Genomic DNA, 72,089 nt, shown 5'->3' with positions numbered 1-72,089 from the left:
GGATGATGAAAGGGAGACGCACGAGAATGTAAAACAAATTGTGCACTGGAGGGTGGAAAATACAGATTTGAAAGTTAAGTGTCTGGAACAAGAGAGATATGAGTCACTGGAATTTACAAGTTACTATAGGAAACAAAGATAAAGAGATCATGAGGCGGGTCGTGATGCCCATAGCGAAGTGGCATTTTGTTAACTGCAAACCCAGGCGGTGGCAGAAACTGTTCATCAGCTCAGGAAAGGGGTGGTAATTATGGGAGACAACAGCAGATAATAACATTTACGCAGGACCTGCGGGAGCTGAGTTGGGTGTTCAGCAATTATGTCAAATGGGAGCACAGATTTTTCTTCCCCCTCAACATGGTACATCAGAAAGAGAGAGAGAGAGAGAGAGAGAGAGAGAGAGAGAGAGAGAGAGAGAGAGAGAGAGAGAGAAGCTGGGGTGTGTGTCAAATAGATGAGCCGTGAGAGCACAGCTAGCCGGAGGCAATGGTGTTCTCGCCTGAGGGGAAACGCTTTTCTCTATGCCCTGCAGCACCATCCTCTTATGTGGGAAACACTTTGGCTTTTTGAACTCCTTCTTGTGGATGCAAATTACTTGAGAGGAGAAGCTGCAAAGCTCGGAGAGAGAGAGAGAGCCAATGCTACTAGTCCAAGTTTGCTGTTGGTTGCCATGAGGAACATCAGGACTGAAGCAATGTGGGGAGGAAAGGGTTCTTTTGGCCTGTGAGTTATAGTCTATCCTTGGGAAAAGCAAGGCAGGATCCTGGAGGCAGGAACAGAAGCAGAAACCAAGAGGAACACTGCTTCCTAGCTTTCCTACGCTGCCTTCCTTGTACAGCCCAGCACCCCCCCCCATGGCACTGCCCACAGTGGGCTAGGGTAAGTTAGTAAATGCCCGATGGGCATGCCCACAGGCCAGCTCAGTGGACGGCCTTTCCTCTTCCCAGATGTGTCGAGTTGACTGACTGCAGAGGCTGACTGTAGCATTCAGGTTCAGAACAAGGCCATGGCCAGCTCCCTTCCTCAAGAAGATGGCTACAGTCCTGAAGATACCTGATAAACCTAGGGTCAGGTGGGAGGAGAGGAGGACCTCCCCTATCAGTGGACTCCGGAAGGGGGCAGGGAGGAGATAAGGGAGGGAGGGGAGGATTGGGAGGGAAAGAGGGAGAGGGCTACAGCTGGGATACAATTGAATGACCTGTGATTAAAATAAGTAATAAATAAATAAATAAACAAATAAATAAACAAATAAATAGAAGATGGCTCCTGAGTATTGCTGTAATGGTTCCTTGGATATTTACCTTCGTATTTGTGTGTATTTGTGTGCACATCTATGTGGAGAATGGAGATCACTAAAAGTGTCATTCCTCTTTTGAGGCAGGGTCTCCCATCGGCCTGGAGCTCATCATATTGGCTAGGTGGGCAAGCCCCAGGGATTCCCCTCTCTCTGCCTCCCTAGAGCTGAGATTACAAGAGTGAGCTGCCTCATCCAGTTTGGGGTTTTTGTTTGTTTGTTTGTTTGTTTGTTGTTTTTTGTGCTAGTTTCTTCTTTCCCGTGGGGGCTGGCCATCAAACTCAGGAATTTGTGCTGTAAGACAGACACTTCAGCAAGACACCCACTGTCTTATACTTTCATGACCAAACATAGTTCCCTAAACAATACAGTTTCATGTTGTCTATTTTGGGGGCTATATTTGTTTTGAAAGAATTAGATGATATTGATACAAGTTGTATAGACAGAAATGAATGAAACCGCACTGTAGGCGTTTGTTGGAGTCTGGCTTCTTCGCTTACCTATGTTAGGCTTGTCTGTGTGGTAGTAGGTGTTGTCTGTTCACTCCCATTACCTACTCACATCCTATTGTATGTATGACTCACTGTCTCTCTTAGAATGTGTCAACAATGTCTGTTGTCACTAGACACTCTGGTTCCTCAGAGGGAGCAATAGCAGGTCATCTGCATTTTCCTGGATATTCCTGGAAACCTCTGCACTATTCCTGGGAACCTCTGCACTGCTTTTCTCAGCTTCTTTTCTAGTAAAGGATGGACATGGAGGTTACTATGGCTCTTAAGAACCTCCCTGTGTATGGTTCTCCAAGGTCCTTCCCCTCCATCTGGACCACAAGGGGCCTTTGTGTGAGCTTGGAAGCCGTTTGTGGTAGATAGTGGAGCTGTATGGGAGAAGAACAGGGCTCCTGCACTGCCACCCAGGTGGGAGCAGCCCAGGAAAGCCCTTGATGAGATGTACCCACACCCAGCTAGGCTCTTTATAGTTTCCCAGCTGCTTTTATTATGGTCTTTTCCTCACAATGTACTGGACGATGCAAGAAATGGATATTTGTAAGACCCGGCCCATTGGGCATGAATACAAAATGTACTATGAGTATCTAACCACCTTTTCTTTAGTATATTCCTCTTTCCTTTCAGATGTCCCTAGTGTTCAGGTCCCCCCTCTCTATATGCATATATATGTGTGTGTGCATGTATATATATATATATACATTCTAGCATTTGTTTCATAGCTTCTAGAAGCTTCTTAGAATTACTACTTTATCTCTTCATCCAATTATACCCAAATATTCCCCCCAAACTCACACCTTCTTTTTAATTACGAGTGTGTGTGCAGGTGCCCAGGAAAGCAGAAGACTTGAAGCCTCCCCCAAATCTGCTGCTTACGACTTCAAACTTCACCGTTACAAAAGGTCTCTGTCTCATACAATCCCTAGTGAAGCAATCGGGGAATCTTGAATCCTGTTTTAATGCTAAGACTCTGCATTTCTCCTGATGGGAAGTCTTCCCCATGACACTTTTTATCTTCTTCCATCCATGGAGGACAGGGAGAGGAATGCCACTCTCAACGCCTAGGATTGTCCCTCCTCTGTGTCTTCCAGCTTATTAACAGCCCCTTTTCTGACTTTCTTGAGACCCTTCTCCATCTTGCATCTTAAACCTCTTTCCTTCTTGTTTGTTGTCTTAACTTCTGTGCTACAGTTTATTCATCTTGAGATGATGAGCTTATTCATCTCATATCTTTTGTTGTTGTTTTTGGGTTTTTGAGACAGGGTTGCTCTGTGTAACCTTGGCTGTCCTGGACTGGCTTTGTAGACCAGGCTGTCCTCAAACTCACAGAGACCTGCCTGCCTCTGCTTCCCAAGTGCTGGGATTAGAGTGTGTGTGGCCTGTGACAATGCTTGAGTATGGCTGTGCATGAATTGTCTGCCTGTATGTCTTTTTGGTGCATCTGTGGGAATGTGTCTGGCACATGTGTGCAATACGACAACAGAACACAGAGTCAACTTTTGTTCTTTTTACAGACAAATTAAATTCACTAACCTTGAGGAAAACAGATAATAAATTTTTGAATTTTAAATTAAAATGTTGTGTGTTTGGTAGGGTCTCACTATGTGGAACAGGCTGGCTGTGAACTCAGAGATCCTGCCTCTGCCTTCTGAGTGCTGGTATTAAAGACACATGCTTCTATGTGTCTTTAAGTTTTAAAAATGAATGTAAACTTATGGTTTATGCGAAAAGACATTCTTGAAGTGGGATGAACAGCCTTGTATTCCTGCTTTTTCTGGTGGCATTATCTCTCAGTTGTCATTGAACTGCCATGACTTTGATACAAGAGAACAGACTGAATGGAGGAAAGAGTCTCTGAAACTATAGCTGGGGATTCGCTAGGGCCATTGTCTCAAGAGAGGGAGCAGAAATGAATGACATTTTCTTTATAATACCTGGTAGTTGAATAACTAGTAGTAAACAGAAAAGCCAGCCTGTAGCACGGGTCCCCATGACCTTATTCCTTCATATTAGTCTGCTAGTTATATATAGGGCTAGCAAACTATAGGTCAGCTACTTCTGGTGGCTCTGTGACTTCAGAGGTGTCACCTCTACAAGTTTGCCTCAGTCCTGCCACAAAAGGCTGGTTAGCCAGCCTGATTAGAACCCAGGTATAATAAATTCCACACCTCTTCAGAATCCTTTAGAATGGATACCGCAGAACTTCAGAGAACAGATGGTGTGCAAGGAGTCAGACTAAAGTATGACTTTTGAATTTGGCTGTTCATGTCAAAGTAGAAGACATAATTTCTTCTTTTCAGAGCAAACGCTTTTTACTTTGAGTGAGAACATCACTGTGTCATTTGGCCCCTTCAAGACTCTTGCCGCATTGTTCTTTCTGATTTCCTGCTGCCAAGAAGTGTCACTTCACAAAGCCCCTGAGCTGGGTACAGTCTTGAACTGCTTTGCTTGTGGGCTTTGAGGCCTGACATCACAGGCACTCATTTAGTCTAACCGCCAGGCTCACTGCCTTCCCCCAACCCCCACCCCACCTAAGATAAGGCAGAGGCACAAGCAGGCCCTCCATTTGGCAATGAGCTGGCCGAAGCACCTTTGGTCCTGAGTTCCAGGTCCCTAGATTAGACCCTTGTCCGTGCCTGCGTGTGCGCCCTGTGTTCTAGCCCCGATTGCCTTCCATATTGCAGGTTGTTTTGTTCCGGCCCGATTCTTCGCAGGCACTCCATTCAAAGCAGAGGCGGGTGGTCAGGCATCACAGGGAGGTTTATGGTCCAGCACTGCTGGTTCGCCCAGGTCTCTCCAGCTGTGGCAACGGTGCTAGGGGCGAAAGGTGACTAGGTCACTTCTCTGCCACCTGCTTCTGTTGTTGTTTCTTTTAAATCCTCTTAAGTGGACTTTTTAAGTGTGAACTTTTCAACCACATCCTGGCCAGGGAGCAACCTCAGAGGCAGCTGCAGCCTGCTCAAAGCCAGGGCTAGGATGGGAAACCCAGAGTCTTCATTTCTGCTCCCAGGAGAGAGCACTCAGCGATCTGGCAGTCACACACAGCTGATACTCGGGTTAACAGAGGAACCTGCACACACTCCCCTGCCCAAAGGCTGTAGGAGATTAGCACTATCTGAGTTTCACCAGTCCTAGCTGGGCTGGACTTTAAAAGCCATGTCGTTAAGACCACAGAGACTTCCTCCAAACTGAAATGATGAGCTTCCCCTAGTCCCCGTTCTCCTTCCCTTCCCTTCCCTTCCTCCCCTCCCCTTCCCTCCTCTCCCTTTTCCTCCCCTCTTTCCTCTTCCGTCTTTCGAGACAATCTCTCATGTAACCCGTGCTGGATTTGAACTTGCTTGTACGGCCAAGGATGACTTTGAACATCTGATATCCCTGCCTTTGCCCCCCAAGTGCTGAGATTACAGAAATGTACCACTATGCCCAAGGAAGCTGGGCCTCAAAACCAGGGCTTCATGCATGCTAGGCGAAGACTGCGTCAATGGAGCCACACCTGCGGTAGCTTTCAAGTTTGCCTCCCCTCCACTTTAAACAATGTAAACACGTGAGACAAATCTTTCATGATTTAAAAAATATGAGTAAGATCAGTTTGGTCTAGTGAGTAACTTTTTACTTAAGCCATGTTACACACACCAACAACCTCACTCTGTGATCATATGTAGGTAGCATCATGTCCCAGGCTGCCATTACCATAAACTGAATCTGGCATTTGTTTACCCTTTGTTGTCACTTTTTGTTGCTGGGACAGAATGGCTGAAAGAGCAAGCTGCAGGAAGAAAGACTGATCTTGACTCATGGTTTCGCAGATTTCACCCATGTTGCTTGGCCTTATCGTTTTTGGCCTGAGGTAAGGCAGAACCGTCATGGAAACTTACGGCGGCCATGACCAGGTAACCTTACGGTGGCAGGGGTCAGGGGAGGGAGAGAGAATAAACACTGACCAGGGATGAAGGATGTATTTCAAACACATAGCCCCAGTAACTCACTCTTACTGCAACCAGATCCTACCTCCCAGTTTCTGGTCCTTAACAATAAGGCTGTCACGAATTCATCAATGGGTTGATCCTTAGTCTCAGAGCCCTTACAGTCTAGCTACTTCCCCTTATGGTCTAGCTACGATCTATTAGAAATCAAGCCTTTAACACATGAACATTTCATATTCAAATGACATTGAGATGTTTGCTGTGACATTCAGATGTTTGCTACAAGAACAGTCCATCATAACAATTAGGACTTGCCTCATACAGACAGAATAACAACTGTATAATGGCAGGCAAGGCTGAATTACTCCACTTCCTCCAGCAAGATTTCATGTCTTAATAGATTTAGCATGTGTCTCTGGGAGGCGGAAGGCCAGCAGTATCAGATCCTCCTGGAGTCAGTGCTGCAGGTGGTTGTGAGCCACCCAGCCTGGGTGCTGGGAATTGAACTCTGGTCCTCTGCAAGAGCAGTAGACACTCTTAGCCACTGAGCCATCTCTCTAGCGTCCCCCTCCTTTTAAAAGATTTATCTTCGAATTTAACTGTTGTAACAGTGAAAAGCCAAGTCAGCAACTCAAACAGCAAGTTTAAAAAGATCAAACATTCTAATAGAAGATAACCCAAAGATACGTAATCTGGAACTTACATACTAAGGAATGATGGTAGGGAGATAGTACAGTCTTGAATCTGGGCCAAGTTATGTCAGGCAGTGTTTGTTGGGGGCGTGAGGTGTGACAATTTGGGCAGTGTGTGCCCGCCAAGCACTCAGAACCAAAGCAATAGTCAAGTTACACCACGCAACATGGTTAAGCACTGCCAGGCACACCTCAGATTCGCTGTGCATTTGACTTGAAGTGGATTTTTGTTATGTACTTTCAGAAAACAGCATTCCGTGCCCAATTTTTTGCAGTGCTTCTGTTCAGTTGTGTGACCTCACAAGCGGCCATGTCCTTCAGGTAAAGAAGCTGGGACTTAGCTGAGTTAGTAGAATCGTTTTGAAACTTTGATGCTCATGATGGGAGTTTGGTCATGAATTAATGGTGGGATGGCTTGAGACTGGAGGATGGGAGGATGGAGATAAAGTGTGTTAGATGTGGAGACACAGGAGCCTTGGGGAATGTCTGAGAGATTAAGAGTCTCTCAGAGATAGCTGGTTCTAACACCCAGGACCTATGACTGTCACTTTAAGTGACAATAAAATGCCTTGCAGACTTGAGAATATTACTGTGTTGGTTAGAAGTTTTTTCTTTTTTGTCTTGTCGACTTGATACCAGCTAGGGTCATGTAGGAAAAGCCTCATTTTAGAAAATGCCTCCATCAGAATGGCCTATAGCCAAGTCTGTAGGGCATTTTCTTGATTAATGATTGATACATAAATGTAGTCCTTGGTTGGATAAGAAACAGATTGAACAAGCCATAGAGAGGAAGCTATCAAGCTTCATTCATCTGTGGCCACCGCTCCAGTTCCTGCTTCCAGAATCCTGCCTTGAATCTCTGCCCTGATCTTCCTCTGTGATGGCCTGTAAACTGTAAGCTAAAATAAACCCTTTCTTCCCCAAGCTACTTTTGGTCATGGTGTTTGTCACTGCAATAGAAAGCAGACCAGGACGGTAACTCTGCACCTAGATGGGACTTAAATGCAGTCATCTGTGGCCTTGTAAGAGGAGGAGTCAGAGTTACAAAATGAAGAGAAGACAATGAGCTCCCGGAGGCAGAAACGGGGAGCATATCACCTCAGGAAGCTGAGATGCTGGCGGCTATTAGAGCCAGAGAGGGAGCATGCCTGTATGCCTTTTAAAAGTGTTCAGGAGCAGACTAGCCTTGCTAGCACCTTAATTTCCATCTGGTGACACCGTGTTCAGCCTCCACAGCCTTCAGATAATACATTGATTCGGTCACACAAAATTGGCCAACTTTGTGATAATTTGTCACAGCAACTGCAACAAATGAATGCTGCTTTCTAATCCTGTACATTAACATCCAAATCACCGCCTTTTGGTTGTGGTGGGGCTGTAGATATTGCCTATGGCTTTCCTCATCTTCATAGATGTGTTCAGGGGAGGGAGACACCTTTCCTTCTACAGAGCAGCAGCTCTGAAACATGGCCCAGGGCCGGAACCGGCTTCAATGTCCAGCCACGGCTCTGCAGGTAATCTTCCCTGGTCATTCAGAAGTGCGGCTGCGTTTGGGAACCACTGAGAAGTATGGAGGAGCATTTCCACTGTACTAAGGCCTCTGAGCATAGTTCTGGCACAGCTCCAGGCTGTACTCCTGGCTGTCTGAAAGCGGCTCTCCCCTATGGCTCCTCAAGCTGAGTGTATCAGAAGCAGAGCTCACTGCTCCCCCCCTTCAGCTCTGTCCCCTCCTGTGTCCCTCAAGGGGATAGTGGCACCAATAGCCCCTTTTCACCATAGCTTCAGTGACTGAGAACTCTCATTCTCCCCCAGCCCCTGCTGCCCATGGTACCGAAATGCGGGGGAGGGGTTTTGAAGGTCTGAAGGGACTATTTGAGGAGAGGAGGAAGGATGAGTGGATTCAGAGTTGAGGCCTTCCCTGCTTCACCCTGAGCTGCTGGGGGGTAGCTGATGAATAGGATGGGTCCAAGAAAAAAAAAATGTACCGAGAGACATAATTCTATTGCTTAAAAAAGCAATAGAGCAAGGAAGCTCAGTCAGCTAGCTGTGCAAGCACAAGTTCAGAATCCAAGCACCGATGTAAAAAGCCAAGTGCCCACAGCACTGAGGGAGCAGAGTCAGACAGATCCCTGGAGCACCTTGGGTCAGCCAGCCTGGACAAACTGATGAGCTTCCAGTTCAGCAGAGACCTTATCTTAAAACAAAAATAAAACAAATAAGAAAAGCAATGCGAAGAGTGGCACCTCATGTCATCAATCTGGCCTCCACACACATCCACCAGCAAACATATACACCCACCCACACACCATACTCTCTCTCTCCAAGAGAAGGCATTTTCATGCCTGCTGAAACACAGGAAAGATGAGCCCCGTTACTTTTGCCCAAATGGAGGCAAGGAATTGGAAGACGGAGGTCCAGAGCAAAACCAGAGGCAGAAAGGGGCTAGAGGGGGGAGTGAAACAAGTCTCCCGAGACAAAAGTTCCTCCTCACTCCATAGCTAGGGGATGTCTTCCTTCTAATGCAGGAGAGCACCAAGGTTCTGAGAGATCAGACTTCTTGTCCGTGGGCACACCATTAGGCTCTGGACCTTGGCTTGTTCCAAAGCCCTCCAGCTGGAAGCCCTTTTTGTTTGTTTTTCGAGACAGGGTTTTTCTGCGTGTAGTCTTTGCTGTCTGGAACTCGCTCTGTAGACCAGGATGGCCTTGAACTCAGAGATCTGCCTGCCTCTGCTTCCCAAGTGCTGGCTTTAAAACCCTAATTTTGATGTTATGTTTTCCTTCTATCTAGGGTTCCTCTGATTTGGTAAGGGTATGAATACCCCCATCAGTTTTTGGAATTGGCCACCGGGGAAGGACCCTCTGGGACTCTTGTGCAATCTAGGTAACTGTCACTGTCCACTGGAGCACCTGGCTTAGCTTTTGCACAGGACGATGTTTGGGAAGATAACCCTTGGCCCCAAGCATCTGCTGAAATGGCCCAAAGCTCTGAGAATGCTTGCATCCCTTACTCGTTAGAGAGAAATACTTGGGGGCCTAGAATGGTCATAGGGGTGGGTGTTCCTATGGCCTTCTCTGCAATACCTCACCAGGGACCAGAACAACTGGAGACACTCACTTCCTTCTTATTCAAATCCGGCATATCCCCACACTGTAGAGAATGGATGTAAAATGTTTTCTGTTTTGTTTTAATATTATCAAAGGACTCACAGGTACGGTTGGAGTTTTGCAAGCAGAGAGGCCAAATGCAACGGCTGTTCAGCCTTGCTCCAGTTACACGGCGCAGAGAAACTGAACAAGATCATTAAAATCTCACTGATCTGTTGATCTTCTCCCAGCTTCAGGACGCCTTCTGCTACCAAGCCTCATAATGGCGGCTTTGAAGTTCTTCACAAGTGTGAATTTACGGTTTTGTAAAGACCAGATTCCTGAGCAGGCCATAAATTATCCTGCTAGACAAAGGCTTCTGGGGAAAGGCATCCTGTTGAAATCCTTTAATGGATGGTTTTCCTAACACACTGCTGGCAGAGCAAAGAGCTGGCACTCAGGCCCCTCGGCCCGAGAAGGGCCAAACTCCCGGGAAGTGCCAGGAGGCTTTGAAATCCTCGTTAAACCCTCTTCTAGGTGAGAAAGAGAGAGAAAGCACAGCTTTTGCAAAAGAGACGGCTCTCCATTCCTCCTCCCTTAGCAGCCCTGGTTTTAGAATCACGTGAGATACTGATTTTCTTACCATTATTGCGACCATCCAGCGGTGGCCAGTTGTGCCATTCTCCTTAGTAGTGGTCTTTCTGACTGTACTTTTCGCAGTTAAAATTTCACAATTAGCTTTTCCCCGTGTTTTCTCTCCTCTCAGCTCTCACTTTTCTTGTGCATGGGTGTCTTGTCTGCAAGTATGTCTGTGCCTGCTGCCTATGGAGGCCAGAAGAAGGCAAATCCCCTGGAGCTGGAGTTACAGAGGGTTTGTGATCTGCCATGTGGCTGCTGGGAACAGAATCCAGGGCTATCAGAGCAGCCGGTGCTCATAACCGTCGAGCCATCTCTTTAGCGGCTCCGTATGTTTTCAGACACCAGTCACCAACGGCGGTCAGCTGATGACCCGTCCCTCGGACGTTCGTGGACATTCCTCCCACCACGCTTCTCCAACCTACAGCTGGAAGGGCTAACATCGACCCCAAACACAAACGGAAAATAAACTTGGGTCAAAACCCGAACTACACTTCCTCTTTGAGTAATGTTGAAGATGAGATCATGAGAGCAGCACAGGGCCAGTGCAGTGGCTCAGTGAGTGGGCTGGTTAGCTTTTCATCGATGTGACACAAGCCGGAGCCATCTGGGAAGAAGGCACATGAACTGAGCCATTGTCGCCATAAGACTGGCCTGTGGGAAAGTGTGGGGGAGGTTTTTGGATTAATAATGGGTGCGGGAGGGTCCAGGCCACTGTGGGCAGTGTCATCCTTGGGAAGACAGTCCTGTGTTGTATTGAAAAGGTAGCTGGACAAGCCAGGGGAGGCAAGCCAGTAAGCAGCTTCCCTCCATGGTTTCTGCTTCAGTTCCTGCCCTGACTTCCCCTCAGTGACAGACTATGACATGATTGTAAGCCACATAAACCCTGAGGCACTGGTTAAAAGATACTTGCATCAAGCCTAGGTTCCATCCTTGGACCCACATGGTAGACAGAAAGAACAGACCTCAGAAAGTTGACCTCTGACCTCCACACAGGTGTTCTGTCAAACACACACACACAAGAGATAAGAAACAGAGAAAGGAAGGAAGGAAGAAAATGTAATTTAGAATTCCTAAGGCCATATATGCTCTCTTCAGAATCTGGAAAACACAGGAAATGAGAAGAAAGGAAAATAAAAACTACCAAATCCTACCAGCCAACAAAAGTTGGTGTGTGTATTTTGACTTTTTAAGAAAAAAATGAACTTCTTTGTAAGCCTATTGTTTGATTACTGTTTCTCCATGGGTCTCAATATTGCGGACATCTGTTCATACGGCTCAACATTCATCTGCTGCAGCTTTTTCAATGGCTGAGGGGCAGACAGGCGCTCAAGTTTACTGGTGAGAAGGAAGTGCTGGTGATTCCGAAGCACCTGCTTGCGTGAAGGTCACAGAAGATAGGTATCTCCTGCTCTAAGGGTGAAGGACGTCACGGGCTCATTAAGCGTCCGCTGTTCCGGTTTGACTGAGATAACCCGGCAGCTTCGGGTCATGAGTGCTTATTCTCCAGCCAGTGGTGCTGTTTAGGGAAGCTGTGGAGCCTCTGGGAGATGGGGCCTCCTCAGAAGGTTAGAACACAGGACTGGAGAGATGGCTCAGTAGTTCAGAATGTACCCTGCTCGTGAAGGCCCCCCCCCCCAGTCCAGTCCCCGGCACTTACTTTAGGTAGCTCACAAGCTGCTGTTCACTTCAACTCCAGACGGCCGCTTCTGAACCCTACAGGAAACTTCATATATGTGCACACTCATATGTACAACACAGACAATATACACATAACTTAAAATCTTTCTTAAGGTAGATTTTTGTTTTGTCTTGTCTTGTTTATAGAAACAAGACTTCTTTGTGTAGTCCTGGCTGTCCTGGAACTCACTCTGTAGACCAGGCTGACCTCGAGGTCAGGGATCCACCTGCCTCTGCCTCCTGAGTGCTGGGATTAAAGGCATGTGCCACCACTGCCCAGAAAAAATAAAACCTTTTTTTAAAAGATTTTTTTTTTTTTAGCTCGGCCCCTAGTTCCCAAAGGTCCCTGTTTTCCAGTCTACTCGGTGTGGACAAGCACTGTCACAGCTCCCAGCACCACAAGCTGTCTTGTGTCCTCCTGTTATAGGTGGCTATTGGAATCTGGAGGGCCCCTGCTGGGTTTTTCAGGTTAACATGTCCCAGATCAAGAAAGTGAATGGTGGCACTTGGATTGTGGTAAAAGCAGAATTGGTTTACCGAGAGAAAAGAACACTTCTGAAAGAGGAAGTAGGCCAGAGACGGGAGAAACCAGAGGCTCAATGGCCCCACCTCAGAAGGGGCAATTTATGGCCCTTTCTGAGATTCTCTAGCATGCTGTGGGTTCTTTGCCCCATGCATGTCAGCCTTTCCCCTCTCGTTTTCCCTGCCAACTGGTTTCTTCTACATGCTCTTCTTCATAGCCATCCTGCAGCTCACTCTCTGCCCTGTTCTCCTACCTCATCCCCTACGATTGTGGCCTGTCAGATCTCAGAAACCAAGAGCTGAAAAGTAATGTAGGGAGTCCAGAAGAGGGATTTTGGTCCCCTGGATCCTGAGTTATAAGCAGCTGTGACAGAAGTTATATGTCTGCTGTGGATGGTGAGAACTGAATTTAGGTCCTCTGCAAGAGCAGATAGCTGTGTCTCAGACAAGGGCAGACCGCTAGAAGTGCAGCTTAAACAAGCTCCGGTTCTCACGGAGCTTTGTGAGAGAGTAGAACACTACCTCCCAAACCTGAGGGTCCTGGGGGGCTGGAGAGATGACTCTGCAATAAGAGGCAACTTACCTTCCACACTAGGACCCGAGCTGAGCTCCCAACCACACCTGTCAGCTCACAACCTCCTGGAACTCCAGTTCCAGGGAATCCCACACCCACTTCTGACGTCCGAGCACACCCACACACATGTGGTATACACTCACACAAACACGCATAAATGAAAAGTAATCTTACAGATTAAAATGCAAAAATGGAAGCACTTGTTAGGTAGTCTCTGCAATTCAGCTCTTGCTGTTCTAAAGGACTAGATTTGTGTTCCCAGCATCCACAACAGGTGGCTCACGCGCCATCTGGAACTCTAGCTGCAAGGAGATTTGCTGGCCTCTTTCTGGCTTCCATGGGCACCTGCACACTCATGGCATACAGACACATACAGCATATAAATACAAATAATTTTTAAAAAATCTTCAAAACTGAAGCTACTGGTCCTAGAGACCGAATCCTTATCAAACAAAGGCCATTTGGTATTGTAATGTAAAATTCCTACAAACTAATAGCCGTTATCACGGAAAACTGAGTCTTTCCTTTTTCTCTCTTATAATGTAGGTTGAATGAATGACTACCGCAAAGGTGTTCGTGACACAACTGATGTCGATTTGCTCATCAAATGTTAGTGCTTCTTCCTAGAATACCGGAAGAGAAGGACAGCCTACAGGCCATGGTGGTGCCTCTCCCCTTGTAAAACTGTCCACATCAGAGAAGATGAATCAGATCCGTCAGTCTCCTCCAAATTCCAGTTTCCTCCTTATGGACAGAGTGCCATGTTCAAGTTCAAAAGACGTTCTTATCCTGGACTCAAATTGTGCCCTCTGGAAAGGAGGGGACAGCTGAGCTCAACACTGTTCAGTCTCAGGTGATGATGTCTGTGGCTCTCAGAGCCTTAGAAACAGGGGCAGGCAGGATGAGATTCGCTTCTTCCCTGCCTGTTTGATTTGTGCCTGATGCCTATGTCTTGACAGATAATTAGCGGCTTATATGGAGGCCCTGGAAGGCATTAGCATAGTACAACTCATGGGTCCCTGGCTCTGGATGGCAGGCTGTGTGTTAAGTCATTCTGAAGGGGGGTTGCCAGATCTCTCACTCTTGCAAGTGATCACAGAAAATGTTTGAATTTGCTTTAAGGCAGGATCTAATTGTGGGATCTGGAGTGATGAAGCTTGTTGTTTTTGCTAAGGTCCAGCAGCCCTTTTGAGGCAGAATGGGGGAGAGAAGAAGAGCTTTTGAATTGGAAGGGGTGGAGTAAAGTATGCAAATTTCCTAAGAGGCCGTTAATGAGGCAGAGCTGGTTTCCAGGGTTAAGGGTTTTTGATCTGTGCATGGGATGCAGAGAGGAAAGCTGGTTTGATGGTCAAGATCTCCTTCACAGAAGGAGGCCCAGGCAGTTCTTTTTCTGTCGTTTCCTTATCAGATCACTTCCTGACTTATGCAGAATTGGGCAAGAATAGAAATGAGGCATATGGGGGCTGGAGAGATAGCTCAATGGTTAAGAGAATTTGCCGCCCTTGCAGAGAACCGAAGCTCAGTTCCCAGCACCCATGTGGTTGTTCATAACCATCTATAACTCCAGTTCCAGGGAGTCTGACACCTTCCTCTGCCCACCTTGGGCACCAGGGACGCACATGGTGCACATAGATACATGTAGGTGAAACTTACCCACATGAAAATAAATAAAAACATGTTTTTAAAAGAAATGGAGTGTCCTAGTCATTATAATGAAATTCATGAGATAATTAAGTTACAAAGTGAAAAGGTGTTTTGTGGCTCTGTTCTGAAGCTCCTGGTTGGTGACTAAGCATTCTCACTTCCTTGGGCTTGTGACAAGACAGAACATCCTGATAGGTGTGTAACAGAACACACCTTTCACCTCAGAAGCCAGGAAGAGAAGGGGAAAGAAGAGGTTGGACTCCACTATCTCCTTAGAGGGCACACCCCTCAATAACTAAATGATTACCCCTAGGCTTTGTTCCCTAAAAGGCACAACTTCCCAGTGTATCACCCCAGAGCCCCATCTTTCAACATGATGTGATAAACGAGATTGCAAGTTGGTTTAGGATTAGGCTTGTGCTCCATATCTGTCTCTCTTTACCTTGTAGCACAAGCCAGTAATACACTATTACTGTAATAGAGAAGCTGAGTTAACAAGAAGGGCTCAAGGGGGCATGCATAAATCTTACTGTGCAGGGGAAATAGATAGACATTGTGGGTGGATGGGGGGCAGGTGAGGATGGGAACAGGAGGGATCAGGTGGGGGGGAGGATGAAGGGAGAGAGTACTGGGAGATGGGAGAGTCACCTAGAATTGGGGGCAGGCAGGCATCTCCGGGAGCTGGAAACCTAGTGTAAATGGAAACTCCCAGGAATCAATGCAGGTGACTCTAGCTAAGACTCCTAGCCATGGGGGATACAGAGCCTGAACCAGCCATCTCTTGTTACCAGAGAACACTTCCAGTGGAGGGGCTGGAACACCAACAGGCACAAAACCTTCAACCTACAATTTGTCCTGCCTGCAAGATGTGCTGGGGTAAAGGTGGTGGAGAAATTGTGGAAGTGGGCGAGCAATGACTGGTCCATACTGAGACACTTGCCATGAGAGGGAGCCCACCCCTGACACTTTCTGGAGAACTAGGAACCAGAGGCTGCATAGCCCAGAAACCTAAGATAGAACCAAACAGGACCAGAAAAAAAAAATAATGAAATGATTCCTAATGATATTCTGCAGATACTCACAGATTAATGCCTAGCTCAATTGTCATCAGGGAGGCTTCACCCAGCGACTGTTAGAAACAGATGCAGAGACTCAAAGCCAAACATTAGGCAGAGCTTGGATTCTTGCAGAAGAGGAGGAGGAAGGATTGTAGGAGCCAAAAGGGTCAAGGATACCACAAGAAAACCCACAGAATCAACTAACTTGAGTTCACAGCAGCTCACCAGAGACTGAACTGCCAACCAGGGAGCCTACATGGGACTGACCTAGGCCCTCTGCACATATGTTACAGTTGTGTAGCTTGGTCTTCTTGTGAGACTTCTAATAGTAAGTAATACAGGGACTGTCTCTGACTCTGTTGCCAGCTCTTGGGACCCTTTCTTCCCACTGGGTTCCCTCGTCTAGCCTAAATAGGAGAGGAGGTGCCTAGTCTCACTTCAACTTGATATGCCATGGCTGTTTGATGTCCATGGTAGGCCTGCCTTCTCTGAAGAGAAATGGAGAAAGAGTGGAAAGAATGGGTGTGGGGTTTGGGAGAAGGGCCTGCGAGGGAGGGAGGGAAGGAAAACTGTGGTTGGGATGTTAATTTAAAAAAAAAAAGTGCACACCTTTGTACTCAGGAAGCAGAGGCACGCAGTTCTCTGTGACTTCCAGACCAGCCTGGTACACAGAGTTCCAAGCTAGCCTGGGCTATGTAGTAAAATACTGACGCCCCCGCCCCCCAAAAAACCCCACAAAGCAGGCAAAGGAAGTGTTCTCTTCTGAAAACCAACAACAAACAAAGCAGATTTTCTTCATGTCAGATGAGTTTCAGAAACCTCATTTCTAGGTCTTATTCTTGTGCTGACCTTGGTCCCTGTTCCTTTCCGTGGGCTCTACACAAACATCATCAATTCTCTGCATCAAAAATGCTCCCCATACATTAAGGATTCCAGCTGGGGCAGCCGATGCCCTGTTCAGCAGTCCCCACATTCCATTAAACTCTAAGTTCTGGGAAGACAGTCATTATGCTGGCTGCTTTCACCAGTGTCTGGCCAAGAACATGGCCTGTTGCAGTCATTCAGTGTTGGCTTCATATACAAAGGACGGTCTCATCCTACCGTCTCATCCTTTTGTCTCTGGCTTCTCTACTTTTCAGTATTTCACACTATCCCACCAGAACTGAAATATCAGTCTGATATTTTTGCCTACTCAAATATGTTCCTTGGCTCCCATTTCAGGCTGGAGGATGCGTGGAAACCCTGCTGGCCGGCACTATATACCAGCATTTCTTCCCAGATCCTCAGCTCTTTTTTGAGCTCCAGTGAGATGAAAATGTCCACTCTCCAGGCACATCCTACCTCTGGACCTTCCAGACCTCTTCAGGCTGGATGGAGACGGGCAGATATTGTGAGACCCACTAGTCTGCCCCAAGCTTTTAACCCCAGATCCAAGACAGCTGGAGGGTTCTCCATGCTGGCTAACATCAAAATCATGTTTCTGAAGGAAGGAGAGTATGCCAGCCATGTGGACGTCTTCAGTGTCGCACAGCTGTTATCACTCTGTGGGTCTCCACCTCTTTGGCAAACCTCTGTCTCCAGGACCGTTCACATTACGATTCGTAACAGTAGCAAAATTACCGTTATGAAGTAGCGACAAAAATGACGTTATGGCTGAGGATCACCACCACGTGAGGTCACTACAACTGTATGAAAGGGTTGAAGTATTAGGAAATTTGAGAACCACACATGCAGTACACATTCTAAGCTGGAAGCTCTTGCCATTCCTGTCTGCAAACAGGACATGTTTTCTCTATGTGAAGACGGGGTAGGTTATTTCTCAAAAAAAAAAAAAAATAGAGAATGGCCCATGTGTACACTGAGCTGAGTGAAACAACCCTTATTCAGCATGCAGGCCCAGCTATCCTTGCCACAAGCTATCCCTTCAAGCCCCCACCTCCCTCTTTTCAGCTAGCTTTGCCACATGGTGTGCAAAGTACCAATTCTAAATGCACTGGCTCCTAGTCATTAGGTTCCTTCATGCATATTTTTATTGAACATAAACCCCCAGTTCTTCTTCTTTTGATGAATATCTTTCTTAAGGATTTATTTTATTTTTAGTTATGCATGTGTGGGTACCTGAGGAGGCCAGAAGAGGACATTATATCCCCTAGGGCTACAGTTACAGGAGGTTGTAAGTTGCCCAATGTAGGTTCTGGGAACTGAACCTGGGTTCTCTGCAAGAGCAGCAAGTGCTCTTAACTGCTGAGCCATCTCTCCAGCTGCAAGGTTAATCAATCTTTTGTGTGTTTACTTCATAGCCCCTAGACACTGAACCACAAAGGAAAGAGGTTTTCTTTTTCTTCTGTGTTTCCAAAGAAGAGAAGTATGGGTATCAGCTCTGGGTTCCCGTGTGAACGTGTGACTGAGAGCCATATTTAACACGAGAGAACATTTTTTTTTAAGTAGAACTCTCAAGACTACCCTGAAGGATGGAGTTTTACTGTTAGAAAACAAACAAATAAACAAAACTGCAGAAACTGGTCAACAAGAGTCAGTCTGCTGAAACATCCTTTCTACCTATGGAAAAAACTGTGTTCTCCTACCTCCATTCATGTGTCTGCGGACAGACGCAATTCTAGGGCTGATAGTGCTGACTCCAGGTGGGGCTAAGGTGTCCTCGGCATGGAAATGGTGTGGCTAAGAGAATGACAAGGATCAAATCCCTAGGAAGCTGCTGCAAGACCACTGAGAGCCACCTGCAAGAAGGTCAGAAGGACACAGGGCGTGGCTTCTTAGTCTTGTGCCCTGTGATCTATTTTGAGATGAATTCAAGTCCATGGACATTCTTTTTTCTTTCCCCCAAAAGACCCAAATATTTATGCTCGTCTTCTACGTATATGAAAAACAACACATGCCGATTTTTATGGGAATGAAATTGATACCTGAGCTCAGCAATGGCTGGAAGGTGGCCCAGTGTGGAAAGGCACCTGCCATGTAAGCAAGCATGATGACCTGAGTTCGAATCTTTAGAACCCACATAAAAGTTAGATGCTTAGCTGGAACATCCCTAAGTCCAGTGCTTCTACGATGAGATAGGAGATGGAGACAGGAGAATCCTGAGCAGCTCATAGGCCAGCTATCTTAGCATGCACAGTGGAAAAACAGCAGAGACCCTGTCTTAACCAAGGTGGAAGGAGAGGAGTGACTCTAGAGGTTGTCCTATGACCTCTGTGCTGCGTCATGCGTGTCTATGTACATTGTTTAAGAATGCTAACGCTGATGAATTCTTGTTTCCCATGGCACTGGGTTATGTCTTCCAATTTATGATCTTCTTTCAACAAAACAAGAAAAAAAAAAAAGAATGCTTTCTTGGCCCACTCCACCCTGCTTAATTACCTTCCTCTTTGACCCTGCTCTATTCTTTCCAGTTCACCTGCTTGGGTTCACAGGTCCACACAGTTGTGTTCTGGTCTTCAGTCTCTGGTCACATCAGTATCTGTTGCCATGACAACACACCATAAGACCTCCATGTTATCTCTGTCTTGAGTCAAGGATCTGCTACATGATTTCTAGAAGTCTGAGTAATGTTGGTTTGCGGGTGTGTGGTGGATCTTCACTGTGGCCAAGCACTCAACAGAAGCTACTCGAGGGAGGAGAGAAGTTTATCTTAGCCCCTGCTTCAGGGTTATAGCCCACCATGGCAGGGAAGTCGAGACAGCTACTCATATCACAAGGGTAGTCAGGAAGAAGACAGCATTAAGGTCGTTACTGAGACTGAGCTAGAAGCCTCAGGGACCACCCTGTGTGAATATTCCACATCTTCCCAAAGCAGCATCACCTGCTGGAGACAAATGTTCAGACATAGGAGCCTCTCTCCTAGCCGTGGAGAGAAACAGGAGTGCTGCGAAGAAGACTGGATATTAACTAACAAGGTAAAGAATAAATTCCTAGGGGAATTTCAAAGTCATCTATCATCACAAAGCATATTATTTTCCCAGGTTCTGAGCAAATGGGTCCTGTCTGTACAGTTCTTACCCTTGGAGGTTAAGTTTGAATTTTCCAGTTTCTCAGCATGAGTCACAACACCTGATTGGCCCTTCATCTCTCTTTTCCTCCCTTGGGCCACTGGATGTCAGTGAAAGAAGTCTAACGAGGAGCCCTCTTTTGACGTGATGAGTCCCTGTGGGGATCTTGCAGGTCCACAGGAGGGCTCAGTAGTAGCAGCAGCCCTGTGTAGTCACTATTTCCTTTTGAAAACGCAGAAGCTGGCATCACTAGCCTGCCTTGGCTTGACAAATGATGAGGATAATGAGGGTGAAGGTGAAGAGAAGAACACTTGAGAGAGTCCAGGCACAGCTCTTCTGACCACCTGTTTGCACAGCTCCTGTTATTCTCCACCTTTGAAGGGCTTGGCAGGCTGGGGGAGCTGGGCCTGGGCCTCCAAGCACCCGAATCCGGGAGCAATGCAGAATTGCAAGGCAGAGGGAGGGAATGCTTTGAAACAATATTGTTCTCTCTAATTAGTACAGACTGAGAGTCCCCTGAGGAGCTCACTGACCTCAGCCTTGTGAGGCTCAGGTATTTCTCAGAAGCTGCAGGGCCTGGGAACCTTTTCACCGTGCACAGACTGGCCTGAGAATCTACAGTGCTCCTGGGTGTGTTTCGAATTGGAGACAGGGTGGATGATTCTCCAGGACAGCTAGTGTCATTGTTCTTTGGAGTTTGATATGCTCTGTGCCCAGAAGTGTTCTCATGTCTGGGTCCTTCTGCTGGGAACTTCAGTGGGATGCCCAAGCTGCCCTGCATGACTTCTGAGCATCCGTGAAGAAACATCTCTCCAGCAAGACCTTAACAGAGTGGAAGCAAAAATGTAAGGCACTTACTGGCAGCCAAAGCCCAGGGTTTTGGAAGACAACACCTTGAAGAAGAGAAAAATGAAGTTCATAGAGGCACCACGCCAGGTGTCTAACAGAGGCAGGATTTGCAAGTGGCTCTGTCTGGCTCCAGGTTCCTAGAACTCTATTCTGTTTCCTTTGAGAAAGAGATGGTTGAAATGAGGTATATTAATTAAAACATTTTACCTTCTAAAGTTAGCTTTGCCTTAAAAAAAAATAGAGGCAGGACTGTGAAATGGCTCAGTCAGTGAGGTCACAAAGACCCAAGTTCAACCCCCAGAACCCACATTAAAAATAATAATAATTAAAAAATCTGGACATTTTTGTGATCTCAGTGCTGTGGAGGCAGAGACAGGCAGGTCCGTGGGCCTTGCTCGCCAGCCATCCTAGCTGAATCCGCAAGCTCCAGGCCAACATGAGGCTAAAGTTGCCAATGCCTGAAGAACAATACAGAAGTTGTCCTCTGGTCCCCAAGTGCACATGCGCACACGCACTCATGCATACAACACCCACAGTCACCTACATGTACTCTAGAAACACAACAGGAGCCAAATGGTTCAATTCCTAGAGTGGCCCTTACAGGACTGACCACCTATCAGGACAAACATAGATCAGGAGCCAGAGGCATCCTTGACCACAAGAACCTGAGAAAATCTCCAGGACTCTCTACGTGTGTTTTCTCATCCAGACAATGGGGAGATCATTACTACCTTCTCCATATTTTTTTTTGGAAGGGGTTCTGCGTGGCCACCAGATGAAGGATCCCCAGGCCAGACGCCCTTCATCCCTGAAGACTACAGGTACTTCAGGCATAGCTTCGTTTCTCATGACAGGTCAGCGCTGTGCTTTTAGGTAGTTTAAGCCTTCGGAGATTCTCAGCTCATAAATACCGGATGCTAACAACCTGGGGGTCTTTGTATCTGAATTACAGGGAAATAAATGAACACGGATCCTCTGTGTTTGTTAGGAAATGCAGTTTCTTCAAGAGCCTTTTATTGGTGGCTGTACTTGGCTCCAACACTCCCCAGTTTGGTTAGAGAAAACATTGAGTATGACCTTCTTTTGTGTTGTTTATTGACCAATGTTTTTCATGCCTCATTTGCCCCCAAATTCACATTTTTATTCAGTGGTGTATTTGTTCTGTCTTCATGACTCTCTCTCTCTCTCTCTCTCTCTCTCTCTCTCTCTCTCTCTGTGTGTGTGTGTGTGTGTGTGTGTGCGTGTAGTGTAGTGCTCAGTTCACTGAAAATCTCTGCACTCACAACACAGCCACATGATAGGCCTTTGGTTTTTCTTTTGCCAGGCTGTATGATATCTATATACTGTTTTAAAACCCCAAAGCAAAAAGGGAGATGTTCAGATTTTTGCACTGTGGGAGTGGCTTCTGAGGGGTCTGCAATGGCCCAGGTCACTTTCGACTCCAAGCAAACCTCTTAATTACGTGCAGCCCGAACCAGGGCAGCCATCCTTGACCTGCAGGCTCAGCCCTGTTGCCATGCCTGCCGACGGCTGCCACACACACTGCCATCCTTCATGTAAGTGAGGAGCTCTGTCATGCCCTCCCAGCAGGCCAGAGGCCTGGAGCCAGGCTGGTCTCCGTGTGATTAATGAATAGCGGTATGCCTAATTATGAAATTCCTAACACCGCCTCCCCCGTTAGCAAGAAGAGAATCCTCATCTTCTCTTGCTAGTCCCTGGACCGAAGGCACAACCTCCTGGGGTGTCAGGGATTTCCTCACTCACAGGACAAATCTTCTTCCTAGAACACTTATTTTTAACCTGTCAGAATGTCACTTTGAAATGTTTCATCCCAGAGCTGGGGACTGTGGAAACAACGAGGATCTGAATTTGGATCCCTAGATCTCATGTAAATAGCAGGGCACAGCAGCCTGTGACTGTAACCTCAGTACAGGAGACGGAGAGGGGCAGATATTGGGGCAGTGATGGCCTGACAGTCTAGCTGAAATTGTGAGCTTTGGGTTTAGGGAGAGACCCTATCTCTAAATAAATAAATAAATAAATAAATAAATAAATGAAATTGGAGAATGATGGAGGATATGTGGATGTGGTCTTAACTTCTGGCCTCCACAGATGTACAAAATAACACACAAGCCCAGAAATAGAGGATTACGTTAACTTCGTATCTTACCTTATTTTCTTGTCTCTTTATTCTTCAGCCTTAGTCCCTTGTAAGCCTACACAGGGAACTACTTCAATCTATGCTGTATATACTCTATGTGTGTCACCTAGTTCTCCAGCACTAGGACATAGTATCTGAGATAAACAATTTATAAGGGCAATAGAGTTATACCTCCCCACCCCACCCCCCAGTTTCAGAGTTTTCCATTTGGTTTTTTGGTCTCACTGTCTTTGGGCCTGAAGCAAGGTTGAATATCACAGCACAATCATGTTGGCAGAGCAGATTGCTCACCTACAGTGTCCAAAAGTAAAGAGAGTAGAAAGGGCTAGGATCCTGATATCCCTTTCCAGGACTCATCCCTTCTCGGTGACTTAATTTCCTTCCTCTAGGCTCTACCATTTTCCAGTCAAGACATAATACGGCAACCAAGCTATTGGCACATGAGACCTGGGGACACTTCAGTATAGTACAGCGTGTTTGTGCTTGTGTCTCTGTGTCTGTGTGCATGTGGCTTGGTTCTGGTAAATGGCTTTCATCATTCATTTTCCTCAACATCAACTCTGTTAGGAGGTTTCCATTCACATCAGACTTGTTTTTGTCTCTGCCAAGTGAGTCACATGTGGGCTGTATCCTACTCGGGCCTACCATTTTCACCTGAAAATGTAGATGGGGTTTTCAGAAACTCCATCCCAATGAGTCTTCCTTTGACTCAGCTCCCCGAAGACCTCACCCACCTATCAGATCATCTTAAGCTTTGAAAGGTACTTCCTGTGGCCATCCATTCATTTCAGGAAGGAGAACTGATATCTAGGTGTGACAGATGTGGGAAGATCTGAGAGATACCAGTTAGGCTGGGAGATGCAGGCACGCACATCTTCACTAAGCGTAAGCCCTCAGGCGACCCATACATCCCACTGCCAGCCTCAGTTTTCTTGTATGTGCTGTCTGTAGGTGAGACTCGGCTTGTAGCTAAATGAGGTAGTGATGGGCACCCTGAACCGTGCCCAACAAAGGGGTCCATTTTTGTGAGTTGAACGAGAACATCTGTGGAGTGGCTTGAAACTTCCTGATGAATGTAGGAACTGGAAATAGATCTCAACTTGGGAGGAACCAAAAGATAGGGGTGAACTATAGCTAGCTACTCATTTCATTTTTTTTTTCCCTAGAGTTGGCAGAGGTTCAGACACAGCCATGAGCCTTTCAGAGCTAGTTAGCAGTATGGTTGCACAGCAAAGTAGGTGCAGTATTAAAATCTATTTATCTGTCATCCATCTATTAACTATCTCTCTACCTCTCTACCAAGTTTCTATCTATCCACCCATCCTTCTGTCATCCATCTATTATCTATCAATCATATACCCACTCATCCACCATCTATTTATCTATTGTCTATTTCTCTATCTCCATTCATCCACCTAGCCATTCATCTATCACTATGATTGCATTTCTATCTGTCCACCTATCATATGTATTTAACATAAATATCCACCATCAATCTGCCTATGTTTATCTATCTTCTATACATGTATCATCTATCACCAAGGCAAAAGTACAGTTCCTGACTTTTACTGTGTGTTCAGTGTATCTTTTAAAAGGATATCTGTTTCAATGGCTAACAGGAGCCCAAAAGTGAGCGCATAGATCTATCCCTTAAAAATTCAGATCTGAGAGATTACTCAAAGAGCACAGCACTTGCTGCATAGGTATGAGGACTGGAAATTTGACCCCCAGAACATAAAAGCTGGCAGGCCACAGCAGCCCTCTTACAAGCTTGGAACTCAGGAGCCAGAGATAGGTGATTCGCAGAGCAAGCTGCCTGGCTAGAAAAGTTGAATCATCAAGTTCCAAGGGCCAGGAGAGGCCCCACCCTGGGAGAAACCCCACCTCAGTAAAATTAAAAAAGGAAAGGGATTAAGGAAGGCATCGGACATCAACCTCTGACCTCCATATGCGCACACGTGTCCTCACACAGAGGCAAACACATTAGCATGCACATGCGTGCAAACCACAGATAAGCATACAACATGCAAAAACAAAACCAAACCAAAGAACTCAGGTCTAGCTAGGGTTAGCGATTTGACTCAGTTGGGAAGTTCTTGACTACCTAGCATTCAGCTCTGAGCTCAGTCCCCAGCACAACATAAAATAGGTATGATGATAGCTGCCAGTAACAAGCCCTCAGGATGTGGCGGTGGGTGGGGGTTGGGGAAAGACCAGAAGCTCAGCGTTTTCCTCTGATACACAGAGAGTTCAAGGCTAGCCCGGGCGCTGAGAGATAGTGAGAGCCTATCTTAGAAATGGAACCAGATTACGGAGTGATTGGTTATAGCTTTGAATCTCTATCTCCAAGGGGGAAAATATCATTTTTTTACTAGACAAAAATAAAGCTGTTATGTGAAACAGGAAAAGGTCTTCAGCATGTCACACCGGAGCCTGCAGTATTTGCCTTCAGGACTGGGTTTAGGGAAGGCAGTCTCCTTCATGCTAATTGAGGATGCTAGTGGGACATGGGATGGCGAGCAGCTCCCTCTGACATTTAGAACCAAACGTGATGCTTTCAGCTCGTGAATAGCAGATTTGGGATTTATATTTGTGTGTGTAAGTATTCTTATTTTCCCCCTTCTAATTTTGCTCTTTGTGTTTATATAGCTGCACTGTGCTCAGAACACAGTCTCAGTGATTAGTAATATTTATTTTAAATTAGGAAATATTTATTTTGCCGAGAATTCACTTTCCCTGTTTTCAGGTGCAGTAAAGTCAGCCGTCCTACGGATGAAGTGGGCCCAAGAAGGGGATTTAACCAAACCCTGCCTCAACTCCGGAAGACCAAGCTCTGGATTGCTGCATACAGGAGAGCGGCGGGTTCACTTTGGCCTTTGTAGATCCTAACCTACCACTGTCTGTCCTCCCTGCCCACTCTTTCACCCGGGGCAATGATGACCATGTCAGTTACACCTCCAAGCCCTCCAGTCTTCCATGGTTAGAGAGCGGGTCTTCTTCTTGGGCCACTCATTATGACAGAAGTTTCCAGAAAAGCCTTTCCTTTCAGATGGGGACGTGGGGCTTCCTGCTGCCTCTCTAGGATAGGGCATGCTAGCTTCTCCTCTTAAGTTGTGACTCAGGGACCGATAGGGATGAACTGTTCTCACGGCACCTCATGAACAGCTTCGAGACTCCATCTGTCCCCGCTTCGGAAACCGGGAAAAGCAAAAAGGATTTCTCTTCAAGCTGAGTGTCTGTCCTTGCCTCGGTACTCTGATTCTCCATCTGGCTGGCTTCCAGTCAGCAGGCCTTGGTGTAGAATGTCTGTGGTATGAGGCCCTTCCTCCCTGATTTTACCTGTGGCTCCCCTCCACCCCCCACGAAACCTCGCTGGGTCTAAGCACAGGGCTTCTTCACGCTTCTGTCCTTTAGGGGAATAGTTAGGTATGTCATTTAATCAACTCGGGCAACCCGCCCAAGGTTGTTAAAAAAAAAAAAAGCAGGTATTGACCGTGGGAGCAATTACTAAGGACCACAGACCCCAAATGATTTATCATCTGAGATCTAAAGCAAGAAATGAGTTCTCCCATGTCAGATCTTCTTCACAATCTCCTTGCCCAAACATACTGAGTGTAATTAATTCACCTCCGAACACCTCACCAGCCAGATGTCTCCAGCTGCCGGCGCTGGACTCTGGACTGTAGATCCAACAGGCATGGCGCCTTCACCTACCGAACCCACACAAAGGGCTGGCACGCCCTTCCCCAGCTCAACCTTTTATAAAGCTGGGGCTGAAATGACCTTTAAAAAGCCAGATAATATTTTATTTACCTTTTTTCTCCCATTTGCTGTTAAATGTTAATGAAGGTAAGAGATTCAGATCCCTGCTAATAAAACATTTTAATTGACTCAAGTGTAGCCATAACTGTAAATTGGCCACTTTTGCACGGACGACCTCGGAGCTTCCCTGCCCCCCAAAGCCATGGCCTGTTTGCAATTTGGGAAGTTGGCGGTAAACGTCTTCTCTTTTCTTCTACACCGTCATGTGTGGTCGGCAAAACTTCACCTCCAAGTCTGACCAAGACTGTCTGACATCCCTCATTCAGCAGAATTTGTTTCCCTCACCATGCCTCCAGTGTTTCCTTGTTGAAATCCTTTAAAGTCAGCTACTGCCTCCTCCAGGAAGTCCCTCTAGATCTCTACTTCCTGTTCACCCTCCTCCCAATTCCCAGTGTTTTTGACATTTTTACTGTGGCACTTCTTTCTTTGCTTTGTTACGGCACCTTTTTTGGTCATGTTCTCTCTTTGCATGGTTGCCATAAATGTTGGACTTGGTGAGTTGAGTGGGAGAAAGAATCAAAGGTTTCCACGCTCAGCGCCACCCCAGAGCTCCGGGAATTCTGCAGGACCTTTACTAGATGTCCTTCATCTGGCTTTCTTAGTAGGCAAGGCCACTCAGCACGACAACCCGTGCCGAAGGCTTGCACTTGAAAAGCAGATGCTGCAGCGCCTGCCTCTGAAATGCTCTACCTTCCCGTGCAGACTAGGAACCTTTAGAACCCAGAACTCGAAGCGACTGAGAGCAGACCTCTATGATCCCTGTGTGCACGCGCATCCACAGGGGCTCACAAGGCGTAGCACGCATGTACAAGTCAGGGACGTCAATCTTTGCATTCCTCCTCGTTTGAGCCAGGATCCCTTGTTCATGGCTGCGCACTCCGTGCTAGCTGGCTGCTAATCGACTGGGGACCTGCCTGTCTCCATCCCCCATCTTGCTGTTAGGGGCGCTGACTAAGATCACAGACTTGTGTTTCTCCACGGCTGGCTTTTTTAACCTCAGCTCTGGGGATTCGAACTCCGACCCTTGTGCTTCTTATTCACCGAGCCATCACCCCACTGGGATCGAGGGCTATTTTATTTGGGGCTAATGCTATTTCCCAGAAGGCTTTGGTGTTTTAACTACTGAAATTGATTTAAGCAAACTAGTATGCTGGTTCTAGCCTGTTGTGAGAAAGCCTTCCCTGCAGAGATGTAATTAAACCATGATTTGATTCCAGAGACGTCAACCCTGAGGGATCAATGAACTGATTGGGTTTGCTTACAGAACATGGGTGAGGGTTTGCTGGCAAGTGTGTGTGACCCCAGAGCAGCCACAATGGAAAGTCTACTCTGGGCATTGGTGACTGTCCTGTGGCCCAGCAAACGGAACCCTCCTCTGGGCCTTCTCTGCCTGTATACTTTAGCACTCCCGAAGACCCCCAAGGTTATATTCAATCAGGACAAAATTGCTGGCAAATGACAGGAGGGGTGGCTGAAGTATCAGGTGAGGGCCCAGTGGCCTAGCCACACCCTCACTCCAAGGGAAGGCCGACATCTACAGGTCGAGGAGTTGGAATCAGGATGGCTTCCTTGGAAGCAGGTACAGCTGGGCCGATGAAGATGGCAGCCGTTCTGCCAGGAGAAAAGTACTGTCCAATACTCTTCCCCAGTCTCCCAAGTGCTGAGCTTACAGGCTTCCACCACCACTCCCAATTTTTATTCAGTCCAGGCTTGTTTTGTTTCGTTTTGAATAAACATTTTTGTGGCACCAAGGTCTGATTTTAGAAATGAAATTCCTTTGACCTCACTCAGCCTTTCAGTTGTCAAGGGTGACAGCAAGGCTTGGTCAGATCCAGGCCTCATCATTGATCCGTATGACAATACCAAAGTCTCCAGGCAGCCTGGTTTCAAGATACAGGCTCAGAAAACATTTTTCCATTTGTTCGTTTGTTTGTTTGTGAGACAAGTTCTCATGTGCATACCAGGCTGGCCTGGAACTCACTATAACTGAGTCGGCCTCTCACTGGAGAGAAATCACCTGCCTGTTAATGCTGACTTGCTTCGATTAAAAGTGTGAGCCGCACCATCTGGATTTTCCAACTTTTCAAACCACAGAAAAGTTTGCAGCCTTTCTTCCGATTCTCTATGGTGAGGGCAACCCATCCGTGGAGGAGTGTGCAGGCAGTTATCAATGTTGTGCTGAATTGCTTCTGACTGGGGCCGCCTGAATGCCTCTGTAACCACCCTTCAGAGTCAAGGAAACAAGGCCCAGAAAGGCTTTTGTATGGTTTTATCTGCCTTCAGTCTCCCCCTCCCTACCTGGAGCTTAAACATGCCATGGACAACCCTATAAAATTAGCTTCTTGGAATGAGACTGGAAGGAAAATGTTATGGAGCAGCCCCCTTTCCACCCTCTCCCGAGCCTAAGTGAACTCCCCCTCCACCCCCTCCCACCTTAGGAGTCATTAGACTGCTAGACAAAGTGCTCTTGGCCGCTTATTGGTTTAATAAACAGAAGAAACCCTTGAGGACAAAAGAGAACAGACGCTACTCTTAAAAGGCTTGTGCCAGGCTGGGGAACTGATTGTGACCTTCCTCAGCTCCCATCCCCAGTGGTTGGAGTTGAGCAGCCAAGTGTTGAGTGTCCCCAGCAGAGGATCCAAGACTCACCACTGTCTGCTTGAGAAAATCCGTCACAGCTTTGTAAGGCCACCCTTTGGGAAGCAGCTTTGAGAAGCCACCTATCTGGGGTCAATGCTCTCTGGACTTCAGGGGATGCAAGCTTGTTTTGTTCTGTTTGTTTTTCCAAAAGGGTTTCAGTCTTCAAATATGGAAAACAGGTTCTTTGTGGCAACTGTCTTTCCTGATACAAAGACTGCATCTGTTTAACATCTGTTTATGAGAGAAATATCATGGCATGATCTAAACCAATACATAAATGGGTCTTTAGTGCACTCGAAAACATTTTGCATTTGAATATAAAAATCCACTGAGGGAGAGAGAAGGAAAAGGAAGGAATGGGTAAATAAATGCAAACCGTCTGCAGAGTGTCTGGGCTGGGTTCAAGAATGCCCCACAAAACAGATTTTCATGGCTGTACAGGGTGAGGTGACCCTATTCAAGTTCCTTCCCTTTCTTTAGAATTTTCTGAAGAAGCTGTTTCGAATGGCTTCGGGAGGGCTGTTCCTAAAATAGATTTTAGAGATGGGGTGGGGTGGGGGCAAGAAATGAGAGCGAAACTTGCCCAAGATCTGAGACAAACGATCAGCTCACACACTGAAGCTGAGATTACAGACAACTGCTGGGCCTTGCAGGAAATGAATATTCACGACGCCCCTGCTGGGTTGCCTTTTCCTATTTTGAACCAACTCCTGTTTGGGCCCCCAATTCACTTGTGACCAGATTAAACACTCTCAGGCAGGCGCACACAGCACAGCAACTTTGCAAAGCGGGGTGCTGGAAGTGTAAACATCTTTTCGGCCCCATCCACGGAGCCTGTCACAATCTTCATTGGGAACTGAATTAAGTTTAAAATATCATCAGAGGTTGTTGATCTCTTCTCGGGCCTGAAGCTGTCCTCTGTACATCCGGCATTTTTCTATTGACACTGCGTGTCACTTAGCAACGGGCCTGAAAGGGCCTATATACATTCATTACACACCATTGTCTTTAAGAGGTGGGAGTGTTAACTGAATAAACCTCCTCCCCTGGGTGAGCAGACGGTCATTTCTCTCGGTGTTGATTATCCTTTTACATCAAGATATTGTCCGTTCCATTCTCTGATCCTGAGTTTTTACTTCTGTGGCGGGAGGGGGCCACCTCCTGCCATGGTGGGGACCCTCAATTTACTTGCCTTGATATGGTGCAGAGAGTGGTTTTGTCATTGCTGGCGCATTAAATTCATTTGACAGTTAACTGCAGATGCTGAGGCCAACTTTCCTCTACCGTTACCAGAGGAGGGAGGAGTCACACCCAAGAGAAACAGTTCCCTTCCGTTCGCGCATAGTTCTGAAATAGATGACAGGATCAGTGGTATGGCCTTGAAGAAGTGAGGCCTTCCAAATGGACGGGGAGCCCTGACATCATCCCAAAGAATAGGGACTACGGCTGGCCAACGGATGTTCGCAGAAGGAATGAATGAAATCGCAAAGTGAAAATCCTTTCCCGAGAGGCCAGGGAAAACTCATTTCTGCATCAGTGGGCATGGCTGAGGCAATAGGCAGGCCCGGTGGGTCAAACGGGTTTTTACTTCAGGGTTCCTGGTTCCAATGACTGGTCGCTGTGACCTTCCACGGAGGCAAACCTCTCAGACAATAACTAGGCCTTTTCAGCCGAGGCCTTCTCCACACAGGCAAAGATCACTTTACGTGGGTTAGTTTGGTGCCTGCCTTCCCGAGACGCGCGTGGGAGGCAAGGCAGATGCTCGGTAGCTGCCCTCTAGCCTTGTGCTTTGGGAAAATCGTTTGTTTGGCCCCTTACAAGCATGCCTGTTAAAATCCCCTCAAGCCATTTCAAACTTGCTCCTGAGGCCGCCATTGTAGCATTCGCTGAGCCTGGTTTAAAGGGGCTGCAGTAAGAGGTATCTTTGGTTTCACCGTCTTATGTCCCCTCAGCCCTCATCATTAAATAGAAACATGAGTTAAACAAATTAGATTCCATTCATGTTTCTGCTTTGATAAAAAGCCTTCGGGCCTCCCTTGGATTCAGAGTAACCAGAAAAAATAACGCGAGTCAGGGTTTTGGCTGCAGAGCCATAAGTTCCACGGTGAGGACTGTCACAGGATTGGGGCAGCTACTCCACTGTTCATGTTTAACCGCAAAGACGTGCAAGACTGCCTTAGTGACTGTTTTAAGCTAATGGCTGGGCTTCTTCCTGGTCACTTAACCCCCCCCACACCCCCCAAACACCTCTGACTGTGCTGTCTTCAAAGAAATCCTATGGTCAGTCGTCTTAGGGGATTCAACTTCCGAGTGAAGGACACCGCAATAAACACTTCCAGCTACTGAATTCTGTCACAGCATCAACTGTTAACTCTACGGATACTTGTGATGAAATTAAACTTCAAACTGATGTTTTACTGTGCTGCTAGTTAAAAAAAAAAGACGTGAGTTTCAGATAGAGATAAGTGTATGCTTCATTTCATGGAAAAATTATTTTCTTGGGGGGGGTCAAGTTTAAGGCAATTCGCCAAGAGAATTTTAAAGACAAAATACAGAATAACAATCCTTACTCCTTTTAGGAGCTTCCCCTGTGAATTTCCAACCACACATGAACTGGACATCAACTTGAAATCTGCACAAGCTTAAATCAATTGACTAGAAAACACCAACTCTCAGCTTCAACATCCATAAGATGCAGGCCTGACTCTGGTGAAATTGCTCTTTGAGTGTTCCAGGAAATAAGTTGGGGGGAAAATCCGTCCACAGACTTCTTTAGGGTGTTTGCTTCTTTAATGTCTTTCAGGACAAAGTTGCCCAGGAACCGAAGGCTTTTCTTACAGGAGATGGGCTATTTCATTGCGGGTCAGTTACATGGAGGTTGCAGGTTTCTATGTGGTCAAAACCAAACATACTTGTTATCTGACAGCTAGAGAGAAGAGGCTTTAGAAGCGAACCTCTCTTCGTTTTCCAGGACTCCTAGCCGAAAAGACCAGGCACCCACATAAAAAGTACTCCTTGCGCTCAAAGTTTTACCTCACGTTGGTCTCACAATGCTGATATTAAAATAATAAAAGAAGCGAGGCCTGGGAGGCCGGGCCCCTCTTTATAGTTAAATGTTATCTGCTTAGACTAATATTGCAGTTGCCACCCACTGACAGAATTTGTTTCACAGTCACAGCCTGGCAGCATGAATCAAATGTTGACATTCTAATTTCATGCGCACACGGGTGTTTGGCTAGGCAGGCCGGCAGCCTCCAGACCGTTCTCGCCCTACCTGTGTAAATCAGGCAGACAGGGCCTGCTCACAACAGCATGCCTGCTCATTGGCTGCTCACGTCTATGGAGAGAGCCTCTCTGAGCCTGGTTTCTTCCTGCCAGGGTGTTTTCTGATGGTCCCTTCCACCTTGCAGAATATAAAGCACGCTCAGCTACTCCCTCCCAGCAAGGTGATTTTCTTTTTCTTTCCCTCCTTTTCTTTGCAGTTCTTTGTTTTCGGTGTTCCCCCTTCAGTGCCTTTTGAAAATCACTTGCAAATGTTTCTTTGAGAAAAGACCAAGGAAAAATGAAGTCATATTTAAGACCAGATGAAAGAAAGGCTGGTTTGCCTTTATTCTAGATTGTGGATCATGTGCCCCCAACACCGATTGGTTGAGGACATGGGATGTAGCTTGGGGGTGGAGCGCTTGCCTGGCCTGTACAAGACCCTGGTTTGGATCCCTGGGACTGTCAAGAACACAGCCAAACAAATGTGTAGGTTCTCAACCATCCTTATGCTGTGACCCTTTGATACAGTTCCTCATGTTGTGGTGACCCCCCCATAAAGTTATTTTTGTGGCTACTTCATAGCTGTAATTTTGCTAATGTTATGAATCAGAATGTAAACGTTTTTTTGGACTAGAGGTTTGTCCTAGGGGTCGTGACCCACAGTGGTTGAGAACCACTGGTGTAGGTTAGTTTTAAGCCCCAGTGTAACTAAGTTTGAAAAAAATTAGGAGTAGAGGAGATTCAGCTGGGAAGATGGTTCAGGAGAATCCAGGTTCAATTCCCAGCACCCACATGGCAGCTCACAAGCTTCACTAATGCCCATTCCAGGGGACTGACACCCTCTTCTGGTCTGCAGGCCCTGCCTCCGTTCAGGCAAACATGCATATACATACAATAAAAATAAATAAAAGCTCGAGAAGATACACACCAGGGATCCACCAGAGATACACACAGAGATACACAAGGTCGTGGGAGGTCATGGAGGAAAGTTGGCCGTTAGCCAAGCATGAACCTCAAGGGAACTCACTGTGGGGCCGGGGCGGGGGCAGGAGAGGGGACGGAGGAGAATTTAAATGGGCATGCGTGTGCCTGCTCGCATGTGTGGAGGCCAGAAGACACTTTCAAGTGTCATTTCTCGGGTGCCATAAGCCTTTGTTTGACATAGTCTCTTCCTAGCCTGGAGCCCACAGGTAAGCTGTGCTTGCTAGGGAGGGGTCTCTACTGCCTCAAGTCTGAGATGATAAGTATGGCCCATACCCAGTATTTTGTTTTTTGTTTTTCTGTTTTTTTGTTTTGTTTTGTTTTGTTTTGTTTTAATATGGGTTCTAGGGATCAAACTCAGGCTCCCAGGCTTTCAAAGTAGCCTGTTAATTGGCTGAGGTGTCTCTCCAGGCTGAACACTTGATCTTGAATGCCTAACTTCCTAGAATCCCACAGGATTCAAACACACTTCTGTAGCTGATGCCTCCCTTTCCGTCATACCCAGAACTAGGGTACCCTTCAAACCAAGGGTCAAACTTCCGACAAGTGCTCTGCCACTGTGGTTTCTAGAACCACCTCAGGCTGTGGCTCATACACCAGACTTCATCAGTGGGAGAGCGCTTTAGGGTCACAGCCATCGAGTGCATGAATGAAGGCAGTGGAGCGTCGCTGGCTAGCCTCTGTTTAACCTTCTCCTGGGAAGGATTAATGGCTGGCCCTTTGTGTCATTAGGAGGAGTCATTCTAACCACATTCAGCCAGATATGTGGATGTGTGCATTGAGGGAGTTCTCACCGCAGTGAGGCTGCTCTAAGCCTACTATTGATACTCAAAGCTCCTAGGTCTGGGCCGGCTGGGACGAGGCAGAAGATTGCATGTGGCTATAATTGTTGATTGAGAGACAGAGAAGAGCCCTGGGCACATAGATAACTTGGTGGTCCAAATGATCTTGCATTCTCAGCTTTAATTTCATGACCTCTCTCGGAGCCAATTTTTCCTACTAATGGGATGCTTTCAAAACAGGCCCAAGCCCATGCTCAGTGTCCCAGTCTCCCCAGAAATTATGTCACTTACCCATTTGACCATCAAACACTTTTGTTATTCTTTGTTGGCCTTAAGTTTTATGTAGGCACACTAAGTGCTTTGTAGATATCTATCCCAATTAAGGAGCTGATACTCTAGAATCTGTCCCACACTTTTGCTTTTGTTTTTGTTTTGTTTTGGGTGTGGTTTGTTTTTTTTTTTTTGAGAGAGAGAGTTTTATACATGCTAGCCTCAAATTATACTATTTGAGGTATCTACTATCATGGACAGTTTACTTGGTGTCAGACATCAAATTTAGGGCTAGACTGTATCTATCTATCCTATCTATCTATCTATCTATCTATCTATCTATCTATCTATCTACCTACCTATCATCTAGGTGTCTATTTATCTGGTTACCATCTATACAGCTATCAATTTATTAATCAACCCATCATATATTTATCTCTAAGTCTATCATCTATCCATCCATCCATCCATCCACCCACCATTTGTCTGTCTGTCTGTCTGTCTATCCATCCATCAGTCCATCAGCTAGCTGCATTTGCTATTTCTCTGGAGAAATCTGACAGATCAGAAGCCAAGCCAGGCTGAGAATTACGCAGGGTGGATTACCATGTCTGGATTGATCAGTGTCAATTTGTGGCTGTTACTGAACTTCTCCACACAACAAAACTGCAAGGGGACCATTAGTGTAGCTCTATTCTTCAGGTTGAATTTATAGCCCTAGCTTCTTACAAAATGATCTGAGACTTCAGTCTCACCTGTAGGAGCAATGCTTACACAGCAGGCCCATAAACCCTGTAACCAGGATGCTGGGATTACAGCATTGGGTACTGGTGTGAGTTTCATGTTTCCTGGAAGCTAAAGGAAGTGTTCTATCCTTTGTATGATCAAAGGAACCATGCCAATTCATAGTGGACCTGTGTGTTTGCTGGGTACCAAACTTAAGCAAGAGTTTCTGAGAAGGTGACTCACACTTTCTTCTACGAAGGTTCTTCCAAGCAATGTTTAGACCCTATAGTGTTCAAGCAAAGCTCTTCCATGTTTTGAGTTTTGCTTATAAAGAATAAGTTTAAACCAGTTTTACATAAAACTGGTCATCAAAGGGGAAGGAACTAGTTTTGCTTGGGTTTAATACCACAAGCATCCTTTACTTTTCCTGGGCTCCTGGGGCTTCAGAGCTGCCTCCATTCTCCTGCAGGACGAAGCCTCTCCCTTCAGGACTTTGAAGGCGGCATGAAGGCTCTGTTGTTGACATCCCCGTATTTTCTGAGACACAGCTCCTACTCTCAGAATTGTATTGAGTGAAAGCAAGTGTGTGTTTCCTCTTCCCTCTGTGAGTCATTTAGTTGCCACCTGTCTAGGGCAGAAGATGAAGTCTGGAAGGAGATCTTCTCTTCCTCTTTTTGCTAATGAGAATTTGCCAGAGGAGTGAGGGGGCGCTTGGGACTGTGCTGCATTTTTTAGAGCAGGGGAAAGGAAATACGCCCTTCCCTGACGTGACGGAAATTATCCAAAGGCAACCTGAATAGTTAATATGTATCAAGGAAGGTACCATCTTATAGAGTTGGTGCTGACTTGTGGAGTTGGGGCTTATTTGTGAAACCAACTTGTGGCCGTGGTGCCAACTTGTGAAGGTGGTATTGACTGGTGGGTTGTCCTGACTTGTGAAGGTGAAACTGAATTGTGGTGGTACCAACTTGTTAAGATGTGTATTAGTCAGGGTTCTCTAGGGGAACAGAACTTATAGAATGAAATATATACCCATATATATTTTTTAGATGTTAATAATATTAAATATTCTGTTATAAATATTATTATCATTATAATGTTGATTATAATGTTATCATTAATCACATATTATATAATATATAAAATATATAATATACATATGATTATATATAACTATTCTGTTTATGTATTATTATATATTACATGTATAATTTTGTATATGTGTATATGTAACAATTATTTGTATAATTATCATGTTTATGTATTGTGTTATGTTGTATGTATTTTTATACATAATATAAACATTATATATCATATATGTAATATATGATATATAATATTATAAGGAAATGCTGTGTTTTAATGGCTTGGTGTTTTTCCTCCTCTGGTCTCCTGGATTTTCTGGTTTTGTCTGCTTGCAGGTAGGAGGAGTGGAGCCAGCTAATCAACTGTGGCAGAAAGCTGCATGCCCAGGAGGGAAGCACATCGTAGGCCTCTGCACCTGTTCATTTCTTTTCTATTACTGAGGAGGGAAATCAATCTTTGATACTAGGAATATTCTTTTAACTTCTCTTGTCAAGGTCAGGGAATCTTGAGAAATTCTAACCGTTCAAGTGCCTTTCCTGCACTCTTGAAAGGCAGAAGTCTTCTTTGCTTAAAACTTTGTATCTTTGAGATGGAGCCTGGTAAGAACAATGGGCAGAGATCTTCTGTTCTGTGGCTGATTGACAGTCCTAAACAGAGTCCTGTATTCTGGCTATGTGAAACAGACAGCTCCTCCGGAGACTTCTAGTCGCAAAAAGCAAAGGTTCATCTTTGGGAAACCCCAGGCTCCCTGCGTACAATCTTGGCATGTTTTCCAACTTGAAAGGCCGTCCTCCCTCTCTTGACATTACTTGAAAACGGAACACAAGGTGAAGCCGTGGAAAGAGAAGTGTGTGTGTTGCATGTGCACTCATAGAGACAAATGGAGAACATCAGGTGTTCTGTTCTATCACTCTCCCCCTTATCCTTTGACACAAGGTCTCTTACTGAACTAACAAATCCCAAGGATACTCCGGTCTCCACCCCCCATGGCTGAGTCATAGACTCATGTGCAGTTCCACAGCTTCTTACATTCATGCAGGGGATTTGAACTCACTCCTCATACTTGTGTTCTTATCCACTGAGCTCTGAGAAATGAATCCTTATGAAAATGGTCTGAGGCTTTGGTAAGCCTTACGTGTAAGAGCAAAACAAAAGCCCAACACAGAAGGTCCCCCAAATTACATCTTGGATGATGAGGTTATAAAACTGGAAAGCAATTTGAGTTTTGTGTTCTATGGATGCACAAAGTAAGAGAAAATTTCTTTTTTATGACCAATAGAAATAAAAATTCTTCCCGGAATAGCAGTGAACTGCCTTTGATTCCAGCACTCAGGAAGCAGAGGCAAATAGATCTCTTTGAATTCAAGGCCAGTCAGTGAGACCCTGTAGGCATAAGGTTATGTGTAGTTCAAATGCTGATTTTTGTACCACCTTCCCCCATACCCATATCTGGTTGAAATCCTTGTTCTGAGAAACTCCTATCTCAATGTTGTGTAAACATTGCTCCCTGATTGTTCCCTGATATGTCAATAAAACAGCTTACAGCCAATTGCTGAGCAAAGGAGAGAATGGGGCTGGACTTCCTTCCAGCCAGGAGAGGAGGAGTTAGCAAAGGAAGTGGGGAGAGGCTATGGGAGAATTCCTAAAGAAGGAGCAGAAGTGCAAGTATAGCTTGGATGTTCACTGGGAGAAAACCAGATTAGTTTAGAGGGTTAAGAATAGAGTAACAACTGCTCAGTTATTATGTTGTGATGCTTATTATTAAACAAATATAAAAGGGTCTCAATTATTTGTGTGATAGCCGGGTTAAGAGAGAAACTGAAGAACAAACAGTTTTCTAAAAATATCTATAACAAAACCCTGTCTCAAAAAGAAAAAGAAAGAAGGAAAGAAAATTAAGTAAATGAAATTTATCCTTTTATCCCTATGCTATACTTTTATGGCCAATAGAAAAGAAATTCAATCTATTATGTTTCAACAAGAAGCCTTCTTGCCACCCCTCCTTACTTCAAGAGATATTTAATAATATCTGGGGACTTTTTTTATTCTCACAACTGATTATTAAAGAGTGTCTAGATGTATAGGACACACCAGTTGTTTGTTTGTGTGTGTGTGTGTGTGCATATGTGTGTGTGTGTCTGTGTGCCCATGTGAAGGCCATAAAAGTACATTGAGTGTCCTGCTCTGTAACTCTCCGCCTTATTCGCTTGACTCAGGGTCAATCACTGTTCCTGGAGCTATCGCTGGCAGCTAGATCTCCCCATTAAGACAAAGGACAGTGCCATAATAAAGAGTTTTTCAACCCAAAGCAAACTTTCATTCCAGTATGAGCACATGAGATCCTTCTGTGCTTACAAAGAGACTGGCCTCGCCTAAAAAATAGGTGTTTTTACTGATGTCTATCACTAACTCTTACCCTTCTCTGAAGGTTCTAGAACTCCAGGGGGGTCTTCAGATGGTGCATGCTATTTCCAAATAATTAATAAAAAGAGGAGAGGATCCCCCAGATCATCTGTCTTGTCCTTCCTTGTTGTTAATCTTGATCTGCCCTGTAGGCTACTCTTCTCATAAAGACAGTATGAATGACTGTCTCAGCGCCTTTCTTCATTAATGCTATTGGAAATTGATGAGTAGCTTTTGGAAACTGTGGATTTTTTCATCAAGAATAATAGCCCTTATTTATTTTTGGAAGACCCATGTGGCTTTTTAAGTAAATATATATAGAAAATATGCCCCCAAAAATAAACACTCCAAGTAATTGCCTGATAGATGAAGTTGACATTCTGGCTTTGTGATTTGCTATGATATGTAAAAATCTAATTTTCTTCATGAAATGACACTACTGCAAAATTGTGAGTCAATTAGAATCGGTGGCTTGTTCAGAACATGAGGGATAGCTTCTGTGATGATGTATCAATATTGATTTACAGTTTCTTAAATCAACCCAAATCCACTTGGGAAAATGTTAAATAGATGAGCAAATGTGGCAGAGTGATAAAGATTTCAGCTTTTCCTTTCTGAGCTGACGTGCCCCCAAATCTCTCAGAAAATATATTTGCTCACAGAGGATTTAAGAACCCTGATGCCCTTTTGAATGCACAGATAAACAAGTTCATCAGGTCTATGACAAATTTGAAGTTGATCAAAATCTCTACCGTCTGATTGTTAAGACAAGAAGCTGACAAGAGCCCCGAGGAATGCATAACTCAGTTTCTGTGTCTCAATATTATTAGTCAGTATAGAACAGACTAGAATGTCACAACAAACAGCCAGACCATCTGGAGAAGCTTCCTCTTAGATAAACATTTGAAAAAAAAAAAGTCTGATAAAGTCTAATGATATTTTTAAATATGGAGTTTGTGGAAAGTGCTCATTAAATTGCCATCCAAACAGAACAGAAAAACCTTTGCCTGTGTGGGTTAGGCTGCCTTGAGCTCTTATTAACATTCCAAAATTAATTTGAAAGCTCTAACAGAAGTTGATGTTTTTTGCCTTGTTTTGTTTTTTAACCCTACTTTGAGCTTTTAAAAGTGATAGTCACAAAGGCCAATTGTCTGAGAATGCTAGGAAACCCTCTTTACAGGTTGATTTATAAATGGAATGAATTACCTCCTGAAGTTTTGCCTTTAAGCTTCTTTTGAGGGCAGTCAGTGTGGCTATATGAATGCTGAAGTCAGTGCTGGGTAAAAGGCAAGCGGCGAATAACAATTAAAAGCTCCCAGCTATGAATTGAAATCAATTTTAGTATGTTAGTGTTGTCTGGAATGTAAGAAAGTATGAATGTGGAGCAAGGCTGATTGACGAGTAAGAACTTGCTCCCTGAAACAGGCACAGTGTCATGTAACTGTCTTTGCAGGGCAGCGTTCAGGCTGACCCTCAGTGGCTCCCATCATTATTATTTGTGGTCTCCATCAACTGCACAGGACAGGGTGGCTAGTAGCAGCAGCATGCGAAGAAACCACGGTGGCTTCTGAAATCAAGCACACAAATACTCCAGCCTCTCAATTGTTTCAGGAATCACTCTGGAGGTGGGCGTGAGTAGGGATGAGGGGAGAGCTTGCTCAACCCATACGATTCAAATATCTTGATGGAGAGATCCACAGGCCAAAGAACTAAGGCAGGAGGGTAAGTGGGACTCTCCATCTGCCTGGTGGTACCTAACTGGTGGGCTTCAAATTCAGTGAGAGACCTTGTGTCTCAGGGTTTCTGTTGTGATAAAATGCTACAAACAAAATGACTTGAGGAAGAAAAGGTTTTGCTTCCCCATCACTGACAGGAACCTAGAGGCGGGAGCTGATGCAGAGGCCATGGTGCTGCTTACTGGCTTGCTCCCCATAGCTTGCTCAGCCCTCTCTCTTATAGAACCACCAGCCCAGGGGTGGCCCTACCCACAGTGACCTGGGCACTCCCACATTAATCATCAGTCAAGAGAAATGTACCACAGCCTTTTCCACAGGCCAATCCAGTGGAACATTTTTCTTAATTGAAATCTCCTCTTCCAAAATGACTAGCTTATGGCAAACTGACAAAGAACTAGCCATACCATCCTGTCTCCAGTGAAGTGGGTGACACTGGCGAATGACAACTGAGGTTGACCTAAATGAAACACTATAGTGTGGTAGTTCAGGTGTCTCTGTCTGGGCTTAGCATTAAGGTTTCAGTGTGGTATGTGTCGGTAGGCTCACGCACTTGAACACATGATCCCTGTCTTCGTTAGGCTTTCTATTGCTGTGATGAAACACCACGACCAAAGCAACCTGGGAAGGAAAGGGTTTATTTGTCTTACATTTCCACAGCACTGTTCATCAATGAAAGAAGCCAGAACAGGAACTCAAACAGGGCAGGAACCTGGAGGCTGGAGCTGAGGCAGAAGCCATGGAGGGGTGCTGCTCACTGGCTTGCTCCTCATGGCTTACTCAGCCTTCATTCCTATAGAACCCATGACCACCAGCCCAGGGGTGGCCCCACCCCACAGTGGGCTCCCCCTTCAATCTCTAATCAAGACAATTCCGTACAGACTTTCCTACAGTCCAATCTTATGAAGGTATTTTCTCAGTTGAGGCTCCCTCCTCTCCAGTGACTCTAGCTTGTGTCAAGGTTGACATAGAAGTAGCCAGCACAGTTTTCCACTCGTGATGCTGCCGTGGGAGGTTGCAGAATCTTGAGGAGGTGGAGCCCAGCTGAAGCTAGAGATCCCTGGAGGACAGGCCTTGTGAGATCTATCCTGGCCCTGGCTCCTATCCAAGGTCTCTATTCAGTTCTTGATACCTGGAGATGTGAGGAAGCAACTTCACACTCTCACCAACCCTATGGACCCAGCAGCTTCTGCTGCCATGATGGACTGAACCCTCCAAACTGTGAGCCAGAAAAAACTCCTTCCGGACTTTGCTTTAGCCAGGTGTTTCACTGCATTGACAGGAGAAGTAACCAATAAAGCCAGGCCGCTGTCCTAGTTTCATTTATGTTGCTGTTGTAAAACATCCAACAAAAAGCAGTCCAGGAAAGAGGGTTTTATTTGGCTTTCAACCCCAGTCCATCGCTGGATAAAAATCACATTGCACCCTTAGTCAAGAGCAGAGGGAAATAAATGCATGCAAGCCTGTGCTCAGCTTGCTTTCTGTGATTTTAAACAACCCAGGGCCCCAATCCAGGGAACGGTGCTTCCTATGATGGAGGGAGTCTTACCACCACAATTAATCCAGTGCCTCACAGGCGTGCCAGCTGGCCAAGATGGTCTAGGCATCCCTTGCTGAGATTCTCTTCCCCCGTGGTTCTAAATTGCGTCAAGTTGGCAGTTAAATTTAGCCATGGTAGCCTCCTAACTTCATGCATCTCTCTTCCCTCTGCTGGGACAGGAGCTACCCCTTCTTGCATATCCTCCCTCTGGCAGCTCGAGGGACACAGACGAGAAAGTGGGACTGCATAAACCCTCCTGAGATCCATGTTTGGACTTGGTTCCCGTTGCGTCTGCCTTATTTTGTTGCTCAAAACAAGTCCCACTGATAAAGCCGGAGGCAGAGAAAGAGCATCACCAAACTCTATGGCAGAGAGGATGGGTCTCAAGAGGACTCAAGAATTGAAGCCAGAGATTGGAGAGGCAGCTGGCCCATTGCTTAAGGGAATGTGCTGCCTTTCCAGAGGACCTTCAGTTCCCAGCACCCATACTGGATGGCTCACAACTACTTGTACTCCAGCTCCAGGGGATCAAATAACCTCTCCTGGCCTTCATGAGCATCCACACACCTGTGCACATTCATGCACAGAGGCACATAAACAAGCAAACAAATAAAATGTTAAAAAAGGAAGGTAGAAATCCATTAAGGAAGACACATGTGCATCCCTCCGCCACACACACACACACACACACACACACACACACACACACACTAGTATATCAGGAAGATTTTTTTGAAGTAATGCTTTGGAAAGCAGAAGCCATTGAATAGTTTCTTGCAACCAGACCTCCCCCAAAAAGGATGTGGAGACAGTTTTAAATCGTACCTGAATACACCATTGATGGCGTGCTCATGGTACAGGCTGAACATAGAGTTTTAAGACACCCTCACTTCCTGCCTGACTTAAACCTCCTTCTTGGCAGCTGTAAAGGATGGAGCCCTCCTAGCTGAGCCCTGACTGGTTTTCCTTTCCAAGCTTCTCACAGCCTAAGGCTGGCTGTGTAGAGGGTTTCTACGCTGTATACAATGAGAAAGAAAGCAAGCCTGAGTCTGTGGCACATTACGATGACTTCAGCTTTGAACATGGAACCAAATTTCCACGGAAAGATGAGCTAAACAGCGTGTCTCTGTTGCAGTTCAAGGCTTGGTGCTCTTGGTCTGTCCCTCCTCTTCCCTGTGTAACTAACTGGTTATATTATCTGACACGGGAAGAGGTCTAAGTGTCTAAAGACAACAAGGGGAGGGAGCTATAGGGATGACGTGGATGGTGTCGAAAGGAAAAAGATAGGAGATGTTTATGTTCTGGCTTCCTCTCTGTTGCTGTAAAGCAACACTTGGACTGAAATCATCTAAAGAGAAGAGTGGATTTACATGGCTTACACTTTAAGATCACAGTCCGTCATTGAGGGACATCAAGGCAGGAGCCTGAATAAAAAAATCATGGAGGAAGGCTGCTTAATGGCTTACTCAGAGGATTAGTTAGCCTTCTTATATTTTTTTATTAACAATGAAAAGGTTAACATTTTTACATATTTTATTGATTCTTTGTAGATTTCACATCATGTACCCCAATTCCACTCGTTTCCCAATCCACCCTTGTAACCCTCCCACAAAATAAAATTTAAAAAAAAGAATTAAAAAACCTCTCTTCAGTGTGTCACAGGGTGTCACACAGTACATTGTCCAAACAGCTTTACTTGCAAATGTTCATTGCAATGAGGTACCAGTTTGGTCCAGGTCTCTGGTTTCTGCTACACCAACTGCTACACATACTGGACCCTCGCAGGGACTCCTCTTGGCTATCCTGTTGTTTCCCTGCATCATGAAGATCCTGCACTTAGGTTCTTCGGGGCTGGACCTTTCATGTACTCCGGCAGCTCATAGATGGGGTAGATGTTGGAATGGGCCAATTCAAAGACTTGGAGCTGGGCCTGGGTGGATGCTGAGTTTAGCCTGCCAGAGTTTCTGCGTCCATGGCTAGCTCTCCTGGGATGCCCAGGCAAGGAACAGGCCCAGCTCTCCTGTGCTCACACACTCTTATGCTTACACTGTGTGAGTCAGCTACACCAGTGAGGGGCAGGGCTAGTTTTCTTGCAGCCACTTCTCTTCTGGTGTCACTGTGCAGCGGCCAGTGAGTGGCAGGGTCAGCTCAGTGCAGCCCTTAGACGTCAACATGGCCTCAGACAGCAGCCCCGACCACAGAAGTCCACCTGGCCTTTGGTAGTAACGCAGGCCACAGACATGACATAGACCCTGTGGTAGGCCTATGGATCTAGACATGGCCCTCGGTGGCAGCATGGACCCAGGCATCCCCATGGCCTCGGGAGGCAGTGCAGGCCTCTTACATCAGGCTGTCCCTCACTCTTTCGTGTCTCCAGAGCCACCTCTCTTCATAGCGTATAAAACACTCCGCTTTTCTTTCACTCTTATCTCTCCACCACATCCTTGCTCCTCATGGTGGCGCCTGCCCTGCCCATGTTCTTGTATTCTTACACATCCCAGGACCACCTGTCTAGGGATGGTGCTGTGCCCAGCGGGCTGGAACCGCCCACATTGTTTAACACCAGTCCCCCACAGACATGTTCTCTGGCCAATCTGGTCTGGGCAATCCCTCAACAGAGTTTTTCTTCTCAGGGGTCTCTAGAACAATGTTTCTCAACCTGTAAATTTCGACCCCTTTGGAGGTTCAATGACCCTTTTCACAGGGGTCACATATCCTGCAAATCAAATATTTACATCGTGATTCATAGTAGCAAAATTATACTTAGGAAGCAGCAAGGAAGTCATGTCATGGTTGAGGAGCACCACAACAGGAGGAACTGGGTCAAAGGGTCGCGGCATTAAGAACCACTGCGCTACACTTTGACATGCTTGACAGCTAACAGCAACTACCACAATCCTACAGATCGCAGCGTATGAACGAGTCACAAACTCTGATGCCCAAATGCAGACCGTCGGTGGGAGGACAGTGGATGTGTGGTAATTACTCGGACTGGAGACCACCCCAGATGCTGGCTGCTCTTAACCACTGTGTCCATGAAAGGAATCTGTCTCCAGAGGACTTGCAGTTTGAAGCTGAGAAGCCTAAAATAAGTGTTCCAGCGGCATGGCCCCTAACCCGTGGATGGGCTTTGCCAGCTTCTGGCTCTACTACAAGTCTCATGCTAGACTCTGGCAAAGCACTCTTAGATCTTGCCATTGCCAGAGGGAAAGAACCTGTCTGCTTTTTGCAAGAGCAATTGACAAGGCATGCTCGCCTCTTCAATTATAAATATCCCCTGTGTGCTTTCACTTTAGAATTAGGATAAAGAGAAGGTGGAAAATAAAAATTTATGACATAAGGAAATAAAGGTGTGCATCATTCCTTCAATTAATAGGATTTTTTTTTTATGATGAGTACTTTGGTAACTAGGCTCAATTAAGTACCAACAAGGGACTGGCTCAGTGTTTAAGACTGCTTTTGAGAAGACCTGAGTCCAGTTCCCAGCACCCATATCAGGTGACTCACAACCACGTGTAACTTTAGTTCCAGGGGTATCTGATGTGCTCAGCCTCCATGGGCATTTACATACAGAGAGAGAGACAGACAGACAGAGACAGACAGAGACACAGAGAGAGAGAGAGACTTTGAAAGCTGTCCATTGAACTAACCGGCTTTGAAAAGTCAGTGGGTGGACGGGTGGTTGATTTTGCTGTTGCTGTCCTTGTTTCCCCTGTAGAAGTGAATTGCTGAGTGTTCAGTGTGGTTTATAAACCCACATCAACGTTTCACAGTCATGAGAAGAGCAAGAGATCACAGAGATATCCAGCCAAGATGCTACAGGCCCTTGATGTGCTCTCAAGACTGTCTGAGGAACAGATGGGAAGAAGTCTCTGGAGGAGTGAAAAGCTTAGAGTCCAGACAGCAAGGTGAATGCCCCCATACCCCAAAACTTTAGGTCTTGAGTACTTACAAGGAGCCCAACTGTGTATTTGACAGATGACTCCTCCCCACCGCCCTGTGTGTGTGTGTGTGTGTGAGTGTGTGTGTGTGTGTGTGTGTGTGTGTGTGTGAGTGTGTGTTGGGAGGGGGTGTTATTCATGGGGCCAAGGATTGTTGAGGAGCAGAGATGGCTTTTTTGGTTAGATCAGACGGTGTTAAAAGAGGGGCAGAAGGTAGAAGTGATATTTGGGGTGCTGACTTCAAGAAATTGAAACTGTTACTCACAGGAAAAGGATACTATTTAGGTGAGAATGAGGACTGCGCCAAGATAAGATGCCATACTCTGGTTCCCCGAGAGGTCAGCCTGGTTACTTGAAAACCTGTGGGAGAGTCTTGAAGGTAAACCAGCACATTGGACAAATCAGAGACTGATTCGTCTAAAGGTCAGAGACTGACCAATTAGTCCAAAGTCACACCACTCACCCGCTTCTGCGGACCACCCTCTACCTTTCTACCTTTTCTATCTAGATAAAGAGCTGGGGGAAGGAGAGGGGAAGAGGAGGGACAGGGGGATAATGGAAAGCTCGTTATGGGTAACCAGACCAAGGTGCACACCCTCTCTCCCTGATGTCCGGCTGGCTTCTTAATCGGCTGAGCTTCGAATCTTGGCTGTGAGGTGAGGATGACGCAGTCCTCCCGGGGCGGCAGTGAAGATCTGACGAGTGACAGATTGTATGTGCTAATGCCTCCCCTTTCCCCACCCCTTCACTGAAGAGCAGTGTTTCCTTATATTGGCCTTTGAGGAACCCCTTGCAACTCTGAGGCTTGCAAACCTATGACACAGCCTGCCATCCCAGTCTCCACTGTGACTTTGTCTCTAACTCTCCTCAGTGACTTAGTCACATCAGCCTGTGGCCAGCCTCTTCCTTGTGACTTCTCAAGATCCTGCCTGTCCTAGCTGAAACTCCAGCAAAACATCTTTTTTAAAATGAATGATTATTCGCCTGATTCTGTTGTTATCTCCAAGGCTTATTGCTTCTGTCAGCTAATATAGGCCTAGTCCTAGAGGCTTCTGGCTTCCGTACTATCTAACCTAGACCTAGAAGGTTTTAAGCCTTTTAGAATTACTCCTGAATAAGCTCAGCCTTTCTTGTTCTTTCTGAGCTCTATGCTGGCTGGTTGAACTCAGCTGTTGTGGCTCAAACTCCTTTCCCAACTAACTTATTCAATCTGGCTTTTCTCTCAGCCTCAAAGTTGCCCTGCTTGGCCTCAAACTAACTGCAGCAATCTGTTCTACTCTTCTGGCTCCTTCTCCTTCTCTGGCTTGTCCTGTCTTCACAGGAGTTCTCTCTCTCTACAGCCTGTCTATCACTGCCCTGGTAAAACTGCCTTTTCTCTGCATTGCCCCTTAAATAGATTCCCTTTCCTCTCTCTTCTTGTGAGAGTTGGGTATATCCTATTCAGTCAAGTCTTTCTCTGATTCGTCACTGTTTCTACCACTCTATTAGATCATCACTTTCAAACATGGGTGCTTCCTCTACAAACTAACTTTACCGTCATTGTTTGGGATTAAAAGTGTGTCCCACCATGCCTAGATCTAAGCTTTTCTTTACCTGAAACTTGCTCTATACCAGACTAGCCTTGAACTCAGAGCTGCTTGCCTGTCTCCTGGACTAAAAGCAATGTTTGTCTTCCAGCCAGATCTCATAGACCCAGAAGGTCTTTGGATGTGATCTCTTACCAGAACAGCCAAGTTCTAAATTAAAATTCCTCTACACATCTTTGCAAGTATGGTGGTTTGAATAGGTACGGCTCCCATAGTCTCATGTGTTTGAATGCTTGGCCCATACAGAGTGACACTATTAGGAGGTGTGGCCTTGTTAGAGTAGGCCTTGTTGGAGGAAGTGTGTCACTGTGGGGGCAGACTTACAGGTCTCCTATGCTCAAGCCGTGCCCAGTGTGGCACACAGTCTCCTTCTGCTGCCTGCGAATCAAGATGTTGAACGCTCAGCTACCTCTCCAGCACCATGTCTGCCTGCACCGCCATGTTTCCCAGCCCTAATTAAACATTTTCCTTTTTAAGAGTTGCTGTGGTCATGGTGTCTCTTCACAGCAACAAAACCCTAAGCCAGCACGTGTTCAGACATTGTGACAGGCTTGAGATAGACCTTCCTGTTGGTTTCTACAGTATTCTGTGGGAGAGGCAGGATGGCGTGACCTCCTACATCATGTCACTAAGGAATTCAAAGTCACAGAGGTTTAGTGACTTTCCCAAGGCCGTAAGCAAGAGAACCACCAGCTCTGGAGAGACGAAGTGCTAGGTTTGAGACTCAGCTTTCCCACTTGCTCACTTGTGACCTCCAGTAAGTCCCAGAGTTTTTCTGACTTCCCATCTGCAAACATGAAATAGCTGGAGAACTCCCTGAGGGGGCACATGGGTTGTAGACCAATGACTGAGTGCATGACAGGTTTTTAGCAAGGCATCCCAGAATCCAACGCATAACCCAGGATCTTCAGCCAGTTAGTCCCAACTGCCTTTATTCCTTGATGTACATCTCTCTCCCTCTCTTTGCTTAAATCCAAACTTATAGAAGATAACTGACCTGACCTGGCCTGTGGTCCATCACTATATGGACAAGTGGACAAGAATGGTTAATAGCCTATTAAGCTATATAGGATGGACAGTCAGCGACTTTACAAAGGTAGAAATGCCTTCAACTTCATTATCAGCCCTCAAGTGCTTTTGAAAGAGGGCTGCTTTTGCTCCCCACTTAGCATCTACTGGTCTAGAAGGCCAAAGAGCGACAGAGGGAGGACTCTCTATCTTTTGTACAGAGACAATATGGAAGCTCACAGACCGGCACATGGTTGATGTCCAATAAATACTGAAGGACTGATACATTTCGTTGACTTTACTAAAGTCTTCAGTCTTTCTGTTCCAATATATATATATCAAATTAATTTATATCTTTGCTGACTTTTCCCAGCTCCTAAATTCAGTTCTCCTGCCTATGGATAGCCACCAGCAAAACAATCGTAAAAATTCACCTCAGTAGCTTGGTCTTGGGACCCAGTAACTTCCTAGGACTGAATGCTTCCCTTCAGAATGGTGGCATGAGGTACCAGGTGCCTTGCCAAAGGACTTGATTCATAAGTCAAATACATGAGAAATACCTGCCAAGAGTAGACAGGGCTATCACTATTAAAATGTCATACAGATCAAATATCTAATGAACAATTCGGAAACATGTGTCCTCCCTGTTGCAAACCATGACCCCCGGATTCTAGCCCTCCCAGCGTTTTGATGTTAATGACACACACACACACACACCTGCCCTAGATTTATTCTTTAGGTCTCCTACATCAGATTTGCTTTTGTTTTCCGTTTCCTTGTCTTCTCCTTGTCTCTCTTTGCTCTCCTCTTAAACTTGTTCTTTCATATAGTTACTAACTTGCTAGAGGAAAGTCCCAAAGAGCTGGGCTCTGTCTTCCGAGACATTCTTATCTGATTGAGGAGACAGGATTTCCACCAAGAAAACCCAAGGAATTAATTAATTAGCTGTAACTGGATTTCACCTCTTTAACCTTAACTCGTGAGCAAACCTGAGCTAAATAAACATCTGACCATCCAATCTCTCTCACTTAAGGTTAACTTGAGTTTATTATTCAGGCCACTGCCCTTGTGTATTAAGCAATGCATAAATTACGCATACTAATTACTCTGGATGGGGCACCTCTTTAATGAATTCTTTTAATTAAACGGCAACACAGTGGTTTTGCACAGGATGGTCTATATTTCATCCTTAAACTACGTTAACCTTCACCTTTGTCGGGGCAACTCATACAACCAACCAGAGCGATTCTGAGCTTAATTCATCTAAGTATGCGCTTACCACAATCCCTCAAACGTTTCCTAGGAAATCTTGAAAAATGTTTCTCTTCTGCTTTGAGGTTAAGAAATTAGATGCATCTATGAAAAAGTGGTATGATGCTGCTGGGGATATTGAAGTCAGGAGGGAGGGAAAAAAAGTTTTCAAAAAGGCAAGACTAAAATGATAGTATCAACTAGCAAAGCACTGGTCTTCGAAAGCCACGTGAACAGTGTTCTTGCTAGTGTGTGCTACAAAGCAAAAGACATCCTTCACAGTGTATGTTTATGTTCTAAAATTTATAGTAATTGATCTCTAATTTGAGTCGAGCTTTCTGAGAAACAATTGGCCTTCCTGGGGCTGGAGATATGACTCAATGGTTAAGAGCATGCTCTGCTCTGCAGGCATACGATTTTAGCTATTTTATTGGGTTCTTGTATCTACCACCTTTCTCCACCCCAATCCCTTCCAACCCCCCAACACTAGGTAGGTGAGAAAGGTTAGAGGAAAAGGGGATGTAGGCCTTTTTAGACTACTTCCTGATGTTCAGGGGCACTGGGTTCCTCAGGGCAAGTACAATCTTCATCAACAGAATATCCAGCAATCCCACAATTCAGCAAACCAGCAACCCAGTAATCCAGCAATAGCAAACACAATGGCAGGAACCAACCACAGCAGGGACCAGCAACAGTAGGGCCGCGGCAGAGAGAACAGCAGCTGCCACAGGTCCTCTCGAGACTCTCCATTTATACCTTCTCAAGAGTTCCCAGAATTAAACTATTTTACAGCTGGCAATATCACGCCCCTGCCCGAGCATGAGTCACATTATAGTTAGCTGCTGTGGACAATCTGAAGCAGCCCCATACCCCACACCTGGGATTAAAACAAAAACATATTCATATAACATAACTGGGTTTTTAAAGAAACAAAAATTCTTTCTACACTGCTCTTGTAGAAGACCTGAGTTAAGTTTGAAGGACTCAAATAGGGCAGTTTACAGCCACCTATAACTCCAGCTCCACAGGGATCCACCGCCATCTTTTGGCCTCTTTACGAATTGCACTTGTGTGCACATACCCACACATATACACACAACTAAAACTAAATTTTAAAAAACTTAGTTCTCTGTTATCCCAAATCAGTAGGAGATACAGGAGTAGGAAGATATATCCAGTATGTGTTTTAACCCTGAGTACCAATCTCTTCATTTTATTGAGCTCTTCTTCAAGGTAGTAAATGGACTACCTTGGAGTTCATTAATACCTCTCTGCTATCTGATTCAGGGAGGTTGGGGAGGAAAAGAAAGAAGGAAATCAAAGTGCAAAGGGCTATCTAGCTCTCTGGAACCTGAAGTCTGTGAATGGCATGCACCCTATAATCTCCAACTAAGAAGCCTGATAATCTCCAATTTAGACAATACTTAGTGCTTAAACAACTACTATAGTACAAGCACTGTGTCCCGCACCAAAAGGTGAAAGGAAAGGCTTTACCATTTGTGTTTACTTCTTGTAAGAAAGAAAAAAATGTTTGTATAAATTTGTATTCATGTAGATAAATTTGGGAAGATCTGTGTCTTAGTTATTTTTCTATTGCTGCGATAAATCACCATGACCAAGGCAATTTATACCAGAAAGAATTTATTGTGGCTTACAGTTCCGGAGTGTTAGAATCTATGACCAACATTGTGGGGAGTTTAGAGTTCACTAGAAGAGACAAGCATTGATGTAACAGAGGAACATATAAGCTATTCTACAACTATAGGGCTGGGGCTGTAGCTCAGTGAAGAGTGCTTACCCAGCATGCACAAGTCTTGGGTTCAATCACCACCCTTACACAAACCAATGTGGAAGTGCACTCCTATGATCCCAACAGCTGGGAAGTTGAGGCCAAGGATCAGAAGTTCAAGGTCATTCTGCTCCGCTCTAGTCCTAGCTCTCTAGAGAAACACAGTCAATAAGATGAGCATATACTACAAGGGTGAGTTACTAGATTGCCTGGAAACAGTCTGGATAATCCAGCAGCTAATGTCTTCCTGGCTGGAAAGGCTGAGACTCTATCTGGTAGGTCAGTGTGAGGGGCTGGATGCTCCCGCCGTGCCAGTGTAGTGCAGAGGACTTGACGGATTCTTGGAGAGGCGTTTGTCCTCAGTCCACACTGGAATGCTAGCGAGAGTGGGTTGCAATGTCAGTGAAGGGCAACAGCTTCAGTAGAAGCAGTGGAGAAGATGCATTTGCCCACACACAGGGAGGGAGGGGGCAAAACAGCACTGTTTTCCCTTATATTCCCTTATATATGTGTGTATGTATATAGGGGTGCTTCCAGAAGCTGTGGCCCACTGTCAGAGGTCCTTCCCCTTTATCTAATTCTTTCAGAAAATACTTTCACAGACCCATTAAGAAGTCATCCTCCCAGAGCCAATCAAGTTGTCAACTGAAATTAATCGTAGGTAGATAGATAGATAGATAGATAGATAGATAGATAGATAGATAGATAGATATTCTGTAAAGACAGGCAACTGTCAGGGAAGTGTCCTTAGCAGAGACACTATTTAAGTTGGCTCTATTAGCTAGAGACCAAGTATTCAAGCACATGTGCTCATAGGAAGTATTTGACTCTAGAGCCATAACAAATCTTGAGTGGAAGAGCTTGTTACATGAAACCTGAGGCCTTGGGAACTAGGAAGAGCATGGTATAATATGATTCCTCTGAGATTGCTCAGTGGGTCAAGGTGCTTGCCTCCAAGCCAACTGAACCGGAAGTCAATGCTCAGAACTGACAAGATGAAAGGAGAGAACTGAATTCTGCAAGTTGACCTCCACATGCATGCTATGGAATGCATACATCCATCACCACCTACACACAATAAACAAACAAGTAAATGTAAAGTTAAAATTAAAAGCTGATTTGCCCAAAAAGAAATTGTCCTCTTTGGGGGATCCTGTAACAAGATATGCTATTGTGGGCTTTCCTGGTAATCTATAAACTAGTTCTTTAATCATTTTGATTTCTGACAATAGGATGATTACAGGACTCACTAGAAATGATTTCATGGAAGAGTTATTGAGTCTGGAACCATCTGGATAGATTTGACATTCTTCACTGTGAAATCAAGCACCTTGGAATTTCAGCAAGCTCTAATAAAACCCCAAATTGCACAAAAGCAGGTGATCTGTGTGATATGTTTCTTAATGCCATATCATTATACATAGAAATGGAGTGCCTACTCTTTCCTGATCTCTACCTTGTTGCTACAGAGACCTCAAAGTCTGTATTTTGTCTCTACTGCAGTTCTTTTGGACACTAAATTCTCTTACTCGAGTGTTGTTAAGGAGCCTTGGTGTTGGCTGGTGAGATGGTTCAGCAGGTTCAGGCACTTTCCACACAAGCTTAATTGACCTAAGTTCAATACACAAACCCAACAAAGGTGGGAGGAGAGAGGTGACTCCAGAGGCTTTCGGTACACGAGCGCCCACATATACATGCCATGCACACACACAAAGAATCCTGCTTTCTTGCCACTAAGCACAAATCCTAGGAAGAGGGATTGGGGAAGCTTGGCACACCCCCAAGGCCTCTTAGAAATTCCATTTGCATAATGCCATGACAGAGGGGCGGTGCTAACCAATTTATCTCCAGGCTCCTCTGTTGCCTGTATGACCAATACCTTTCGGTTACTTACTGAGCCACCGCTACGTGCCAGGCACGGAACACACAAAGACAGATGATGACAGAGGGACCTTGCTCTCTAGCAGCTCACAGGGAAAAGAGCTGCAGACTGCAACCTAAATGTGGGAATGTGTGCCCAAGCCACTGCCAAACACATCAGGGAACTGATCTCTTTCCCATAACTCTGGGAGGGGAGGATTTCCCTGAGTACCTAATACTCCAGGGGCAGGTGCAAGAGATCCTAAATACTCAACTCATGGTTTCTATTCTTGATCAAGTGAGAAGAAAGGACATACAAGAGTAGGAAAGAATTTACAAGCACAAGAGTTCTAAGCTGATAAGTAGAGAAACCCAAAAGGAGATTTTTCTTCCCCCGGTATTTTCAGCAAATTTAGCAATTCCCATGGCTTGTTAACCAGTCATGAGGAAAACCTAGGCTCTGGAGGAACTATTTTATGGCAGTGGAGTGGAGGACCCGACTCATGCCATGTGACATTGTAAATCACAGTGTCCCTGGCTCTCCATCTGTAAGCTTGGTTAAGACTAGAACTCCTTTCAGGGTATTGATGGTGATTAAATGGTATCACAGTTGTGAAGAGCTTGGCAAAATAATAGGCCCGTTGGCTGTTGTGATTAGCATGAAAAGAGGAAGGGTATTTTCCAAAGGTTTCAAAGCTGATGAGTAGACGAATTCTAGTTTTGTGCGAATGTGTGACTCTAAGGGCCACCCCCATTAATTTTTCAGCTTAGAAAACAAGTTAATGGCACCATCCTCCAAATCTCCCTGAACAAAGACCTGGCATGGAATCTCAGACACGTAAAAGCTACTTTTATCTACTCACGTTTAAAAACATTAAAAGCGTTTGGACAGTGGGATGGCTCAGTGGGTAAGCCTGCTTGCCACGGAGGCCAGTGACTCCAGCTTCATCCCCAGGACCCTGGAAAAAGAGAGCCAGCTCTTGGGAGTTGCCTTCTGACCTGCACATGTGTCCCATGGCACATGGTACATGCATGTACACATGAATAACAGTAAAAGGAAAGTTGAGGTTTTCAATCATTTCTAGTCCTGTTGGATGAGTATTAAACATCTTGTCTGATTCAGAGCGTGCACGCAAGCTGTGTTCCAGTGGAGGCCAGCTCCTTCTCCGAAGAGAGGGACGGCAGAGGCACTCGAGAGTGGCCTCTTGGGGCTTCTCATTCCTCGGAGTTGCCCCAGGCCTCCCAGGGTGCCACTGGCTTCAAGTTTTTCATAAGCAGTGTGTCTCAGGGCCATCCTCCCTGGGAAAATATGTGTGCCATACCATCTGGCCTGCGAGCATCTCTCCAGTGGGCCTGATAGCAAAACCTGCCAGTTTGGCAACTCCAAGAACCCGAAGTCCCTTTGGTCTCTTTCTTGGACAGAGTGGGGTTTTTTTGACATCAATGGATGTAATTAACCACTAACCCATGCATATGAATGCAGGGTTGAACTGTGAGCATACAGGGGCCTTTACCCCAGGCTCCCAGCCAGTGAGGCAGGGGGCTGGCGCAGCCACGTATGGCCAGGCATGGCGTCACTCAAGCCCACAGCTCAAGCACCGCCAGTACAGAATGTCGTTCCCATTCCCTAACCCCAAATCTCAGCTGGGGGCGGGGCGGGGGCCATGTGGGCAGCCTCCAGGTGAAAACGCTTCTGCCTGTTGGCTCCACCAATGAAAAGAATTCCAGAACTGCCCCAATCCAGGCTCTGGGTCTTTGTATTGCATCTTGGAACAGAGAGTTTCAATATTTCCAGAAGCTGTGTTGAGAGAAGCCAAATTCCAGCTCCAGAGAGTTGAAAATATAAGCTAAAATTTGAAAGTATAAACGGTTATGTGCAGACAAACAAATGCTAGGCAGCCGAAGGAAAGAATGGATGCCCCAGTTTCATTTCTGTTGCTGTGATAACATATCATGACAAAAAGCAATCTAGGGGAGAATTGGTTTACTTTACTTCCCACCTCAGGATTTCATTTTCTTCCTGGGGAGAAAGTACAGTGCAGGAGTTAAGACAGCTGGGCAGAGCCCATCCCTGCCAAGAGCAGAGAGGATGAAAGCCTGCACGCTTAGTGTTGCCTAAGCCATTTCTACTCTCCATTTGGCAGTGGTTCTAAAGTTTTCCATTGTCTAAAACTGCCAGGACATGTTATTTTCATATCTAAGTCACCATTAGTTGTAGAAAGTGAAAATCCTTGCCAATTAGAAAACAAAACAGAAGGAGGAATCCTCTGACAGTGTGGGAAATAAGGCTCGCCTTACCTTAATAGCCAATTAGCTTTAACGATTAAACAGAGACCCTGATGAATGACCTTGCTAATTGTCCCTCCTTGGTGTGCACCTTAGTACAAGCAGAAAGCTCAAAATTTGCAGGGACTTTTACTCTTTGCAGTGAACACACTTTATCATTGAAAATCTAAAGCTAAGACAGATACACACTCTGCCCTCAGTAGACCAGAATCTGATACAAAAAGGTGGGGTGCTATTGCAACAAAGGAGAGATCTCACCAGTTGCTCTTGATCTGGAAAAGATTTATATAGACTCCACTTCTCTGGCTAATCTTGGCTGTCACCTTGACATACCTGGGGAGAGAAAACCTCAACTGAAGAATTGCCTCGGATTGTCACGTCTGTGGGGCCATTTTCTTGATTCATGATTGATGTGGGAGGGTCCAGTCAACTGTAGGTGGTGTCATCCCTAGGCAGGTGGGTTTGAGCTATACAAGAAAGCCATGATAGACAAGCCAGTGAGCAGCATTCTTTCATATTCTGTGCTTCCGTTCCTGCCTGCTGGTTCCTGCTCTGACTTTCCTCAGTGATGAACTACAACCCAAAAGTGTAAGATAAACCCTTTCCTCAGTAAACTGGTTCTGGAGGGAACCAATTAACACAGGAAACCATAGGAAGTCTTGTGGAAAATTGGGGAGGAAGGACAGAAGGACCTGGAGGTGACAGGAGCCCCACAAGAAGACCAACAGAGCCAACTAGCCAGGGCCCAGAGGAGTTTGTGGAAACTGAAGCACCAACCAAAGTCAATGCATAGACTGGACCTGAGCCCCCTCCAGATGGGCAGCTCAGGGTTCACATGGGTCCCTAGTGAGAGGAACCGGGACTGACTCTGACACAGATTCTGCTGCCTGCTTTTTGATCACTCTCCCCTAGCAGGGCTGCCTCACCAGGCCTCAGGGGAAGAGGACTGGGATGGGTGAGGACTCCCTTTTCTGAGGAACAGGGGAGGAGGGATAGGGAAAGAGATCTCAGTGGTTGAAAGTTGTCTAGCAGGGTGACCTGAGTTCTAACCCCAGGGCCCACACGGTGGAAGAAGAGGATGGACTTCCTCAAGTTGTCCTCTGTCCTCCACACACGAACACCATGTCATGTGTATGCACTCTCACATACAGATCATACATCACATATAAATAATGTAAAAAACAAAATCAGAAGTCAGAATTCCTCTCAGAAGAGAAATGAGGACAGTCTTCCCAGTCAGCTGTCATTACATAAACTCCCCTCCGTTCCCGAGAACCAGCTCTTCCACTAAGCCTCTTCTAGTCTCCCGAGTCTGATGTTATGGCGGCTGCTGCTCTGAATGCCTCAGAACTGTCTCCCCCTCCACTTTTTTGCCACTCAATGCCTTGCTACGTGCTTCCCTTATTATTTATGAGGAGGAATAACTCAAACCCAGCTTTAGCGGAGCACATCTCGCATAGAGCAAAACTCACTAATTTTGTGTACAATTTGAGAAGGCATTGCAAATGCATACTGCTAAGTTATCACCACAGTCAAGATCTAGAAGCCGCCTTCCACCTCAGAACGCTGCACCCTCATGGAGGCCCTCCCTGGCCCTACTCCCAGCTTCGGAGAACCTGGCTGATGGTCCTACACTTTTCGTGTAGGAAGTCATATGCGTTGAATCGTTGCACATCTGACCTTCTGTAACTGCTTCCTCTTTCACAGAGACCAATGCTGAGAGACCTGTCTATGTGCCCACGCTTTGACAGGTCATTTTTTTTTTCTTTTTATGGCTAAGGGGCATTCTCTTGTGTGGGTGACCTTAGCTTGTGTACTGGTTAAGTTTTAGTTGTCGACGTGACCCAACATAGAATCGCCTAGGAAGATGTCCCCGGAGAGATCCTGGAGTTCATTACACAGTGACAGGAACGTCAAGAAAGACCCTGGTGCAGCGAGGTGGCGGAGGAAAGCTGACTTCTGAAAACTGGCCTCTGACCTCCACACATGCACCACGACATGAGCTCACCCGCATTCGCACAGATTCACACATGAACACACAACAAATCGATTCATTTCTAAAGACTTTGTGCTAACTGAGCAAACTGTGTAACCGCTCCGTGCCTCTGTTTCCCCACCCATAGAGTGGGATCCTGCCCGCACTACTTCAAGAGCTTCTGATGAAGATTAAATACGTAATTATAAAGTAATTAAGACAGTACCAGGCATACAGCCACCCTGTGTCTGGAAGAGAGCTTCAACTATAGCCATAGGAAGGACGGCCCTTTCAAAGCGCAGAGCTCAACCTGTCATTCATTTTTAAAAATGTTTTATTTTTGTTTTATGTGCGTTGGTGTTTTGCCTGCATGTGTGTGTGTGTGTGTGAGGGTGTTGGAATCCGTGGAACTGAAGTTACAGACATGAAGTGAGCTGCCATGCAGGTGCTGGGAATTGAACCTGGGTCCTCTGGAAGAGCAGCCGTTGCTCTTATCTGCTGTGCCATCTCTCCAGCCCCTCAATCTGTCATTCTTAATGGACTACTTCCATGTCCCTTCACTAGCCCTTTAGAATTTGCAGACATTGTGAGAGTCAGCATTCTGGAGAGGCCAACGGCAGCTGGCTCTCTCTGTTTGCAAAGGACACGGAAGGGGCCAAGATGCTCTCTAGCTTTGAGTCTACTTTCTTGCATTACTCCATTTAAATCCTGGTTGAAGGGAATAAACCAACACAGTAAAGCTTGCTGATAGGCACTCCATCTGTATTATGGCACACAATGATAGCTCCATGTTAAAGGTTTGATATATAGGTCTATTTTTTTATTGCCAGCCCCTGCCCCTGAAGAAAGTATTAAAATTTCCAGATGAGTAACCAAACAATAAATAGATGAGACGGTTGCTGTGAATATCCGATTTTTTGCATAGTAATGAGATATTGCTGGATAATGTTCTCTGCCATCCCCAGTTTGTCTAAATTATCATTTTGATTGGTCAAATGCATAAGAAAGATATACCAATAAAGTCATGTCAAGTGCACCATTGTAAATTAATGTAGAATGGAGGTTTCCTTAGGTCTGAGGTTGAGGTGGGGGCAGGGAGGCCCAGCGTGTTTCCCCTCACGACCGTGTGTGTGGGTGGTGTACAGCCTGTGCATGCATGAGGAAGCCGGCAGAGGATATGAGATTCCCTGCTCTCACTCCGCACATTATTCCCTTGAGACAGGGTCTCTCAGTGAACATGGAGTCAGGCTGGGGGCCAGCAGGCAACAGCAACCCTTTCTGTCTCTACCAACCAAACTTATGGAGTTGCAGGTACGTTCGTTAAAGCCACGAGAAGCTTTTTACATGGGTGCTGGGGATTTGAACTAAGGACCTCATACTCTCACAGCAAGCATGCTTATCCACTGAGCCACCTTTCCGGCCTGGTCCGTTAGTAACCTTGGGTGAATACTTTCTTTCTCTTTTTAAGAAAACATTCGTTTTATTTATTTATTTATTTATTTATTTATTTATTTATTTATTGTGCATGCTCATGTGCCCAAGCAGCAGGGCTCCTGTGGAGGTCAGAGGACCACTGCGGGAGTCAGTTTCCGCCTTCCACCTTGCAAGGCCCAGGGATGGAACTCGGGTCCTCAGGCTTTGTGGCAAGCACCTTTAGCTGTCTTTACTAGCTTGATGGCCCAAGGTGAAGAATTTCTTCTGCCAAATCTTAACAAAAAGGCACCTGAAACTGTAGCTTCCCTGACAGCATGCATAAACATGAGGCCTCTGTTGTTTTTGGAATTGAAAATAAGAACCCGACTGGGAACAGAAGGACTGCCCCCAAGACATGGGGGTTTGTTTTACACGGACACTTTCCCCTTGGCTTCGCATCCCCAAGTTGCAGCAGCTGACTGTTGATCCAGGGTTTGAATCAGAAAGACCAATTATTAGGAAACGGGTGTCAGCAAATCCAAACAGCCTTATTTCCACTTTAAAAAGAAAGAAGAAAAGGAAGAATTTTACAAGTTCCAAATTAGGATGGAAACTAAAAATTGCCTGAAGGTGTCGGACCTGCAACTCCTTTTCTTCCAGCTTGGTTATGTAACACTTGGTTTAATGTGTTTGAGATTCATCCTGAGTTTTGTTTGAATGTTTCTTCCTTTTGCTTTGCTGTGATTGAAGTACTCCAGGGCTCTGCCTGTGAACTCCTTGTGGTAAGTGCTGAATGTTAGTTAGAAAGGCTGTGCCCTGCAGAACTTACCCAGGGCAGGCACATAGAAAGCAAGCCTAGCTAAGAGGTTAATTTATTTTGGAAGTTTAGAATGGTGTCGTGTTTATTATACACAAATGAAGGGCCTGGTGATGGTAGCGGCACATTCCTTTAATCCCAGCACTCAGGAGGCAAAGGAGAGAGGATCTCTGAGTTTGAGGCCAACCTGGTCTACAGAGTGAGTTCCAAGATAGCCAGGACTACACAGAGAAACCGTGTCTCAAAACCAAACAAACACAACAAAACCCATAAATGTAGGGCAGGCAGAGTCTGTGGCTCAGTGTGTAAAGCACTTGTCTGGAGTACAAGAAAGCCTGGGTTCTGTCCCCAGCATGGCACAAACCAGGCATGGTGGTACACATCTATAATCTTAGCACGTGGCAGAGACAGGAGGAACAGAATTTCAATGTCATCCTAGCTACATGGTGAGTTTGAGGAAAGTTTGGAGCATATGTGAGACCCGGTCTCCAAAACCAAATACATAGGGGTAGAGAGATAAAATCATGGTTAAGAGCACTTATTGCTATTGCCAGGGCCAGAGTCTGATTCCCAAAGTCAGTGTTGGATAGTCCATAACTGCCTGTAACTCCAGCTCCAAGGATCTGATGCCTCTGATTTCCATGGGTACCTGTAATCACGTTCACATACCCACACAAAGACACACACACACACACACACACACACACACACACACACACACATGAAAGAGCAGAAAACATTTAAAAATTCAAAAAACTGACATTCATTTGTCACACAGCAACCATAAAACCAAAAAGCGTACAGAGGTCATCTCATTACTATATACATCTCAGTGAGGGAGAAAGTCTTAGGTCCATTTTGCAGGAGCCTAAAGTGAGGCCAAAGTATGCTTCCTAAGGCTTTGCTCTTTTGGCTGACGCTCCTTTCTTTGTCATAATCGTTGTTGATATTATATTACTCTAACCTCATCTGTTAGATATCCTGCTCAATGACCTAACAGCTCCACCCCACACACACCAAATTTTGTTTGTTTTGATATAGTACCTCTCACAAAGTAGCTGGCCTAAATCCCCCATGATCCTCCTGCCCCAGCCTCCCAACTGCAAGGATTACATGCATGCACCACTGTTTCCTGGTGCTGTGATCTAATATTGTGGCCAGCAACTTAAGGGAGGAAGGGTTTACATAGAGGCCAACACCGCCAAGCAGTCAAGATGACAGGAAGTTGAAGCGACTGTCTCATACATGGATATGCTCACGTGACCTAACAAGAAATGTAGCTTTTCAGTTACTCAGTTACTTAAGCATCCCCATTACGAACTATTTTAACCAGCTCACCCTAAGCAAGTGTTTCATCTAGGACAAGTCGAGATTCACTGCTCAAGCGGTGCTTCATGCAGCCTCACAGTCACTGTGCAGCCAAGTACGACCCTGAACTTCTGATCCTCCCACCTCCACCTTCCTAGTGCGGAGATTACAGTCACACGTATATTAAAACTAGGGTTTGGTGCATGCTAGGCCAGGACTCTTAACCACTGGGCTACATTCCCAGGCCAGCGAAATTCCTTCTTAACGATCCAGATCAAGACAATTTTAGGTTCTGAAAAGCCTGTGATAATTGTTGAAGCTAAAGGCTGCTCCAGCAACATCCATCTCTCCAGCCCCCTCTTCTTTTGATTTTTAAGTTTGGAAACAGGTCTATAACTGTTCTTAGTTATAGACCTGTAATTGGCTAATTCCTGTTTTAGCTCAGTGTTGCAAAACTGTGAGGCTTATGAAGAGGAGCTGAAAATAACATTGTAAGGACCAGTACTTTTCATAGCACACATCCTCACTATACCTGTACGTGCTTTCTATAAACTCACTTACTTTTCATGTGTTCCCTTCACCTTACTTTTGGAAGAAGCAGAGAGCCTAAATTTCATCATTTTACATATTGAAACTAAGGGCTGGAGAGATGGTTCAGCAATTAAGAACACGTATTTGGTTCCCAGCACCCATGTCAGGCAGCTTGCAACCACCTGCAACCCCAGCTCCAGGGACTCTTACACCCTCTTCTGGCCTCTGCAGGCACCTGCACTAACATGCACATACCCACACTCAATCACACATATATACTTTTTCTTTTTGTAATAATAGAAGAAACTTGTTTTTAAGGATTTCAACTGAAGAAACATACAACTAACTGTTGTCATTAGTTTTGTTGTTGTTGTTGTTTTGTTTTTGAGACTGTTTCTCTATGTAGCCTCTGGCTGTCCTAGAACTCACTTTACAGAACAGGCTGGCCTCAAATTCACAGAGCTCTTCCTGTTTCTGTCTCCAACGTGCTAACTACAGGCATGTGCTGTATCTGATTTTTCAAGTTACGGCTAGACACCACTGAGAGCAGGCTTCCTCTCTCAGTGGCTAGTGGAGCTTTTCAGGTCCTCCCTTAGCCACTTGCTTTATCCCAGCTCTGTTTCCATCAGCAGCATCTCACTTCTCATTAAGCAGGCTTGAAGCTTGGAAAACTCCAGAGGAATCCAGCTTAGCAGAAGGGTCCTGCCTCTGGGGCATCTAGACGGAACATGAATACCTTGTGGCCAATGGAGAACTGTCTCCTCAGCCACAGTGGCTATTCAAAGTGAAAGAATCAGACTTCTCCCCAGGGGCTTATGGGAATCACCAAATGAGTTTGCTCTCTGCCACCTGCAGTTTGGGAAATGGAGGGTAGGGGCATCAAGAGTGCCAGGCCAATCTCAGCTACATAGCGATTTGGGCAACAACCAGAGATACATGTGGTTCTGCCTCAAAGAACCACAATGACAACATCAAAAAAAAAAAAAAAAAATCAAGAGAGGAAACAGTAAGAGAGCCAAGAGAAAAAGAAAGTTGAAGTTTGCCAGGAGCTGGAACAGAGAGTGTCTGGGTCTGTTGACACCCCTCCATAGTTGAACAGGAGGAAGATTGGAAGAAAATGGACTGTGAGGAGTCAGGACTCACAACAAAGCTGGGGAAGGGAAGGGAGGGAGCAGGGAAAGCAGTTTCAGACAATACTTTCTCCCTTCTATGGACCAGCTGGTAGCGAGCTTGCTGTGGCCCTGGAGCCTGGGAAAAGATGTGAGCAATTGCTTCCATTCTCAATCTCTTGTACTAGACCAGCTCTCCTGGAAAACTCAGTGATGCCACTTACTAATCTGGTGACCTTGGGGGAACCTCAGGCAGGCTACTGAAGTGTCCTGCCCCTCAAAAGTCCCACCTAAACAAAAGGGGGGGCATAAATAGTACCTATCACATAGCTGTGGTTAAGGTTAAATGAATCAATACTTTTAATGAATTTAGGGTACAAGTTGTCACGTATTAGTTGCTACATACGTGTTCAATTTTTAGAGTTGTCGTTGTTTTGAGGCAGGATCACACATAGTCCAAGCTGGCCCTGTACGCACTCTCTAGCTGAAGATGACCTTGCACTTCTGATCTTCCTGCCTCCTCTCCAGCCAAGTTCTGGGATTACAGGGGCGAGCCACCATGCCAGGTGCACTTGTTCAGTCTCGTGAAGATGCATCTGCGAGACGGGAAATGGAGGACAGTGTTGCTCCGCAGAGGCGCAGGCCTGTGTCAGTAGCTCATAGGCACAAAGACTGGCAGTGCCTACTTTTTTATGTTGATATTTTATGTGTGTGGCTGTCACAGATTTTCTTTTGAAAGAGGTTTATATTGGGAGAGAGTTGTATGGGGGTGTGCAAGTGTCCCTGGAAGGACCAAAAGAAGTCAAATTCCCTGGAGCTGGGGTTACAGACAGTGAAGAGCCTCCCGGTGAGGATGCTGGCAATCTGCAAAGAATGCATTGTACTCATTATGACTCCAGAAGAAAAAAATGAATTATTTTAAAAACACATAGGAAGATATTGAAAAAAAACCCACATTTCTATAAAACTAAATTTCCATTAAAAACTAAGTTTCCATATGAAATAGAACAGAACTGCATTAGATATTTGAAAATCAATATAAATCTCTTCCTAAAAGACAGCACCTCTCATTGCAATGAAATACCAGATAATTGCTATTATTTTACATGATTTATGCTGCATCTACCCTCCTACCCTGATCCTGGAACTGGGGATTGGATCTAGGACCAATTCTAGGAAAATATTCTACCACTGTGCTACACAAGCCCTAACCCCAAGAGATGTCTACGTTTGTTAAGGATTACCTAGTATTTGGCCACACAGAAGTGAATAACTAATGTTATTAATAAAATTGTTATTTATGTTTATATGCAAACGTTAATAATTTTCTTGCTTTTTGAACTCTATTTTGCTCATTATTATTGTACGTGTTTGTGCATTCTCGCGCTGCAGCGTCAGTGTGGAGGTCAGAGACTGACTCCGTGGAATCAGGTCTCTCCTACCTGCACATGGAAGATAACCTCGAACTTCTGATCTCAGGTTTGGGTGACAAGTGCTTTACTGGCTGAGTCATCTGAATGGCTTGATTTTTATTCTATTTGAAACATTCTCCTTTTCTTAAAGCTAACAGCAGCAACATCAAGTAAGCTCAAACACACTTCACATTTTACGAAGCCACTCTCACAGCAGAACCCTAACCCTAACCCTATTCTCAGTCAGTCTTCTCATTCACCAGGAGAGATAGATAGATAGATAGATAGATAGATAGATAGATAGATAGATAGATAGACAGATAGATATAGATATACATTATCTACATAAATCATCTATCTATCTATCTATACATATCTCTATATGTATGTATAGACACACACACATACATATAACTCCTATGCAGACCTAATGGAACTTCCAGTCACTTAAACAGCAATAGTGTTTGAGTGGCCATGGCAACAGCCCTTCATATACGCTACCTGGACAATATTTTCTGGGAGTCAGAAAATATTATCCTTCCTCAATCTTCCCTCCTCTCTCCTCACCAGTTCTCGGCACACAAAGAAGAGAAAGGTCTAAGGAGTATCGTCATGTCTAGGCCGTCGCTGAAATAGCCAACTCACTCTTCCTAATCCACTAATCCAGGGAACATAGGCGTGCTGGGTAGCACTTGGCCCTTTTTCTCTCTTTTGAAGTCATGTAGAAACCCTGAGACCAACCTTATTTCCTCTTTTTCCTTCTTGGCGGCTGACATTAGGTATCTCTTGTAATATGTGATTCGAAACTTGCCACTATTTTATTGGGGTGCACACCCTTCTAGCCTATCATGTATATATAAACAAAATACGTTGGTGTTTGCAAGCAAGCTGGACATCTGCATCTCTGCCCTCCTTGCTCAGGCAGGTCTAGTGGGGAGCTCAATGCCTGTTTCCCTGTGGTGAGAAATTCTTGGCTGTAGTGTGTGTGTGTGTGTGTGTGTGTGTGTGTGTGTAGTTCTGCTCCAATTAATGCAAACACTTTAGCTGCTACTTCATAAATACTGCTTTTTTTCTAAGTGGCACAAAGTTAAGATATGTTCCTGAACCTTCTTATTTCTCCTTGTGATACCATGTGCCCAAATCAGCAGGTGGACGTGTTGCATTTCATAAAGAAAAAGAGAGAAATGTGACTTGAAAACAATCATTGCTGAAAGACTGTCTCTTTCTATTACGTCAGCCAGCCCAGCTACCATGGTACACTCTGGGGAAGAAATTAACTAAGTAAATAAAAATATACGGGCTACAGAGCATGCATTAAAATCGCAGTGTCGCCAAACGACAGATAAAGAATGCTTTTTATCTCCAGCTTAATCTGCTCTGATGGATGCTCAGAGAGTTTGTTTCCTCAAAAGCTTGCAACTGGTTTGACATCAGTTATTTGCAGATCCAGGCGAAGGGGGCTGTCCTGAAGGAGAATCCTTTGTCCAAATATTCCTGATGATGTCCTGGAAGGAAAAAAAAATCTCCGAAGGAAGATTTTGTTCAGACAACTCCGATTTTTCGTGACAATTTCTGACATTTATATTATTAGTATTGATAGCTTGGATAGGTTCTAGTTATAATACAACTAACTAGTAATTTCTTCAGCACCATTTCTGTAGCTATGGGTACAAGCTATTTCCCTTTCTCAACATCTGATCTTATCTCCAGGCTTGAATCCCCCACATTAAATCAAATAGTATAAATACAACCTTATAAGCTAAAAGTGTCGAGAAGAATGTTGGAAACAATCATTGCTGAAAACTGTTTCTTTCTGTCCTGTATTACATCAGCCAGCCCAGCTACCACAGTACACTATGGGGAAGAAATTAACTAAGTGAATAAAAATATACGGGCTACAGAGCATGCATTGTATCTGGAGATTGGAGCTGGAGAGATGCCTCAGTGCTGAGTGCTTGTTGCTCTTGCAGAGGACTTGGGTTCAATTCTCGGCAGCCACGTGTGGTTCACCACCATCCCTAACTCCGGGGGATTCACGTGGTACAAATTCTAACCCGTAAAATAAATCTTAAAAAATAAAATAAAATAAAATCAGCATCCAACAGAAAATCCTCAAGATGGGATTTCATAATTCAAGTTTGACAAAAATTGGCTCATTTCTGTGTCGTTACACGGAGGAAGCTGCCAGGGTTCCTATCATCTGTGGGAGGAGATTGGAAGTAAGTCCTGAATGATATGAAGATATGTGAAGTTCACCACGACAAAAATGTAAGCCTTGGGAATCAGCCACAAAACAGAAGCATCCCTACAAGATCACTTCCGTTACCCAAATACACCCCAATCCATGCCGGGATCAAAATGAATCCTGACTTGGGAATTCTAACCCAGGCGTGACATGTGACATCTCTCCTGGTTTTAACATGGTATATCTAATGATCAAAGTGAGCAAATTGGGTGGCTAGCTGGGCGGGAGTCGGGGTGTGTGTGTGTGTGTGTGTGTGTGTAGCTCAGCTCTAGCCTCTGCCGACAGCAACGAGCAGATAGTCACTGAATGAAGCCCACATGTGAGGCTCTGGTCTCTGAGAACTTGTGTAGCCTGGCCTGGGGATGCCTGTGATGTTGTGGTGTTTATGTGGATGTAGACAAAGATTTGCTAAGCCCAAACTGATTATCTCAGACCTCAGTGTTAATTGATAGCCAAGAGTTAGTTCTCTGGGAATCCGCATAGCCCTCCCCCCCCCCCCCGCACTCACTCTTTTCCCCTCCCCCCTTTTTTTCAGCAGCCCCAAGATGCCTGCTGCATCTCTGCACTGTAGTGCAAACAGATCCCTGCAAAGAGAAGGGAAGATAAAATGAATTTAAATTCCAAAGGGGTTCCAGGCCCCGTTTCCTAGTCCCCAAGTCAGCAATGTATTTGTGAAAATTCAGCCTTTTTGTCTCCTAGTAAAAGGAGCTAAGTCTACAGCGGTGGCCCAGTCTCGGTTGCTATTCTTTGCATTTTCTATTCGAGTGAATGAGAGTGAATGAAGTGGCCGGGGCCCTTCATTTGATCTACTCAATTGCATAAAGTGACAGAATTCTAATATATTTGTTTAATGCTCTTCAATGGGCTTTCACTTTTTTTTTTTTTTGGCTTGCAAATGAAGCATCCGTGGGCAAAGTTTTGTCCCCCTTTAACACTGGGACATATTTCATAATTCAAGCCGTGGTTTGAAGTGATCTGGAGAGGAGTTTTAGACTCAAAAAGTGGGAAATAAAGAGACAGATGTGCAGTTATTGTAAATTCCTGGAGTGGGCTCTGGGGCTATTGTGCCCCGCGGCGGGAGGTCCTGGGGCTGTCCTTTTCACACTGTAATTGAAACATATTAATTAGATAATTTGTTGTTAGTTTAAACGAAACAAATGCATTTCCTTTGAGGCTTCGCAGCCGGTGGGTTGGGCTGCTTTGGTTTTGTTTTTGTTTGGGTGTCTCTGCACTTACTTGGCTTCTAGAAGAAAAATATATTAATTGACATTTATATGAAGAATTTAAGAAGGGACCCTGCTCTTTTCTGACTCTCAGCTAAATACCCCTGACAAAGGAATTTTCACTGGAGCCTCAGCCCTGCAGCCTCATTTGAGAGAGAAAAACAGCACTAAACCTACCAGCCAGAGCTCCTGCATGGAATCTTCCTTGCTCCCAGCCTCTAACTTTACCTTCCTCCGGAGCTCTGCACCAGAGCCCTGTTTGTAAGACTCTCAATATTTTCAACCACTGGAAGAAACGAAAGTCACTGGTTTAGTATCTAAGTCACTGAGGCCCACGTCTTAGGGTTCCGTCCAATCTACCACTTCCCAAAGACACCCTGTCACTGAAGAATCGCAGGAAACTCCTGAAGCTCCCCGCCCCCCTTGAGGAAGTAGAAGAAATCCATCTCCTGTGTAAACACTGATGGTAATGCAAAGGAACAGTTTTAAAATAAACTTAAACACATGACCTGGAAGAACCTCAAAGAAACAATATAGCTAAATTTCCAAACAAAATCAGTAATAGAAAATCAACGCTGCCTGCATTTGAAAAGTGGGAAAGAATGCAGCATACTTTAGGACTTCGCTTACACCATCTCCCCTCCGGCTCTATTTTAAAGCTATGGGTCTTGACTTTGGATGTAAGCCAAGTGAACATTTCCCAGGACAGAGAGGAGCACCCTTGAAGCCTTTCCTTATGAAGTTCCTGGTTTGTGAGGCACTTCAGCTAAATCCACACAAGTTTCCAAGGCGGGTGTGTGTGTGTGTGTGTGTGTGTGTGTGTGTGTGTATGTAGGACATGTGTCTGTTTGAGTGGGAGTCTCTACATTTCTGCTCCAGACCAAAATATCATCAAAGTTGCCGTGTTCCCCCTTTCTTTATTAAGCTCTGACGGAGGGGGAGAATGCCTGCAACCTGAAAGGAGACAGGGTCCGTACCTCACTCACTGCCTCCAGTGTATTAATAGAATGTGTGCATCCCCCTAACCTAAAAGAGCTGTCAAGGAAGGCCACGGAAGACAGTCTACCTGGCTAAGACCGGAAGATGTAAGAGGCCCACGAGAGCTCTCTATGCACCCTCAGCCCCCACTGTTAACAAATTAGATGAGATCACATTATTCCAGATTCTGTATTAAATTTAGTTTTCAGGACACTGAAAATGCATTTAGTGTTCTTTCTTTGTCTCTTTCTCTGAAAGGAGCTCTAGTTGAGAAGTAAGTTTCTTAACCAAGGGTGGCTAAGTTTTCCAGGCTTCCTCTGGCTGATCTTATTGATATAATTGTGAATTAGGTTTGATGAATGAGTTTGGTTGTCCGCTGTCTGACTGGCTTTAGAAGCTTCATGCATTTTAATCAGCCTAGTGATTCATTTACTTTCCACTTGTGTGTGTGTGTGTGTGTTTGTGTGTGTGTGGGATCCTTCCCTTTTAAAGACAGAACAGACACAACAGGATTAATTATGCTTTGCATTAATCCTAACTGTTTCTCCAGGTAGCTCGCTAATTATAAGGCAGTGACAGGTGCGAAGGGTCCCCTTACGGAGCACTTCACCACAGTTCCTAGGTGTCTTGGGGGGCCTTCTCTCTGTTTCACAAGGCTCCCTTGTTTAATCATTTACACAGTAAAGTGTTAATCACCATTTAAGTTTCTCTTTGTCTTGTAACTTCTTCAGTTGAATACACATCTCACTGGGGAAATATTGTGACCCCCTTCAACCAAGTGTCAATTAGCCTTGAGCCATAAATTCTCCGAAGGTTTTAATTCTTTGCAAAAAAAAAAAAAAAAAAAAAAAAAAAAAAGTGGAAAGGAACCAAGTACTTAGAGACAGGCGTTTAAAGATGGTTCATTCACAACTTGAAAATAAATGCATCCAATTATCCATCCACCCCCCCCACACACACACCCCGGAAAGAGTTGAAAGAAATCTACTGGGTGCAAAGCAAACAGGTTTCTTGACCTGGACAGTGAACCTTCAGGTGATTTCTGAAAGAAAGGAAAAGCCAGTAACTGCAGCACTTTGAAGTAGGGAGGAAGGTTTCCTCCAGACCGGAAGCCTCAGGAGAAGCGCCGAGTAGCCCAGCCTGAGAGTGCTTTGTAAATTCCACGCCAGCCTTCTGTGTGTGTCAGCGCGACGTCATAGAAGGCATACTTAAGACACACAACCACACAGGGGGCACAGCAGTTGTGTAGTGTGTTTTCTTCAGCGCTGCACCTGTGCCCAGGTTTGCCTCTGAAATACTTGGCCTCAGTCTCCCCCTGTGCACAAATGTCTTCCATGGTCTCCCTAGAATAATTCCTCCCACACCTGAAACTGCACACGAGGGTTCCCTGCCTCTACAACATGATTTGGAAAAGGCAAAGCACCCAAACCATATCTTGGCAGACTGTGGCTACCATCTTTTGTCTCTTGTAGCAAGTCTTCAAAAACACACAAAACTTAACAAAATTTTGAATTTACATATTTTAATGAGAAAATATTATTTAGACTAGGTCATAATTTAATGTAGACACCTTTTTAAAACTCTGTCTTTAAATGGGCATGCTGGGAACAAGGACATCAGTATTTTAAATGCCATGCGAATTCTGTGCAGGGAGGAAGAAAAATAAAAGGGGAGAAAATTTTCACAGCTTGGACAACACTACAGTTCCTCTTTTTAAATTAAGCAGGTCACACCGGAACAACTGTTAGGCTGTTCTTTGTTTGTTTGTTTGTTTGTTTGTGTTTTCAGTCAATTACCTAGGACGCCAAAAGGAACATACCAAACCAAAGTGCATTTTACACAGCGTAAATCATTCCTATCTACAACTCTTTGCAGCCCTTGAGCTTCGCGGAAAAGTTCTTCCAGCAGAAAGAGCTCTGCTGGTATCACCCCCTTCGCGTTCTTCCAGCAGAAAGAGCTCTGCTGGTATCACCCCCTTCGCGTTCTTCCAGCAGAAAGAGCTCTGCTGGTATCATCCCCCTTCGCGTTCCCTGTCGGTTCATTTACATTCTTCCCCACTTGCCCTTAGGTGCTTTCTCGATGGGGCTTAGTTCACAGTTCTTTTTCTCTCTTCCTTTCTTCTCTCTTTCTTTCTTCATCAAAATAAATAGCTAAAAACGCCTCTAAATAGTAAGAAAGTTAACATCCCAATTAACTTCCCCCACTCCCTCCCTTCCCCCCCCCAAAAGCTGGCCAGAAAAGTAAACATTCACATTACAACAGGTAATTGTAAAGGGGACTCTGCCCCCTCGCCCGCCCAGCCAGGCCGATGCTCAAATTCACTGTTTACATTTTTTTCAACCGCGCGCTTTGTAAACAATAACAGTGACTTTTAGTTGAGTTTTGCTTGTGCGCAGGACAAGCGTCCTCCCCAGTTTAGGGGTCTCCCTCCTCACTCCCAAGGAGCCTCTAGCCCGGAAAAAAAAAAAAAAAAAAAAAAAACAGAAGGAAAGAAATTTGAAAATCCTCTTTAGAAGCCGGGGAGGCAGGGCCGCAGGCAGCCGGGGGAAGCAGCGGTCCGCCCTCCCGGCCTGGTGGGCGGAGGCGAGGCGCTCGGAGGATTAGCGGGTCCCGCAGCCGCAGATTTCCAGGACCTAGAAGGGTCCAGCTCTTTTGCTGCGGCCTCGGTGGGCTTCAGCTCCCAGGCTGTGTCTCGGGTCTTGAAATCTCGCAGAGTCCAGAGCTCCGCCGATCCAAGCTCAGAAGTTGCGTTTTTTGGGCGTTTTGTTTTGTTTGCTTGTTTTTTGTTTTTTTGTTTTCTCCGAGCAGGAGGGAGTCAGGGCGTCCTGCCTGTTGGATGGGGATACATTGGGGGCCGCTTGGCTTGGGCTAGTTCCTGTTTCCCCTGGTGCCCTAGAGGGGCGAGGACAACTTTCACGCGCCTTCTGGCAAGTTTTCGGTTTGTCTTCTGGGTCCAAAAAACCAAACAGGAGTTCTCCTAAGAGAGAGGATTGAAGGAAGGAGGTGGAGTGGGCAAGTCAGGGTAGCGTTCTAAGTTGGAGAGGGCTGGACCCAGAGTCGGGGACGCGGTGAGACGGGTTGGTGTGGAGGTGACTGAGAAGGAGCCCCGGCTTCTGTGGGTCAGTGAACCGCCACCGAGTGCAAGGCGGAGGCCGGGCTGGTGAGGGTCTCGCTCGGGGTGGCTGGGCTGCTTTGGCTGGTGGCTGTCTGCGAGGACGTGGGGCTGAGCGAGGGCGGGGAGTTCGAGAGCAGGGTGGGGATGGGCGCGGGCAGCGCTGGCAGGGCGGGCACCGCGGCCGGCGTGGGCTTGATGGGCACCGGGATGGCGGGCAGCGTCTGGCCCGCGGCGTGGCACAGGGGCTTCAGCGGTACTCCGTAGGCGCTGTAGTCGCCGCTCGCCATGGAGATGGGGGTGGCCGAGTCGATCATACCCGCCGAACCGTACACGTGGGGCCAGCCCGTGCCCAGGGAGCTGCCCAT

General features: G+C 45.6%; 1 protein-coding gene across 1 annotated transcript in view; it reads right to left on the bottom strand.

The window, feature by feature from the left end:
- Nucleotides 1-70,159: 70,159 nt before the first annotated feature.
- Foxb1 (forkhead box B1) overlaps nucleotides 70,160-72,089 on the bottom strand; it is a 3,362-nt gene continuing 1,432 nt past the window's right edge. Inside the window, exon 2 of the mRNA XM_021634395.2 lies at nucleotides 70,160-72,089. This exon is cut by the window's right edge and continues 674 nt beyond it. Coding sequence (XP_021490070.1) covers nucleotides 71,730-72,089 — 360 coding nt within the window. The 3' untranslated portion in view covers nucleotides 70,160-71,729.

The sequence above is a fragment of the Meriones unguiculatus genome, chromosome 6 (genome assembly GCF_030254825.1).
Source record: "Meriones unguiculatus strain TT.TT164.6M chromosome 6, Bangor_MerUng_6.1, whole genome shotgun sequence".
NCBI lineage: Eukaryota > Metazoa > Chordata > Mammalia > Rodentia > Muridae > Meriones > Meriones unguiculatus.
Note: the sequence above shows the minus strand (reverse complement) of the source record. Positions and strands in the feature narration are given on the sequence as shown.